Genomic DNA, 72,089 nt, shown 5'->3' on the forward strand with positions numbered 1-72,089 from the left:
TTTCTTCTGGGCAAAAGCAGGGTTCCTGAAGCCCCAGTATAATATAGTTGTTAAACAATTTAAAAAACAAACAGGAGAACAGGAGAGGTCTTCATGTTCAGTGTGGTAGCTAATATCTTTTTCTTAGCACTAGTTCTTAAGAAGTATTAGAAGATACAGGAGGTTGTCATCTTTATCCCTTTCGTTTGAGGCAGGAGCAGTGCACACCCCTCTACTCACTGTGTGCCAGCGAGCAGGATATTTAAAGCAAGCAGTAAGACCACATCCAAGTGATGCTAAGAAGCTTCCTTCTTTTATGTACATCGGCTATTCAGAACAGAAGACCAAGGAATGTATTCCCAGTATGGAAAGAAGAAAATGTACAGGCTCTACATAAACAGAACGGAGCACATATAGCCATTTTGCTGGCTTAATGCTTCACTGCTCTACCCATAGAGGCTGCTGCTGCCTGATATGTCTGGAAAGTCAAGGCCACACTGGAGCTATTTTCTTTTATGCTGCTGCCTTAGGAGTAATCTATTCCCCCTGCTTTTCTGACACCTGCGCTTGTGACCATGGACAGACTCGTTCCCAGGACTGCTGTTTACCAAGCCCTGTTAGTTACTGTAGCGTGGTAAAACCCAGATGCCCCTACTGAAGGCCAGAGTTGCCACCAGGTTAGATGCTAGACACATGCAAATGGAAGGTGTCCCCATAGCATGTCAGAAACTGTGTGCTCAGGCTAGCAAGCTCACCATGAGCGGCAGTGCTCATATGTGCTGAGCCCAAAATCTCTTGAACAACTTCAGTGACTCAACAGCTCTGTAAAACTGTGAGCAAATGGGGGACAATTTGCAAACAGAAAACAGAGCTAAATTCAATCAGCTGTTTACAACAATGTGAACAGCTTTCAGTATGCAGTTAAAGCAGATTATTCTAATGTGAAAATTATGGCAAATACGCAGTCACTTTAATAGGATGATTAAGAACTGCAGGCTCCTGGGGAAAGGCTCCTTTTGGCCATGCATGCACCTGCATCTATTAAGAGAAACAAAATACGCAGACTAACAAGCAATATCTCATCAGCTTCTCTGTGGTCATGGCACAGGCCATTTAAAACTGAATAGGGGAAGAAAAAACCACTACAAGGCAACCTAGGACTATATAATTAAAGTCTTGAGCAAAAAAAATGCAAAGTCTGAAAGGACATTGCTGGTTCAGGAAGGAGGCCTTTCATCTAACCTGATATTGCCTCAGTGTGGCAGATTTTGGATGACACATCTAGTTCCCCTCAAAAATATCTGTCATGGAAAACTAAATTGATTTGGGTGAAAATAGCAAACAGGCAGGGGAAGGAGCTCATGGAGCCAAGCCACCTGGTGAGCACCTGTGTCTCGCCCTTTCCTACTCCAGTGGTGGCTGATGGTATCCATGAGCATTGCTGTACAGAAGTAGTGCTACCTCTCTCAGATTCATTGGCAAGTGAGGCTCATAAATAAATGCCCAGAGAAGTTTAAATCGGACACTTTGAGTGGCTTGCTCTTCTAGTCAGGAAGAAAAGAAATAAGAGGAAAATCTGGAAGAAGGAAGAGTTGCTAGAAGTCAGAAAAAAGAGAAGGAGGTGGGGGGATAAGCGAAGGACAGTATGGAAGCACCAGGAGCTGCTGGCAGGAGAGGACAAAGTCCCAACGAGGGAAGGCATACGGGCTTGGGAAGTTGTGCAGGACACACTGAGCACCCAGCTCCCATTGGGGAACGTCTCTAAAGTTGATGGAGATTTTGAAATATCTGTGGAATTTGGGGTGCATAAGAAGAAAAAGTAAAATCAGAAAGCTATTCTGGCCACCAGCAATATGTCCTGTGTCTAATCTGTTCAGTTTAAAAACTGATCTACCCAGTCCAATCCACTCCCTTTTACTGTGGACAAGAATATGCCTCAGTCCATGGAAGAATTCTGGTCATCTTAGCCAAAAAATGGAGAAGAAAGCAATCTGCACTAATTGGAAGTTCTGAAGCGATAATCTCACTTCATTATGTTTAGTATTTGCTGGTAGGTAGCAATATTCTTTGGTTCTCTTCACGTAAGGAGAAGTAAAAATAATTACACTCTTTATATTTTAATGTTTTTAATAGAAATAATTTAATGGATTTTAACAGATAACATTTTTGCCTTTTTATTACCTTCTGGAGGAATACATTTGTAACATGCATATATATTTATCTGTAATATAAGTAAGTGTATAAGTAGGAAAGATGCATAGGTATATATCCTCTTCCTTTTCTTTCTTTTGCTTTGCACAGGATAAACAAAGTACGATTAAAAATATCTTCAGACGAAGCCTGCCTGGCTCTGCACAATGGTCGTACTTTGCTGATTCTGGGATTGTAACAATGCGAACAATACAAGGCCCAAGAAACTTATTAACTGTGTTTATACACACGCAGTAATTCATAACTAGAAACAGACTTTTAAGCAGCTGGTTGGTGCTTCAGCCAGCAGATTATAAGACCTGACATATAAGCCTCCACTGAGGAAACATTTGGACTGAACACGTGCCCTGCTTTCCAGCCTTCTTTAAAAAAAATACACTTTCATAAGGCATTTTGCTGGCTTGATTTCCTGCCCAGGCTCTCTTGCTCTTGGGTGTTTATTGCAGGTGCAGACCAGGGGATATGTGTTTTTGTGCTGCAGAAAGTACTCGTTCAAATGATGCCTTTTTTTTTTTTTTTTTTTTTTTTAATGAGGCTGACCAGCCTTCCTGAGAGCATGCTCTGAAATGGTGCTGACAGTTTTGTTGGATTTTAGTCCTGTTTATTTTCCCCTCTGAACCAGAGGCCAGTGAGCATAGCATGCTTACTCAGGCTACGCCACAAATAGACATATTAAGTCCAACAAGGTCACAGAAGAAGGTAATGTTTTATGTGACTACTGATGACAAACACTTCATCTAATGTAACTTTATCGATGGCAATAACGTAGCATGTGAGAGAGATGGGCAGAAAATTGGGCTGGAGGCCCTGCACCCTGTAGCGGCTGGTAATGAGGGGGAGCAGGCAAACGGGGCTACCTGATCCTCCCGGACAGGACATGCACCTAGCCTTATCAAGCCAAACCTCCCGACACGGAGCAGCTACCTGCTCGTATACGTGTATATATGTATATGTGTATATCATTATTTAGAGAACTGTCTGAGCTCAGCGTCATTTACATTTTCCTTTAGATTTAGACACCATCTGCTGTTCTGTTTTCTTTTGCCTACTGTCGCAGTCGCAAGCATTTAATTACCATACTCCTACTCATATTCTTTTTCTCTCGTTCCTTTTCACTACAAGCTTAATTTCGGCAAGTTGCTGTCTTTAGCTTTGTTAAAACCCACAATTATTAGAAGACACTTAATGAGATCAACAGCAACGTTTCGTGCTGTGCAGCTATTTTCGAAATGGATTAAATGAGGACAGATGACAAATAGAAGTACTGAAAGCAATCTTTGTGTCAGAAAAATAGAAAGAAAGAGCAGTCTTGTAAAAAATGAATGTATCTACACTTTGTGTGGATTAAAAAACTTTAAATGGCCTATTTTTATGGGTTTTTTTCTATTATAGAGGTAAAACAATAATTTCCAATAGTGAGAAGGTATGCACCTTAACAAACTATCAGTACAGTTGAAGTGCAGGCCTGTCTCTTGCCCTTTTTCGTCTATGCTAGAAAAGACGCAGCTCAAGCTGTCAGCCTCAGAATACTGCTGGTTTTGTTGCTAGCTTCTGATTTAAACTGGTACTGTTTCCTTTTATAAGGTTGACTGTTGCCTCTTGTGGAGTCTGGTATCTCTGAATCCATGGTGTGAAGCAAGATCTTTTTCTAGCAAAACACTTTGTGATGATGGGTGCGGTAGTCGTCAGCATTTTAAGCACCTGCTTTTCTTAATTACTATTTTGGTCTCAGGAATACCTTGAAATTTGCAGTAGCTGCAAATGCTGTGAGGCTGGCACCTGACATGCAAAGGCAGCTTTAGAGCCAGGCTTCCCTAGGATCTGCAGTTGAGGGGTTTTGGCTTGACCCTTAGCTGCAGGAGTCGGGTGCCCTTCCTAGCTCCCTTAGTGTCAGCAAAACAGGTAAAGTACTCTGCTACCACACATCTAAGGGAGCGTAACAGGGTAACAGATGTATTGTACGTTACATATATTTTATATATAAAGTGTCATCCTAAGCTTACAGCTTAGGTGGTTGAGTGGGGGAAATACCAGATTTTAACTACATTTTGGTAACCAAATTTTGAAAATGTAGTTTGTATTTTTATTTTCAGAATTTCCTAAGGTCTCTCCAAGCATTTTGTGTGGCACTAATACTGGTGATTTGTCAGCAGCCTGGGATTAGTGCAACAAAGCTGTGCCAATATGCCATCCCACTACATGGAGTGTCTTATTGTACAAGTGTTTATCCACTTCAAAGGGGTTTTGCAGGAGAAAAATGACTGTGGAGCTTTCTTTTTCTGAAATTTTCATTAATGTTTTTAGTTCCGTGTAAATGGAACTCTTCAAGCTCTCAAGTTCTCACCTCAGGTACTAAAATGTTTCATCTGGTAACTGCACATGCATAAGATATCTCTTTTTAAGGGCTAGATGGTTTGCATCAAGCTTTGTAGCAATAGATCAGGTATCACAGCCTATATTCTAGCTCCTGAACCAATAAAACATTGAAATATCTGGAGAGGATAGAGGGTTCATGGAGCAACCATCACTGGGATTTTTTTAAAAAAATAGGTGAGATTATCATGGGCTGGAGCTGGATTCATCATAACTGATCCAACCTGAGGGCAGGCAGCCCTAAATGTCTGATTCTCCATAGCCTTTTCTTTAACAGTTACTTTCTGCTCCACTCCAAAGCGTTGCAGCTGGAAGTGATTTTGTTACTGTACACATGGCAGACTGGCCATGATTGTAAATCTGATGTTTATGCTATCTTGATTGCAAACAGTGAATTCAATTGACCTGCTCTTTCAGATTTGAGACTCTACTCAAAGGCCCACTGGACTCAGGGGGAAGTCTCTGCAATGTTCCTTCAGTGAGGGTCCTTAAGGACTTTCAGCTGTCATTTGCTGTCATGCTTTATTTTAAATATGTTGTTATGGACCTATAGGAATTTCAGCTGTTCAGTACTAGTAACATTTAGTAATAGCAGAAGCAAAAGTAAACTGTGTGCTGGGTTTGTATAGTATGGTTTTTGTGATGGTACACAAATTTTAGAGGAAAAGTTTTCAGCAAATGTAGTGGAAGATGAGAAATTGAAGATTGAGTCACATCAGCTAAAGCAGGTGCCTCACTGTGTCCGCCCTGGGGTTGCTGAGCTGCCCTCTGGCAATGCTTGTCTCCACGGACTGGGGAAGGATGCCTAGGCACTCAGGCGTATCACCTGGCTGCCTGAATATGTCCCCAGCAGTGAACCAGGCAAGTCAAGCTCGCTGCGGAAAGCAGCTTATGTCTTAACAACTCTTCGAAAGAGAGGTGAAGGCTTTCATGCAAGTGCATGCTCAGCAGAGTTGCAATAAGTTGTTAAGAAGTATTGGATTTCCTGAAGGTAGGAGGAAACTAACTTCCTTGATTATCAAGGTACTGGATTTCCTAAAGGTATCTACGATATGTTTATGATTAATGACAACTCTTGTGCTGAACAAGAAAATGAAAGTGTCTTTAATAGATTTGCCATAATCCAAATGGATGTGAGGAAGGAAAACTTCAGAGTCGGGGCTCAAGGACTTAATTCCATATGTGATAATGCAGAGAAAGATGGAAACCGAGAGGTTGGGGGAGATTTCTATCCTGGAACAAGATTTCCATGGGCATCCTAAATGCCGAGTCCTTCCCTAGACACAGTGATTTTGCTCTAGAGAGAGCCTGTGACATGGCCATAACATGATCGTTCCCAGAGAGAGGCCAGAGAACGGGCGATCACTGAGGGCAGCTAAGAGCCTGAAGGGAGGAAATGCAGATTTACTTTCAAAAATGCAGTAACTTAAGTGTAGTTTATCTGAAAACTTATAACTAATCACATCTGAAGGAGCTGGTAAGCTATCACTGTGTTGGAATGGCTGTTCACAACACGTTTACTATGAGTAATATCAAGTTGTACAAATTCCAATGAAACCTGTTTTTAAATGAAACAATGTGAATTTGACAATTTGCCTGTGGGGAGCGGAAACTTTAAAGTAAAAAGAAGCAGGAACCATAAGATACTAATACAATCATTTTTGGCTGGATCCTGCCCCAGGTGTTCTTTTCTCAAGCAATAGCAGAATGAGAGGTTTATCCAAAGATGTCAGTGAAATCTTGTGATGGTCAATTTGGACAAAAGGTAAATTTAAAATTCTGGAAGTATTAGGTTGAGGCAAACTACTTCAGAAACAGAATTCATGCAAAATATGTCAAGCCAGCATTATTTCTTTCCGTATGACATGGAAGTCAGGATGTTTAATACATAGCATCAGGAATTACTACTGCATAGAAAAGGGTATCATCATTTATTTTACAGTTTAAGAAGCTTACAGAAGTAATGAAAGCAATAGTGTCATCAAGTATAGGCAGATATAGGAAAACGCTGTGTAACTTCAGTTAATGAAATATGAATTAAACATGATACCTGTACAGAGAGAGTATAGCATTAATTTTTAAATGATTAAGTCGGATGTAATGATGAAATCATTAGGAAACCTGTCAGCATATCTCTTGTCATTTTGGAAATGCATTCACTAAAGTGCTTTCAGGAAGGGCCTCAAAAATCTGGGGAGAAATATTTTTGATTTAAAAAGACAGTACTCTCTACCGAACCCAAACGGTGCTAGCTGTGTCCAGACACTGTAATTGTTTGGATTATTTAAGCTTAGACAGATATGCAGTGTTTCCTCCTGAAGCCTGCTGAAGCCTCTGCACTCACTTGAAATTGCCATCCAAGATAACAGAACCTAATTATGAAAGTTAATGATTCAGCATATGTATATTTAAATACAGGGCTTAAAGATTAATATGAGTAATTGCCTGGAAAATGCTGTGCTCCCAATGATCTGAGCTCGTGGAGGGTGGTGCAAAAGCGCAGTTCCTCACTGAAGGAGTAAGGTTGGCTCCCAGCGAGGCAGCTGCTGTTGGTGAGGGGCTGTGCACCCCTGCAGGCACCACTGGCCCCCAAATTTGCAGTGTAGGGATGGCTGCAGCCACTGCTGCTTGTTCTTCGCTCTTGATTAATTGGAAAAGCATCTCCTGAGGTAGACTTCCCTCCAAAAGTGCTTATCCTGTGTTGAAAGGTAGTAGTTTACTATTCTCTTCCTCTGGAAAGCTTCTTTTCTGTTGACACAAAGCTAAACATGAATAACCATTTATTTGCTGTCAGATAATTCTCTTTCATTTGCTTTCTCTAATTTTACCTTTCATTGAAGTCTTTCTGTCAAGCAAGCTGTGACTATGTTGGGAGAGATGCTGATGTAAATGAGTGGAGTGAACGGCACTGATATACTGATATTTCTACAGTGTCTCCACACACATCTGAATGCATCTCTTGGCAAATGGCCCATGTATAAGGCTGGCCATATATTAGTTTAGGTCAGCCTGTTGTTGCCTAATGGCCCATGAAGCACTGAATGCTCAACCTTGATCCTTCAGAGAGGGACCTCTGATGGACTGTGGCTGATCCAGAGCTGCCTTGCAGGAGCGAGACCTCCAGTCTGGGATCTGCCTAGTAAGTGCCCTGCTCTGGAGGGGGTGCGCGGCAGGGGTTGGACCTGCTCAGGGCACAGCTTAGTCTGAAGGGGCAAATGGTACGTCTGCTTATTCTGCACTGGGGCTCATACAACTTTGACCATTTTTTCTGTATTGCACATACCACTAAATACAAAAGAGTAAATAGGGACTGTTTTTGCTGGCAGTGTGGTTCCACATCAGAAATACGTATACAGTGCTGCTGGCATTTCAGTTGGTTTTATTCAAAATCCCGTGTAGCAGAAACTGGCACTGAGCTTTTAACTGTGTTCTAGCAGGACACTGGCAAAGGACTGAAGTTTTATAACCATCTGGATGACAGGCCCTTGGGAATGAGATGTGCATTTCTGGGATAATTATTCCATCTCTGCTAAATCTTCAGGCAAAACTTTCCAGGAATTAATATTCCTTTGCATCAGCCTTTGTAATATAAAAGGCAATATTTAGGTCCTTCTTAAGAATGCAAAGCAGCATGTAATGGAGACCAGAGCAAAATAAACCCTCCCACGGTCTCAGAAAGAGCCTCCCGGGACCGCTTGCACTGTCAGCAGGTTTCTCCAGGTATTTGCTGGAGCCTGGAGCCCAGGACGAGTGGGTGGAGAAGGGACTTGCACAGGGAAAGGTGCAAGAAAAACTCTTCTGCTGAGCTGTTTAAAATAGAGGGGGGGATGAGAGCTAGTGACATAGCATAAAGTTACCATGTTGATTAAAACAGAAATTAATAGATATCTGAGAAATCTTGGCTTTTTTTTTGGGGGGGGGGGGGGGATCTGCTCTTCTTTTCTATAATGGAGATTTAACATCTGTAAGGGAAGCAACAGCCCCCCTTGGAGGCTTCATCAGAGTGGTGTTTAATCTTCAGCTCTAATTGCTGCCTAGAGTTCCCAGCGGGGAGACTGGATAAATCCATGTGGTTTCAGTAAGTGCTTACCCATGTATGTGTGCTGAGGTTCTGGTGTTGTTAGTAGTAGGTAGTGATGAAAGCCTGCAGGTCATCAGGAGAATAGATTTGGGGACCAACAGTCTGGACTTCACACAGAGAATAAAAGACATCTGAGTGAGGACCACCAATTATTCCCCCTTAAGTAGGACTATATGTATTAGGACTAGATACAAATTATGCATTAAGGTCCTCCAGTTATTTCGCTTCTGATGCATATAAGTGCTGTTAATATTCTATTGCAGTTTACTTTGTGGCTATTTGCCAAAAATGAAGCAGAACTGCTAGGTTCACCTCACTGCAGCGACATTACGAGCTTGACTTTTGCAACAAGGAAGTGAAACAGACTTTTTAAAATGTAAGCTTTTATATCAAAAAATAGCTCACACAAAGTCATTTAATCATAATCACATTTCAGGAACAATAAATTTAACAAAATCACAATATACATATATAGTATTTCTTTATATATGTTACTTTGTATTAACCATTAACTCTATATAATAAAAATATATTACAACATTTGATATGTATTCACAAAGCACAAGCCATTGTAAACAGAATAGGCAGCACAGGCCTTTTATTCAAAAATCGGTAGTCAGTTTAAAATTTATCAGTTTTATTGTATTTCTTTAAGTTGCAGGTACTAATGTAGCAGAATTTTATGTATCTGTCTTTACATGAATGAATCTGTATCTCTAAAACGTATATTGGGAGTCCATTACAATCTAGCTTACATGTACAATTTGGGTTATGTGGGACCCTACAGTCCCATAGCGCGTATTAACCCATGGCACTCTTGAGCATTTTTTTCCATTAGAAATTGGTTTGTGCATCTCTGTCTCCATGGGATTTAGAGAGGTTTTGTGGATTACCTCCCCCCCCCCATATAAATAGCCCTGCAATTGCATCCTGTTGTTAACAAAAAAGTAAAATGCAATAAATTATAATAGTATGCTAATATAATCAAAACATGCTCTATAACATTAATAACAGCTGTTATTAATGTTATTTCAGAACTACATTTCTTCAGACTGATTAGGTGTTTTTAGAAATTGGAAACTATATTTTAATATTTGCAAAAAAAAAAAGGTTACAATACATAGGCTAAACCTTATAAATGTTGCATCATATGGATGATCCTTACTTACTCAAGCAGCCACACTGTACTAATTCCTAATTAGTAACTCCCTAATTCTCCTTTTTTTTTTTTTTTTTTTTTTTTTTTTTTTTTTTTTTTTTTTTTTTTTTTAACAAATAATCATCTAACAACCTGATCTGGAGGAAAAGGTTTTTATCTCTCTGTATCTGGAAAGACTAGTAGTATGTTACATTCCTATAAGAATTCAGAAGGGACTGATTAGTGATTGCCAAGTATATAGGACTTTTTATGCTAAAATGATTTCAAGAAAATAAAACCATTGTGAAAAATTCCAAGACATAGAAAAATGCCTTGCGTATAAATGAAGGTAAGTAAAGGCACCTTTTAGTTACCTATTTCTATTTTCCAAGGCAATCTGTGATAGTGATTTTTCAAACATCTCGTCTAGGAAGCCCTGGGAAGTGTCTGCTATAAAAGACTCATTCTACACTAGCTAGATGCAGGCAGCTCTCTTTTACTGGCATGCGTTTGGGCCGGACGGCAGGGTATGGAGAGCTTGTCCCCAGCCTTGACACACAAGTGCTGTGTGACCCTGAGGACACCGCATATTTTACTGGCTTTTTCTTTTTACGGTGGTCATTCATTTCAAGAGATTTTTTTTTCTCTGTAGGTCATTGAGCATCTTAACAAAGCAGGAGAAGCAGAAATTACCTTATGTTTGCATAAGGATTTCATGGTCATAAATCCAGCAGGGTCTTGTGTTTGAGAACTCAGGATAGCGTAAACGTAAAATGACTGAATGGGGCGGTCTGTGATGGGATGGCAAGAAGGATATAGCCAGGTTTGCAACTGGGCCACGCGGCATTTGCACTAACACCCCACCAACACGCACCGGTATTCACACTCTGAAGCACTGCTTTTCTTTTTCCTTGGGAAAGCTCGCTGGATTAAATCTCAGGAAGGAGGGAGCTCATGATTTTCTTTTAATTATTTGTATTTTTTTTAAAAAAATAGATGATTTAAAGATATATTTGTATAACTACAGTGACTAGAAAACAGTTTCTCAGTATTCACTAATAATGCCAAATGGAGATCCACTTCCAGCTATACATTTGTAGAATATTAATCAACCATGTGTACTTGTGCCTTTGGGTATATTGAATCCATGTGCAATAGTATTTCTTCAACAGAAAAAAATATTTTTTCTACATAGAATTACTGCACATGCATGCTGTCATACACTTGAAACATCTGCTTCTCAACACACACGTTCCTGAAGTGCACTTACAGACTACAGGGCTAACCATCTCTGTTATAAATATAGATATATATATATATAGATAAACCATAACAACCTTTCTAATTCATTAGATCAGCATTTGTTTAAAAAGCAACAATCCTAAATAAATATTTACATGATACACAGCGAGACATTTGATAAAGACTGCAGCAGCTCTTTTCCCTGTGTAAACTTTTGTACCCACCAACAGGGACAGCTGTCTTTTTGAGCAGGATGCTTTTCATACAGAAAGTTCATGCATCAAAGATTTCAAGATACACTTAATGAATTAAAGCATAGAAAGCAAACGAGAAAGTAGATTTAAGGCTACAGTGTTACCGTTGTCTCCTCTCTTCAGGCTTGAGTAGGTTACAAAGATACAGTCCCTGATTCTGCAAACACTTGAGCCTCTGCTTTGCATCACTGACTCAGGGCCTCCTCTTAAAGCAAATGCATAGTGATCGTAGGATCAGGACCTAGCCGCGCTTTCTCTACGAGGTGGGGTGACTGTAATATTTAGTGATTTCTAGGATGAGTTAGCAATGAGTTGACATACATGTGAAGTCTCTGTTTTTGCAATGTTTGCTCATAATAATAAATGATCTGCATTTAATTTGGGGAGGAGGTGGTTCTAACGGTAGTGGAAAGCAAGCAATTTCCAAAGGATTGTTTTAAAGGCATTCACGCACATGTGAAAATGTACAGGACCTTGCTCAAAGCCTTGAGAGCCTCCTTCATTTAGCAGTAGGAGCCTTCCTGGCCCTCAGTCTCTCATTCCCATCCATTTCTGCCTCAGTTTAGTGGCCTGTCAAGTTGTGCTGATGCAGCTGTTTTTGCACTCAAGTCAGACTTCGTCAAAAGGGGGGAAAAATCATTTTTTCAGGAAGATTTTGTTGTTGATCTGATGCAAACTAGGATCATTTCCCAGCACTGTCTCAGAGCAAACATGCACTGGCAAAACAGTTGGTAACTGCAGCAAGTGGCACTGCCTGAGCAGCCACCGCTGCAGAGACAGAGCCTCCTGAAGGGGTTCCCTGGGACTTCGAGCTGCTGGACCTGGTGGTTTCTGAGACAGAACTTGGGAGGCTCTAAAAAATCGGATTCAGGACCACCGAAAACAAGTTGTTGGGCTCTTACAGTCAGTCGGATAAGCCTGAAAATGCAGAGGCACTTAAATGCATGAAGATCTCTTTGCACTCTTTCATGTACAAATACCTTTGAAAACATGGCCCTGCACATTTAAAAGATAGCTCAATAAAATGTAAGACAGCTCAATAAAATGTGTGGATATATTTATCTAAAGGGACCAGATCCTCAGGTGAAAAAAAAAAAAGCAACTATTATGCTGATTTATGTCAGGGCAGGGTCTGGTGCTAATTATTTGCTCAATAAATTCATATCAGTCTCTCATAACTTTTTCACATTGCAATTACCCAAGTCTTCACATTCAAACTGGCTCAAAAACATAACATAAAATGGGGTCCTAGCTCACAGTTAGGGCTTTGAGAATATAGAAATAACATGGAACCGTAAAATGAACAGAGGAAAAAAAATCAGGATCTACAAAATGGCATAGTGGACTAAATTTTCTTAATTGTCTGCCAATGTTCTGGCTGCCAATTTTAAAAAATATGAAGAAAATGTTAGTTGAACATGCATGTGAAAAATAGATACTGCATATGGACGGCAGATACCAACAAATAGAAAACTGTATATTGCCTAAGCAGCTGCACAATTTTTGCACATGCAGTTCCATATTTTGGGCACACATTGTAACCATACTTTACAAACTTTTTCAAAAACATTTACATAACAACTGTAAAATTCCTCCCCTGCCCTCTCCCCCCCCCAAACACACATACCACGCTCGTGTTTGTGTTTGACTAGAGGAGAACAGTTCCGCTTCATGGTCAGAGATAACAAAGTATTGTGCATTACATTTGCCATCATTATTCTAACGCACTGGAGTGAAAGTGTGGTATATTGTATATATAATACTCAGCAGACACGTAGTTACTCATATCTACATTCATCACTTAGACATACATTTTAGAAAATTTTGCCAGTTGCCTATAAGAAGTCAGCTGAATATCTAGCACTTAACAAGCCACAGTATCATATTTCTAGTATCTTATGAAATGTCACCAGGAAATATTAGGGTATTACTTTTATTCTGTATATTGAGTCAGTTGATCAAGCACCAGCATTTACAACTATCGCTTGCTTGAGATGGTAGAAATATGACAATGTGTCAGGGAACTGATGTAAGTACGGGGAAATTATTTTTATTGTCTGTTGTAAGATTAATTCTACAAGAAAGGCACTATGAAAGAAAGACAAATTTTTAAACATATACAAGGGGAGAGATTTATTGCTCATGGTGACACGTAAATTAACCAATGACTGATTGTGATACACATGAGACAAGTCCAATGCTATATCCTTCTCCATCTTTCACTAGCCATCCTAACAGTATCATCAAATTTTTCTGGGAAATTATCTTACTATGGACTTGAATGATGGACCGAAAATTTGACATCTCGCTGGGGTTAGGTTTATCGGCATGCAAACCTCCCATTGACTTTGGCAGCAGCCCCACATATAAACTGACAACAGTGGTGAACTTTAACAATCAGCTTGTTGTGAGTTACTCAAGTAAAAGTAATCTTAGTGAAACGTATAACAATCTGATATAGAGCATTTTATCTTTTTAAACTTAGTAATAATCAACCTTATTTCTGTTCAGAATACAATCAAGTCATCAAAATGACTTGGATTTCTTAAGAAACAAATACTGAACTGGGTGTTCAGTGAACTGGGTGTATCTGTTGCACCTGAGAAGAGTGTGTTACACCTAATAAGTGGAATGATTAAGATGAGGTAGACAATTTAAGCTGGTTCGGGGCTAATTTTGAATGCAGTGTTAGAAAAAAATTCTGTGACTAACCATGCGTATGTATTTTAGTGTAGTTAAATATACTACAGTTTTATAGCTAAAATGAATTGTTAAGCTGAAGGTTTTTACTGACATGGTAGCTGTTGATCTCCCTTATGGCACCTGTCCCATTCCTAAAGCAGGTGACCACGTGAGTTTGTACGTTAACATTTACCCTCGCAGCCGCGGTATCACGACAGCTTGGTGGCTGCGGCAAGGCTCCCGGGCTGCTCTCTGCACCCCCAGTATAGCATACTTTGCTTGAGGGTGACAGCTAGAAAGCATTTCCTAAAAAAAAAGTAATGATCCTGGCTTCTATATCTACAGGCAGAATATGAGTAAGGATAGGTCAGCTAGATCAGCTGTTATTAAGCTGCCACTGCATGTGTGAAGCCTAATTGTTCAGGACTGTTTGTAGTTTGGGAGTATCTGCTATTTTATCCTCACCAAAACAGCTGTTTCTCATGGCCATTGGACAGAAGCTTTCTAGACCTACCTGGCAAAAATTAATTTCACTTCTGATGTTAATTGGCCTTTGTGGTATGGACTTTAAATCACCTTCTGGAAATAAATATACACAGAATTCAGGTCAGTTGGTAGGAAGTCTTTTGCCAATTAATGGATTCGAACCCAATAGCTCTTTACCTGAAATTAGTTTTAAGAGATTAGGAAGAGGACGTGTTCTGACATAAGCTGTTTCAGAAATTGATTATTCCTAAAAAGACATAGCAACAGATATGGCAACTGATTAGTTATTGCTCTTGATATTCTACATCTTAGTTAATAAGAAAACACTTAAAAAACTGTCTTACTTCATAGTGCTTTTTCACCAAATTGAGAGAGAAATTGCTGAGAACAGGAAGTAAAATTCCATGAATCACGGAATGATGACTTTAGCATCTGATGTCTACATGACATTTAATTATGAAGCCATCTACCATTATTGTACTTAGAGGAATATGATAAACTAAATAATGTTTAAAACATATATATATATATATATAATTTAAAGGTCGCTCAGGAAGTGTCACATGCAAGATTGTCCTTACTCTGGATATTTTACAGGTATGTAGGCCGATATTAGCTGCAGGCTGAACTGAATGTAATGTTAATAACATTATCGAGTAGAGCTAGAAACATCCCGAACCAGCATAGACACTGGTGTATGGAGCTACAGTCTAGGTGCTACAAAGATCCAAATCCAAATCTCCTGAGATGTCAGATGTGGATCCAGATTACTGACCACACTTCTGTGGTGAGGAGGGTTGGGAGTCATTATTTTTGCCCTAATGTCCCTGGAAATAGTACCTTTAAACAGCTTTGGGCTCTCATCTTTCCTTTAAATGGTATATCTATAGGAATAAAAATCAGGATTAATGAAATTTTCCAAAAGGAGCATATATTTCATGTTTTGTTTTGTCTTCTGGGCTCAGGACCTTGTTCTACAGCCTCTGGGCAAAATCCATCTCTTTATAGCTCAGACTTACTGGAAAGAGGTTTGAATGCAATAGGCATCCTAGTCTTTCCATCCTCTCTGCCATTTTTAGATGAAAAGTCCTCTGGAATTTAACAGGGAGAAAACTAATAGGATTGCATGGAAATTACTTAGAAAACGTGTAGTAGGTTTGGCTGAATCCAGCCTGTAGTGTGCTACAGAAAGGATTATCTCTACTTCCAGTTCTGCAGAATGGTTCAAAACCTCATCTGTCAGAAGAGGTTGAATGCTCTGCTGGACACTGTATGGGTATCCAGGTAAAGGTTTTGCTATTAATTTCTTTAGCGGTTTATCTGTGGGGTCCACTGAAGCAGCCAGATTGGGGTTATTTTTGTAAAGCCAGGTGGCAGCCCTGCTGGTGGGCGCTGGTGGAAAGCCCAGCACCAAGTGCCCCATGTGGCTTTCCAGAGCAACATTACAGTGGCACCTTTCTGCTCCTAGGACTTCCCTGGGTCCTTCTGTGGAGGAGCAGCTTTCCACCCGCTGTATGTGTGGCTGCTGTTGGGTATCAATGGGAGATCTGTACTGGCGAAGCCTGCAGGAGCGCATAGCGAGAGCACGCTTTTTGCGGGAGGAAGGACGCGCGGGGCAGCCTGCCTCGCTGGCTGTCCCGCGGGCTGCCGGAGAGAGGCAGGCCGGGCTGCGATCCGCCTCGGAGCCTGCCTCTGAAGCCCCGTCAGCTGAGCAGAGCTACTGGGGATAGGCCAGGTACTTTTGTTTTACCCATGTATTGTTTTACATTTCCGGACGGTCCCATAGCGGCCTCATCATTCGTTCAGCTGCAGAATATTGCGGTTGTGGGGCTCACTCGTCAGGGCAGAGGAATTGATGGAGCTTCTTTTGAGAATCCTGTTTATGATGTCCTTCCACGTCTTCTTGTACTGGTGTCGGAGCAAAGAGTACACAAAAGGATCTGAAACAACCTTGCTGTAAGCTAAGCACTTGGAAATGATTCCCCAGTGGGAACTGATGGGAACCACAGAGGATAATTCAATCAGTCTGTGAAGAGAGAAGGGGGGAAAGAGGGAAGAACGTTAGGAAGAAAAATATGGAGCAACAGCACAACTGTAAGCTGATGGACCACTATAACTGTCCCTAGATTTTCTTCTTGGAATTAACCCCATGCTCTCTTAGATCTTCTCTCCTCCAAAGAAAGCAAAACCTTCCCAGCTTATTTTAGGGCACATACAAGAAAATATTAAAAGGAATCATGAGAATGGGAATGTAGTGCTCCCATTATGGATGTTTGTGATTCTGCATATGTAAGTCTGAGGTTTGCTTCTCAAGGAGTACACATTTCCCATTGAGCATCTCAACCTCCAGACTTCACAGTATCCTTGACTTAGTATATTTAGCTGTGCATTTACTGAGGTTGGGAGCAGGCTCGGTGTGTGCTGTCTCCTAAAAGACTCTTGATCTTTGCCTCAGTAACTGTAGAAGAATTGCGTGCAAAACGGAACAGCTCCAGCAGGAGATATGCAGCAGTCTTACTTCAAAAAGCCTATTTATTTGTTACTAAAATACACCTTTGGGAGTCTAAAAGCTCTGAGTCCAAATACCTTTGATGTAGAGCTAGGTTTCAACTCATCTGGCTCACTCAGGTCATGGAGATATTTGATAAAGGGGCACCACTCTCTCTAGAGTATTGCAACCTAGCCCTGATTATTTTTCCTCTCTAGTGGATACTGTGTATGGGATCATAAATACTCTAAGGTAAGTAGAGCCACGCTTTTCAGAAAATTCACTGCTCATGAAAAACGTCATGCAGCATCTACTCATAAAATCATTTACTGTATAACACACCCTCAACCATTGCACTTCTAGTCTCCCGTATGGACAGTATGTGTTACTTTCTCTAATTACTCTTGTGTTTTTGATCCCGATAAGATCTTTCATTAGAAAGCAAAGCTGTTCAGTTTATATTTAGCTTTCTTCATTTAGTGATGTTGTGTGCATTTTTCTAATAGAGTGTGTTGTAAGATCATGTTCCTGACAGCTGAAGTTCATCATAGACTTTATATTACCCTAAGGGGGGTGAAGGGAATATGATGTCCCCAGGTACATTTCCTGATGACTTTCATACTTACTACAACCTTTGTATCCATCATGCACGTATTGCCAGAAAGAAACTTCTACATAGCCAAGTGTCTTTTTTCTAAGTATTGTCACAAAGCCATATTTTGTATAATAATGTTTGAGACTGAGACACAGGCTGTCATTGCGTGCTCTGGTGGGAGTCCTGTCCCCTACTAATATAACTAGCAGTTATCCACTAATCCAGCATCTAGTCTGAACTCTGTCTAGCTCCCACCAAGAGTCCGTGAAAAGAGACAGGTACTTCCAGCACAAGTATCCAGCTGTCTGAGGCTAGAAAAAATTTCTCTCTACCTTTGTCTGCCCTTTATCTATGTCAGGAATGTAGATAATGATCTTTGAGATACAGATAGCTAAAGTGAACGAAAATCACTGTATTTGCAGGTCTGAAGGCAAGTATATATCTTGATTTTTTTAAAAAATGCTCAATTTAAAGGCCAGTGGTATATACTTGCAATAAATTCAACAAGGCAAATATTTTAAGGCACCAGGTGTGGGGGAGGGAAGAGCATTATACACTCCTCATACCTGTGCTAGCACAGATCGTTCACTTTGTTCTGAGACTTCCAGCATTTCTGATAGCACGGCATTGCTAACTCCACGAGGTTTTCTTCTCACGTGTCTTTGAGAAACGCTGAAGGGCAGTTCTGTTCAATATGTCTCCACAGCTGTTGAAAAACTATTGATTTTTCTAGAGCAAGATGATTTCAGAGGATACATGTGCTGCTAAAGAGCCCTGATAAGCAATGGCAAATAAAATCTTTGCTAAAAACTGTCCTCAGCAGCAGGTACTCTTACACCTGCCTAGAAAATAGTTTAATTGCTAATATTTCTTCAGGCAAAGGAACCATTTTCAAAGAGCATTTTGAAGCATAGCTTCTGCAACAGCAATGATGATGATGTTAGTATTTCAAGCAGCTAAGAGATGAAGACTTTTTTTTTTCCTCTATCTTTTTATTCACATTCCAAAAACTTTCAGTACATCTTTTTGTTTAAAATAGTGCTAGCAGATGACATGGTCCAATCATTAGAGCATGAATGTGGGACTAAGGAGCCTTAACTGGTTATAGCACTGACTACGAGCCTCGGTCTTTCTGTGCTTCCCTTATCTCTGTCATTCTGTCTTTTCTAGGCTGCCGACCCCTTGGCAAAATGTTGTTTCTTAGATATTAGTATGGTGCTTAGCAGTCTGCAGTGTGCAGCAGGTCTGCAGTCATCGCTGGAAGGTTGGCCACCATCACAGTGCCAGTGATACTAATACTGAGAATAATTTTACGCACTTTGCCCGGTATTTATGTCATTTTTGTTATCACTTCCATTAGAAGTAGGCTATACTTGTCCAGTTATGTTTTTAGGGGTGCTAATATTGACCAAAGTGCTCTTACATGTTGCAGTAAGTGACGCACTCTGAAACAGAAAGTCGAGCTATGCAATTTCTAGGCTAAATGAACTTTGCAAAGCAAACCTTTCATTTCAGGATGTGAGTAGTACTCGAAACATCCCAGTACCTAGGGATGCTAGTACTAGTACCTAGTTTGGTTGCTCTAAAAACTTCTGCTCTTACAAATTCTTACTGGCAAGGGCCTCCTGTGATTCATTTTGAAATGGTTTCTGAGCACCTCTTGGTATTTGTTTGCATGCATTTCAACAGCACACAGCAGAAGCTAAGCTGTGTTAAATGAACAGTTCAGTGGAATCGTTACACGAGGGCACCGACTGACAACGAGGTCTGGCAAGTCATTTTATACCTTCTTAACTTCACTTTCAAATAATTAAACATCAGTCACTGATCACTGTCATGTTTCAGACAGGACTGTCTTTCTGTCGCAAATGTCCTCTTCACGTGAATCTGCCCTATTAGCAGTGAACAAATCGATTCCCGGCTCTTCGTTTCTTGCATTGGGCTGGATGGCCTTTCCAGGGATCTACTGGGTACCTCAGTATCTCGAGGTAACCAGGTTGCATTTTGTGAAAGTACTGAGGAGAATTGCTCATGCCCTTCCAGGGTGATCACCATCACCTTGCACGCAGCATTTAGATGCCAAAGAACGGCCATCCATTGCCCTTCTCTTTCGTCTTGACTAAGTAAATGCTGTTCCTTCAACCTTTACTTGCAGGGCACGTTTGATATCTTTCTTACAAAGGAGGAACCAAATTCAGACGTAATTATCTTCTACTCAGGCTGGTGGGGGAGGGTTCATCTGGCATATTCTCTCTTGCTTTATAAAAGGTGGCTTATGGCACCCATGTTAACATGCTCTAAAATGAGAGTTGACTAATTTGAAATTAATCATCTTCTGACTTGTATTTATTTTGTAATCTCTGATCAGCAATGCTTCTTCCTAACTTGTTGTTCTCCAGTTCATATATTTGAAGTGACCTTCTTTGCATTTTGAAATTTCATCTTGTTGAATTTCATCTTATCATTGACTAATTTTTGCTGAACACTTTACAGATGTGAATTTGATTAAGTTTAATTAAAATCAGTGGATACTTTTATGAGCAAGCTATGACAAGCTTGTGTCTCAGTCTCTGTCAGTCAGTTCCATGAATTTTTAATGATCTTCTTTAAAAGCACATCAAATAGACACTGGGAGGCTGGAAGCCTAGACTGGCTAATGTTGCTTTCAAATTTGAAATGGTTTGAAAAGTGATTGATCAATTTAAAAATTTATATTTTTATCAACAGAATTTTTAATATTTTGTTTAATCATGTTTCCTTAAGAATGCTTACATGTTTTATGATTCTTGTGTATTATTTTAAAATCAAATTACATCTGTAGTTATCAGGTGTACAGAAAAGTACAGAAATATACACAAACTCCAAGCTGTGTAATTCCACTTAATGTACAAAAAATTTGATCTCAGCCATTCAAAGCATATAATATATCTTATTGCCTTTGAAAGAGGGTTTTGTGCTCTCATTGATGAGGGAAATTATATGCATAGCTTCAATTTTCATGAAACATTTCAGCCAAAAAGAAGACATTTTCAGGGAAGGAGCATTAATATTTCAGTGCTACCTGTAAATTAAATTCTCTGGCTAAGCTACATAATTCTGTTACTTGCCTTCATAAGTCACTCTTCAAATCTGATCTTCAAACACCTTTTTACTTCAAAGATATAGACTGTTTTGCTGTGTTGCTTTGTTAATATTTGAGAAACTTCTAATTTTCTAGAGCAGTAGCAAGTGGCTCTCAATTACTTCATTGCACTTTCAGTAAACAAATGAGAATGTTACGTTGATCTCTTTTTGCAGATAATAGACACTTAAAATTCTTTGTATGCACGTGTAGTTAATATTTTTAGCAAAATATTTTACTGAATATTTAGAGGAGCAGATCAAAGGCTAGAATAATGGCAGCATATCTGTTATGCATTGCTTAAACTTGAACTTTACTGAATTATGGAGAAAATTCTGGGTAGACCTGAGAATCTCAAGCAGGCTAAAATGTGTTAAGATTCAGCACTGAAACAAAACAGTCATTGCATTTTGGAGCTGGTAGGTGATGTTATTCTCACAAGAAGAAATTCATTCTTTTCTCCTAAAATTTGGATCTGATCTTTTAACTTAAATTTGTGATGTTTCTGTTGGTGTCTTATTCTGATTTTATCAGAATTTGACTGTAGTGGTTTCTGTTGTATTAATGATATCAGTAGGTTATACATGAGTTTTATGTTGATTTTGATGCTAATTTTACTATATTTTTACTTTATTACTTGGTACCTTTTTGTATGATATCTTGCTAAAGATATGATAAAAACAGGGCCCTGTTTTTAATAATTACTTCACTAATTAAAAAAGAAAAGACATCTCGGTGGTTGTTAGCTGATTTACAGTTAGTCAGTTTTGCTCCTTAAATGATGCGTGTATCACAACTGGGCAAATTCTGTAAGGAAGCAGCACGACTTGGGAACTCCTATAGCAGGACCTGCAAATCTTGCAGCCCTTTGCTTCTAACCTCCGCTCTTCCCCAGTGTTGCAGGAACTACCTGTCAGCACAAAGATATGATGACAGCGAGCAGCACTGGCCAGCTTGTACCGCAAGACTTTTCACGCGGGAGGAAAATATCGCTTCCTCACCTCAGCTGAGGCTTTTGATGGAGACTAGAAAGCCGCATTCTTGCAATCTGTCAAACTAAAATTGCAGAGGGAAGTCATGCGTTTATATGCACAAACAGGTAAGAGCAAAACTCACACAGGAATTCTGAACTTGCTTGTCCAAATCCTAGCAGGATCTGCGTGCAGAGGGCAGTCAACCAGTTTGAAAGCACAGTTTGTTTATCCAGTGTCCCCCAGGGATGATATAAGAGAATTTAAATCTTCTTCTGCCTGTTCTACCATCCTCCCCCTCTTCCTGAGGGCCTGGGACTTCTAACTTCTTTATGATATAACTTTGGGTTTTTTAATTAAAGGCAAATTTGCTCTCACATTGACAGCAATTATTAACCTACATAAGCAAAATTCTGCATTTCAGCGAGAAATGTCTGCAGTTGGAAATAAATATTAGAAATTGATACGGAGTAGTTTAATTTTTCTTATGAAAAGGTTCCTTGGAGAAAATAGGTTTTGAATAATGTTCTTTAACCACATAATGATAAACATGGCAAAAGAAGAGAGATATTGTAATACTACTAACAACACTATTACAAACCAAGAAACTAGCTATGTCTAGGAATATAAAATATAATACTCCTGTCATACAGTAGGAGAGCTAAATCAAGCAGAATCAGAGCATCCTGGGGTACTGCGTTGTAACGCCATGCGTTGTAACGCCTAGCGGAATCTCAAGCAGGGATTAAATGCACCAAAAGAGGAATTCCCCGCAGCCAGTTGTGCGGAGATCCCTCCAGACGGGAAAGCAGCAGCCTTTCTTGCCAGGCTGGCATGCCTGGCCAGGGCACCACCGCCGCCCGGCCTGGGCAAGTGTCTTGCACATTTGGGACCCTGAATCTTGGCTCCACTTATTGCCACTCTCTGTGGAAAAGCCATTAGTCCTCGACAGATTGAAGACAGAGGTTCAAAGCCCAGATCTGTCATACCCGAGGGGAACGCCCTGCTCGGATCAGGATCAGAGCAGATTTTCCGTGGGGGATCTGTCTCCTTTTAGAGCTATTCCATACTGGGTGAATATTTAAGTGATCCTTGTACAAACTAAAAGGGGCAGAGCCAGGAGTTGCTAACCCCTCTTCTGTATCTTAGGGCTTCCGAGTGTTACCTCAAAGAGTGGTATAAAGAGTGGAGCGCCCACTGAGGGCTAAACACATTCCCAGAGGATTAGGGTCTGCTGATGGCAGAGGAACGGCTGGCTGGGAAATCTGCTTTGGGCCCAAAGCAGGAGATTAAATGAGGGCTTAAACAGCTCATTAGCCGGGGATGATATCAAAGCTTTGTATATGCTGCCCAGACACAAATGAGGGTGCTACGGAGTGAAGAGCAAGAGTGGAGGTGGTGCCTGAATGTTGGCCTGAGATGCCTATTGAGAAGCACAAAAATAGTCTGGCAGTCTGGTTAGCGCAGTTAGTGCTGCTCAGGACTGAGCCTCAAGCTGTTATGACTACGACTGCGATGATTTTTATTAAGTTCAGCGACCCAATGCAAAGTGAAATTTAACCGTTTGCAATCAGACAAATACTCTGATATTTTATAGCCTGAGACTGAAGACTAAGTGACCATGCTTATGCGTACCAAGTAACCGTACCTGGTTAGAGTGTGTGGCGTAGAGTACCTTATTGCGGCTATTAAACAGAAGTGAAAATAAATATGGTAACACTGTTACAAATGTATTTGCTACATTCTGTTACAAATAAACAGCATGAATTAATTAGTTATTATTATTGTGAACATAAAATTAATGTTGCATGCAGGTTTTCATTTGTAACAAGAAACTACAAGATGTTCTTATAAATTATTTTGTTAGAAATAGAAATTCAGAATATTATCCTAAATTGGAAAAAAATGTTTTTTTGCTGTTTAACCACTTATACTGAGACTTAATTCAGCTAATTATCTCTCCAATGATTTATTTTTATGATGGATCTGGGTTTGGCTGAAGTCAGCCCCAGTAATTTCTGTTGGGTAAAATTGGAGTAGGCAGTATTTTAAAAATACTTCTTTTCTCTCTCTGTTATGCATAAAACAGCAGCATTTCATTCTTTTCCAAAGTCTCTTAATAATGAGTGCTAGCTGTAAATTTCCTTACAATAACTTGATAACGCTTATCTGGATATACTCACTTTTTAATACTTTTGTCTCATAGAAGTAATTTTGTGTTTCCCACAGGAACCATTTTCAAAGATAAGCTAGAGATAAGCCTAAGACAGATGAGGCTTTCTGACCATAAATCACAAGAATTTTTTAAGCTATAAGCCAGAACAGCTTTGATATTCTGTTTATGACTAAGAGCTCTAGTCAGTCAGACAAAATTCCCCTTTAAGCCTGTGGGTCATATACTCACCTCACTCTGATCTTGTTTGACCAGATTATTATTGTCTGATTTGTTCAAACTACTCTCTTGCTCTGGAGATCATCCTCCTGATTTGGGGAGGCAGTTTGAGGAGCAACTGACTATCTTACCTAAAAAAGGACTATAAATCTGATTCACGGGCCTTTGTGGACCACTTCTTAATTCACTCTCCTGTGACCAACACTAAGACCAACTTAGCTGACTGAACAAAATTTTGCCCACAGACTTGCATCAGAACTGTATTGAATAAGTACCGTGAAATATATGTAGTTCTGTTAGTTCAGTAAATGAACTCTCTGTTATAGGGCTGGAAGAAAATGTTGGACAAAATTTTTTACAGACAAAAAATGGTAACTTTTTACCGATTCACAGTGCCCTGCTTTTCCGAGTTAGAGTCTGTTTCGGTAGGTAGGTGCACACTTACCTTGTAATTACATAAGGTGCAAAGCACAGGACAAAAGTACCGATAAAGGTACTTATTTTCCTTGTTGCTCGTTGCCTCCGTCTCCTTTGTTCTTCTAGACAACGCTCCCTTACACTGCGTGACATTCAACACAAACAAGAACATGAATCGTAATATCACGTAGCAAAGTTTAATGGCTTTACTTACAGAGTGACTGGGATCAATCTTTCCAGTAGGCACGGTGTTCACAGAGGACAGTACCAGGTGCACTGCATTAATGTGGGACAACACTGACTACTAACACGTTGTACGATCGTCTTACCCTTGAAAAGCAGTTACTGAGAAATATGTGTGTGCATATTTATATGCACACACTCATTATATCTATTTATGTACAATGAAATTGGTGGAATTCAGCCTTGGGTTAAGTAGCAGTAGCTCTTTTCTGAGTTATTTTAAGCTGTATTTGCAGGCTAGAGTTTTCCTTATGATATTCAAAGAGGTTTGGAAAATATCCAAAGTGGGGTATGGTACTTCCCTAGAAACAGCAATTCAAACAATATCACAAACAGGAGAAACTTCCCAGAGAGATAAGCAATAAAACACAATAAAAATGTAACAGCAAAAACAGACTAGCTGCGTTCAGCGCAGCATTGGCGCGATCATCAGATCATACAGCTGTGTGCTGCCGGGCCATAAATCTTCCTGCGGCTCATGCGGTTCTCAGCGGGCTCCGCGCCGAAGGCTTTGCAAAGCGGAGCGCACAGGGTCACTGGCCCTTGCTCAGCTGAGCCCTCGCGTTCGTGCCGTGAATCCCCCTGCGAACTGGCCGGTTTGCTTGTCTGGAGAGCGGCGAAGCGAGAGCTCCTCCTCCTCACCTGCACGCTTGTGCAACTCCTGCGCTGATGGGGTTTGGAGGGATGGAACTGTTTTAGTTTTACACCTAAATTTTATACCTGATGCCTCGGTGTCAGCTTCCAAACTCAGTTACAATAATAGCTGTGAGGTTTATTACTATGCCCTTCCATTATACACTGTAAGTGCAAATGTTTGATCTAAATGTCCGTTTTGTCTCTTGGATCTTAACGGGCTTTAGTGACCTCCATGGCAGAGAGTTCTTATGCTACCTTTAGATTACAGTAAGGGAAAAAGCATTTCCTTTGAGCCATCTTATATAGGGTCTTACTTTACCAGTTCCTGAAGTAGCTACCAGGATGGCAAAAATGAACAAAAAGCAATGTAAAAAAGTTTGTCTTTTTTGAAATAACAGATCACCTCATTCTTAAAGAATATACATAAGTAGAACGAAAAAGTCTCTAAAAATGTTACTTCTTCTATGTCTGAGTTATTTGCAGTTAGAAATGGCAGGTTTCTCAGTCTGAGAAGGAAAAAAGCTTTCACGTTTTCCAGGGAACCTATGATGTGCTTTCAGTTCTGCAACAGATGGAGAACCTTAAGTATTTTTAGATGGAGACGGCCGATTTTAGAGGTTCTACAGTTTCACTTATGACCTGAATTATTGGACTTCTGATATCTGCACCTGGCAGGATAGGAAAAGAAATCTTCAAAGTAGGTCCGGTTAGATTGTTTTTGCTTTATTTTTCACCTCTAACAGTTTCTCTAGTTGTATCTTTCCAAGTTGTGTTTAGCATGCATAAAGTCGTGTTTGACTCCTGGGGCTCATGCACGGCTTGGAAGGTTCTGAGGTCTTGAACCAATTTCTTTTGTTCAGCTTTTCCAGATGTAGCCAATAAATACCACATTACAGGCTAAAGTATTTTATCTCACGCTTTCATACAGAGACATGCACATAGCTAGGTATTTTGCTTTCATAGATATGCTTACATGTGCTTAGATAAGAACACATACATAAGGTCCAGTAGTGACACTAGTAATAGAACTGGATTATTGACTAAGCTTTGATTTAAAGATTTGAATGTCCTGGAAAATCTGTGCTATATTCCTTTGAAAGTCTGGTATTTTAAATAAAGTTTATGAGATACCAGATCTTAAGATCTGTAAAGCTAGATGTACCAAAAAGACATTATAGATAATTTGGGTTAAGAAATACATGTGTTAAGAATATAAGTGAATTCTTGCACAAACCTCTCATGATAATCAAGATAAATTGGTGTTAAGCTAAGAAAAATCTACTCAGTAAAAATACCTAAGCTAACTTGAAAGGACATGTTACCCTAAACATTCGCACAATTTTGTGGGGAATTTTGGAGGTTTCCTTTGTACTCATTCTGAATGATCTTCAGAAGATCACTTGTGGCTTTCCAAGCCACAGGTAATAAAGCCATCTGTCATAATTCCTATTGCTGAACTGCCTTGCGGGTGGATTCTGAGTCACAGGAAGCAGAAAAGTGTCCATACTCATTTCTCAGAGTTGAAACTAGACCATGCAAAAAACAGAAAAATCAGGGTAATCTAAGGTGGAGAACTTTGTTCTTTCATGCTCATCCTTCTGGTATTCCTGTCTATGCTATAAGATACCAGAATAAGCATGAAAGTTTATGTATATATCACTTCATTGCCTTGCTGTGTAGCACAGGTTCTGCTAGAGAGAGACACAAGTAAGTTCTAAATGGGAAAGGACCTTTTTGATTCATTTCCCCGTTATCTTAAACCTAAAAAAAAAATGGGCAAAAGACAGGCTAAAGCGGTGGACGGAGAAGGAAATTAACATACTGCCATGAAATACAGGAGTGGACAGACAGGATGAGGGAAGGGAAAGGAGAAAGGAAATGGGGGACAGAAGTGGTATGGAGAATTTGGGCGGAGAAGGGAAAATGAAGGCTGGACTAAGGCTATATGAGAAAAATGAGTTGGAAAGAGAGGTTAAAGACAGACAAGAGGGGAGAGAAACGTGCTGTGAAAACATCCTGCCTGCTCACCCAAGTTCAAATGTGCAGAGCAGGGAAACCTGTCTGAATAGGACTCCTTAAAGAGAATGACTAATGTAGAGCTGTCCTTGAGAAAGTGTTGTCTGACACAGCCCATCTCCACTGTTCTTTAGTAAATATGACCTGTGTCAGGGAACGCAGGTCATACTCTTATTTATCTGCCCACCACTGGAAAACAATAGATTTGGGACTCTAAACCTGTAGGTTTCTTTGGCAACCCCAGCCCAATTTTTAGTCTCTAATCCAAAGGACAGGTCACTGACACCATCTACATATTTCAGACGACACCTTTGCCAAGTCAGAGCATTATGAACCGATTGCTGTCGGAGGCCCTGCAGCCTTTGTGCAGGCTCCCACAGTCTAGAACCTAATCCCAAGTCCAATCGCTGCAGCTGGGTACCTGCGTCACCTGTTAGGGCAGCAGCACCATGCGTCAGAATCAGCCACTACTGCTGGCTGAAAGATGACATAAAACTCTCCTTTTTTTGCAAGAAGCATGGAATAACCTGATACGAGAGATAAATAATCATTATTAATAATGGATACTTGTAGCAAAGTTCCTGTACAACTGTCTCGCAAGAGGTAGTATGATGCTCACAGCCTCTTTGAATCAACTCTTCCATGAGATGCTTACAAAATGTAAGAACACCCTCAAGTTAACCTAGACCAGAAAAAAATCTATTGATTTTTCTAAGCTTTTCTGTCCAATCCAATCATACTTAAAGTAATAGGCATAATATCCCAGTGCTATGGCAATCCCTGGGAATAGCTGGTGTGTGTGTGCCTGTGCAGGAACAGATACTGAGTGATCGAGGCAACCAGACAGCACGTAGGGCAGAAGGGTGTTTATGGTTTGGTTCGACTAGGTGGATAAGGGAAGATTTATACATGTGTTTCTCAAGGGCAGTAACAGGACTCAACCAAAGTTCTGTTCCACATTCTCGGTCAAAATAGAAATCAAACAACTTAATTGGAGAATTATGAGCAGATGTCCCTATTCCTCTGGTAGGATGCTGCCCTACCCTGATCCTTGCAAACTTCTTGTCCTTAGGGTGAGGAATCCCAAAAACATGACCTCCTTTTTTTTGAGGACAGCAACACGCATTCAGGTCCTGCAGCTCAGCTCCTGGCTGGCTGTGAACTGCTTAGCACATGGAGAGAGCCTGCATTTGCCTCCAGCTCGCAGAGCACAGGACAGCAAGGGGGCCCAGGCAGGATGTCTGGTGCGGGACTGCCCTCAACATCCCTCTGCTCCAGTCAGATTTCTTCGCCAATGTCAGACACCTCCCTGCACTGCAGCCTGCCAGCGTTTCTCTGAAAGATTTCCCCTCCCTTCAGTCTCTGGCAGAGTTTTTCCTATCCAGCACAGACGTTCCCCACCACCACCCTGTCCCTGTGATCTCCTTCTCTCACCCTACATAGCCAAACGATCCTCTTCCTTTTTCCCAAGGCAAACACATCCAGACCCTTTCCTTTCCAGCTGCCCACTCTGGGCACACATTTCTCCCTTAAGCCAAACTAGTTCCTCTGAATAAGCCAGGCTCATTTCTTTCCACGCTATTGCTAGTTCCCTTGGTTTCCCCTTTCCAGAATTCACTCCTCTACTTGGCCTCCCCATCCCTGTCACAGCTGGTCATATCCCCATCTGTCCTGGCTGGTCGGAGCCTCTCTGCCCTAAGCCCGGACACTGCTGGGTGTTGAGACCCTCAGCCCTGCCCCAGCCTGCCACAGCTCGGTGGCTTCATTTCCTAAATCCCTTAGCCCAGGCAGATCACTCTGGCTTGACGTGCGGCTACCTTCTCACTAGCCTGATCCCGCACCCTGCCAGCCATCCCTGTTTCGGTTCTCTCTGCTTCATCCTCCCTGCTTCTCACGGCACAACAGTTACACGCTCGGGCTACATGCACTGGTGCTTCCTCTCCCCTGTGCAGCCAGATGCCTTCCCTAGCTCCTCAGCCAGGATCACCCATGGGCTTCACGTAGCAAGACTTTCTCTGCTCCAGCTTTATAGCTATACTCCTCTGTTTCCTGATAACCTAGGAAAATCTGCCTCACCCACCCTCCCTCCTTCAGCCAAGTCTGCTTCCTTTCCAGATCCAGGCAAATCATTTTCATGCAAGATTTATAGTTTATGCATAATCTCAGATGCGACTCTTTTGCACAGCAACCGTTCATACCTGTTTGGTGTTTGCCTTCAAGCCCATTATTCTCCCAGCCCCCAGAGAGTTTTCTCCTCCTGCACTTCAGCACAACAGGCTTGCTAAAGGACTCTCATTTGAAATTAACTTTACACACACCTTGCTTGTCATATTAACATTGCTACTTAAGTCTCTCTCATTTGGATTTAAATATAAGCATTCAAGCATGCCTATTTTACAAATGTCATTTCCTTATAATCCTTCCTTCAGGAAAGATAAAGTTGCAGAGTACACAGCAAGAAGGGAAGTGCTGGGCAAAGGAACAGCATGAGGTGCCCCAGCTTCCCTTGTGAACTCCTGGAGCAAAAGGACATGTGCAAACTCAGTCTGCTGCCTCTCAGGGAGACCCAGGTACATTTTGGATTGACAGTGGTAAAAAATATGAATCTATTAAATGCTAAATAGAACTTCTGAGACAAAAGGTAGTGACCTGATTACTATCTCAAAAGGAAGTGCAAACCCAGCCAAAACTGCTTGTTTCTTGCTTCCTCCCAAAGCAAGCTCCAAAGCATAACAAAGAGTTATTTCTACAACAGGAAAACTAAAGACAAGTAAAAAGAAACATGCAGAATAGAAACTGGCAAAAAAGACATTTGTTCTCTCCCCTCCCCATCCCCTGCTGTGATACAGATCAGACTGTATTTAACATAACATTGCTTCCTCTGCAGTGAATATTCTCAGCTGCTGAGCACACAGGCACCTTACCTGGGATGGATGTCCACAAGCAGCACCAGGGTCTGCATAGTGATTACGTCAATCCGTTTACAGTGAAACCGTGCCACCTTCAGCACTTTTAGATATGTGAAACACAGGACTATAAGGGAGAGGAGGAAGCTGAGGGTGTGAAAGACCCCAGTGAAAATCACAAACTGTGTCCTGTCCTCAGGTCTCTTGTTGTACAGGGTGCAGGAGGCATAGAGGTGATGGAAACCCACCCAGGAGAGAGAAGCTGCCACTATCGGGAATGACACCGAGTGTAACCACGTGTAGCTCAGTATGAGAGCAGCGTCTCTGTACCTCATCTTGGAGTGATAACTTAGAGGGAAGACCACAGCAATCCACCTGTCAATGCTCAAAGCTGCCATGCTCAACATGGAGTTCGTGGTCAGAAAAGTCTCCAAGAAGCCCACAATGTGGCAAACCTGGTCTCCTCCTGGTTGACTCTTGTAAATGATCCCAGCCAAGGTCAGGGGCATGTTCAAAACAGTCATCAACAGGTTGCAGAGCGTGAGGTTGAGGATGAACAATCCCGGGACCTGCTTGCGGATGTCAGCGCTGTACAGGAAGCAGATCAGCACCAGCACGTTGGACAGCAGGGACACGAGGATGAGGACCACGACCACGAAAGCCAGGGTCACCTCCCAAATGTTCATGGTGCATCCAGTCACGGGAGCAACATCTCCAAAAATGCGCCGCGCTGGCACCCGGGGAACATGGTGCGAGGCGCTCTCACCTCGCCCTCCTCCCCAGCCTGCTCGCACTCTTGCATGCCCTCAGTATTTTTAGAAGAGCTGCAGTTTTTTTCTCCAACCTCCCCCTCCTTGCTGCTCCTTTCCACGTCAACGCTTTCAGAGACGTGCACAAAAGCTCTGGGAATGCCCATCAAACTGCAAGGAGGGCTTAAAAAATATCAGCAGGACTGAACCACTGTCTCCGTTCGGTCCATCCAAAGGAGAGCAGGCTATTCTGAAAACTGCTCTCCTGAGATCCCTAATTATCAGCCCAAAGCTTCCAAGCAATTCAGCGAGTAAAATGTGCTCTCTCGCCTCTCCCTCTCTTGCTCTCTCTCTCTCTTGCTCTTTCTCTCCCTCTCCCCTCCTCCAGCCCTCACTCCCTTCCAGGCTGAATGTAACCTGCTTTTTATGATCACAGATAAAAACCCCATTAATGGATTAAAGCAAGCACACTGCTGGTGATTCGCAAACATGATTATGTCATCCACACTCCCCAGCCCCTCCTCTTGCAATTGTGACTAGACTTTCCTCAAGAGAAATATCATACTTTCATTTAATTGATTTAGCCATTAATTTGCAAACAGCCGTGTAACTGCATTCCTATGCTCCAGCCTGTTTCCTACCTTTCAGTGCATCAGTGACACAGTTGCTACTTGCTTCCAGCTAGGGCAGGGGCTCTCTTTTCTCTTCATTAGGTAAGCTGAAAAAGATAGGAAAAATGTATATATTCTGCTTCTCCTCTGGAGCTGTCATTAGGAGACTGGAGCAGTTACATGGCTATACTTTAGCACTTTGTAATCTTGTGTCTCCAAACATGGTCCACAGTAGGAAAATGATTCGCCCTTCCCCTCAACTTTTAAATGTAAGGAAATCAGAGCCTCAGATGATATTGTAACTTGGATATGATCACAGAGCAGGTGAGCAGCAGAGACAGCAACATGCTGCAAGCCTCCTGGTTTGGTCAAACTTTCCCTTCTTCAACAACATTTATTTATTCCTAATCAAAGCCCCTATCTATGTGAGGGCAAGTACCTCCTGTGAGACTAAAACCAAGCAAAAGTTGCCTGGCAAAAGTAAATAGAACTAAGTACTGCATGTAATTAGATGTTAATAGTAAGTTTGGCTTAAAGGAAGGAGTGGGAACTGTTTTCTGTTTGCTTTTCCCTTCTCTTTAAAAGATATTTAACTGGGAATGCTAAAAGGTTGCAAGCAATCGGGACAGATCTCTCATCAAAGCAGCCATTCCTTAATCCTTGTACTAAAATGAAGGCAAAAGATACCCTGCAGCACAGTTATTGTGGCTTAGTAAGTGCCTCTACATGTGTATGAGAACTAGATGCTTAGGAGTATTTTTTTCTCTGTACTTCCAGCACTTGCCACAACAGTGCATGCTCAATTTACAGTAGCTATTCACTTCAGACACTCAGATTCATTTGCGCAGCAGCCGAGCTGTCACCATGCACTATGTCAGAGCTTTACATATTATAGGAAGGCCCCCTCCTCTTCCACCCAGCTAGGTTTTTTTTTCTTTCCTTCAATAAGGCTTTAAAAGGCTAAGAGTGAAGGCAATTCACTTTGTAAGTTGCAAGACTGTTATCAAAGACAGCTTGGACTCTCCAGGCCAACTGAACTCCAGCGAAGCACACAGGCTGAGTGTGCAGGTCCTTGATGTACACCCAGGGTGAGCTGTTGAGGAACTGGTTGAGGGTGCAAAGCTCTGCTTTGTCTGTAAGCTGTTTCTCTTCTCTGCCTCCAGAACACATGGAAACATCCTCGCTGCAGAGTGGATTTTGCCGGTGAAGGAGCAGGTCTTCAAGGTCTGGTCTTCTCCCAAGCAGTGACCAAAAGCTACGTGATCCTACAGGTGACCGCTTCTGGAAATAAGAGGGTCTGCTACCATGTAGGCTAAGGAGATTAGAAAGAAAGGGGATATTCTGCTGTGCAACAGCACCAAAACATCAGCAAGCTTCCTACTGGGTTGGAAGCAAGAGCAAGAGCCCTGGCTAAGGTATCCTAGGATAGACTGAGCCATGTGGCCCTGTGAAGGGATCCGGCACAATGGCAGCTTGAAGCTCAGTCGTGAAAGGTAACAGCTATAGGCCTCCAGGAAGAGGCCATGTGGTTTGGGAAGCTCTGGCATAAGAAAAACCAGGCAGCCTCTAAAGACATAGCAAGGCTTACTGGGAAATTAGGAAGTATTTAAAAGGGAAAGGAAATCTAGTGGTGCATGGGATGTAGGTACTTTACGACAGTAGTAGAAGGGAATCTCACATGCCAACTGCCAGTCTTGGTGTCAGGGTGACACATACCATTCCTTCTTCCTGTACTCAGCCTCTTTCCTGGCTCAAATCAATCCTGCAAGGCCCTGGCTGCACAAATCATTCCTGTGTTGCAAAGCCCTAGCAGCACAGTCACTGGATAATTTAGCCATTTATCTTGCCCGGCCACACACAAAGCTAGGGGTTTACCAGGACAGTTTCCTGAAGCAGCACTTCAATTGTCTCTTTAACTAGCTGCAGTTCCTCTGGATTCAAAAGTCCTGCCCATGAGTGATTTCCCCTATGCAATAGGGAGTCTGGCTTCAGCCTTCAAACAGAAGGTGTACAAGGAAGGATGAAATCTGCATATGCAAATAAGGAATAAGAGATGACAGTCAGGAAAAGAAAATTCTTCTGAAGTGATAGATGTGAAATAACAGGGGAGAGAGACAGAACGACATGATTCAATGAAATAGTAATAGAATATAAAAGATTGGGTTTGTGGGTGGAACAGCATAGACATTATGATGGATCTGTCATGAGGGGCCCTGTATGGAGCTGACGTTGTGAAGGAAATGGTGGCCAAGAGAGTAAGAGCGGACATATCTTTAAGGGCTGGAGATGCCAGTGGAATTATGGACAGGCTCTGCTAGATCTGGTTGACAAGAAGCAGGAAAGTATACAGCCCGTATGCTGAGCCTCCCTCACTCTGTTTTGCAATTCCAAATTCATGGTTGGGGGACATCTGTGTGTGTGCCGTCTGCCCCCTGTGCTGTCCCCACAGCAAAGCTGTAGCAAGAGGGGAGTATTTCTCCTTCATGCTGGGAACTCCTGGTAGCAGAATGAGTGTCTGCATTGCAACAGGAGAAAAAGGTTTACCAAAAGCAGACCCTATCCCATCTCCTCTGCGTGGTATCTGAGCTTGTTGCTATGAAATGCCTCCCTCCACCCCATCCCTTTTCACCCAGAGCTTGGAAGGGTGGGACTACTATTTATGTTAGTGTGAGGAAGCAACATCAAAGTAGTAAGTTTGGTACATTCTTCATTAATTTGGCAGGCCTGAATGAATGAAGCATTCCTAGTCCCATGCTTCACAGTTTTCTTTGTACAGGTTTCCTGAGTAAGGAAATCACTATTGGTAAAACTAAACTCCCTGTATTTACAGGAGAAAGGTAGCAACCAAGAAATGGCTTAAATCTACAATCAAGTGAATAAGCGTTCCAGATTCCAGGGGAAAGCTGAAGTTTTCTCTTGATGACTAACTTGAGTCTTGGTATGTATGTATAGCTCTAAAGGGCCACGTATTTTGCATAATTGATTCCCTTGTTGGCAATCCCTGCAGCTGGGATTACGGAACATTTCTGTATTTATCTATTATACATACCTAAGAGAGCATGATGGATCCATCAAATAGCTTCATTTTATATGAATCAGGAGGAAAGAATATGCTGTGTATATTTTATCCCTGTAGAGGAAATTAATGTGTTGCACAGCTTGCCTGTGAGCTCCTAATGGCAGGGATTGCATGTTTTGTTTGTAATATTTCAAAAACACACTACACTATGAATTAAAAATAAATAAGACTAATAAATACTGATTATTACCAATGAACTCTGACAGTTAGCTCTTGATTTAGAAGATCAGTACTCCTTTGGCATTTGCTCCATTATCAAGCACATAAAACCACAGAACATTTACTGTATTTTTGTATATTAAATGTAGAAGTGACTTTATGAATCAGCACAGCATGAGACAGAGCAAAGACCAGGTAACTAGGAGCGATGGCTTCTATGTGACCATGGGGACATCAGTTCGCCACATCTCTCCACCTTTCTCTTGTATACATAGATTGTAAACTCATGGGGGCAAAGACAAGGTGCTTGTGGGCGGGGAGGCTCTGAGCCTTGTGAAATTCTAAAGGCCTTATCTTAATCAAATGACAAATTTTACTGGCAAATGGCCAGTTCTGTAGAGGCAACACAAATTTCTTGCTATTCTTTTACAATAGCCTATGAATAAGAGCTTCATTGCCTATGTACCACATGCATAATGGTTTACCCTGACTGATTTGTACTGGTATTATGGCAAGTACGAAGGATATTACAACAACACAAAACTTCTCTGGACAAGAGGTTAGAATAGAACTGGGACCCTCAGCTTCCTGGGGGAACTGCATCTGCTGGATACAGATACAGCTTGTGCCCATGACATGTCGGTGGAAGGTTTGTCTTTGCTAGGAGTGTTCAGGTGGGGGAAAGCTTTCTCTGCATGTTGTCCCACTGAGACCATGAAATAGTTATTCAGTATAAATGAAATTGTCATGTTATAGCCTATGTATACAATATAGGAAGCTGTTTTTGACGATACAGCTAAATCATCTAAGTTACTCATTTCATAGGAAACTAATGTTTAAGACTTCATACCATTGTGAAAACTACTTAAAGATCTAAGCTGAAAATATTTTTGAGAATTACTGCATTTCCTTAGGACTGAAGGTTGTAACTTGTCAGCTAAGAAGTCATATTTTTGGGATCTCCATTCCATACTTTCACTGCACTTTCCCCCACTAGCTCACACTCCTCCTGTGTTTGACTAACGACATATAAACTTTACATACAAACTTTACAGGACTTTAATAACAGGAATATTGGCACATGGAAGAGATTGTACCTCCTTTATCTGCGTCTCAGACAATTCAAAGACAGCCAATTCCCTTCAGGAAGTCGGTGTGCCTGCTGACTGCCCATGGGTATTTCCTCTTGCCTCCATCAATCTTTGCTTTTTGGCTTCATGACTATTTGAAGGGTTTGCAGTACGTTCATGAACTGTAGAGCTGAGCTGTTTCGTTTTGTTGTCAATTAAACTAAACTTTAGTAAGAGCGGTATCTTTACTCTGATTATTTGAGGGTCAAATGTCACAATGCAAAAAGCAAAGTCTAATCCTTTTCTATAGGAATAAGATAATGGCTCATGAAATCATCATTCTGTTGAATGAACCGTAAAACTCTCACTGACTTCAATACAGTCAGAATTTCACCATATATGTATAGCACAGAAAGTATGAGTAATGACTTGTGTAATGTCTACATATTTTGTGAGGATGGTAGACAGATTTAATGGGGCAGCTGGCACTGGTAGTTCACTGCTCCACTGAAAATGTCAGAGGCAGTGAAGAACACTTTCTCCTCTGCATCTGCAAAAATCGTAATTTTTGAGTCACCACACAAAGAGTGAGCTAAGCCTCTTAAACCCTGGCAGGACAGCGGTGCAAGTAGGGCAGAAGGGAAGGCACGAGAAAGCTTGAAGCCCTTCCATGTGGGTTAGGCTTGTTCTTTCTTCATCCCAATAACCTGCAGCACTTTGAACTTGTTTTGGCAAGTTGCCTTTGTCCTCCAGAGTCGAGAGAGGAAGCAGGCACAGCTCCGTTCCTCTTGAACCTTGGCTAGAAGGGGTGTCACGTGCAGAAGGGCTACACATTGTTCAACGTGTTTCACTGAGCAAATTTTCTTCTACTTCTGCCCCCTGTCTTCTCAGCCATGCACCAAAAAAATGTATTATCATGTAGAAGAGCTTCTTGCCTTTTTCCTTACGCCCCAGTAGGTGACATGTGTCTTTATTTAGTGAACACAGTACACTGTGAACAAAAGGGGTTAGTTGCCAGCTGTATGGTTTCTCACAGGCCACCACTTCTGGAAACTAGAGCAAGAAGCCTTCCATTTCTCCACCATGAAGCCTTCACTTTCAGGCTGTGAGTGCTATGGCAATTACAAAAATGCTGTTTACTAGAGCTCTTCTAATGACTTATTAATGCTCAGGTTGTCACTATCAGTTTGCTTCATGGAATTAAAGAAACATCAGGTCCTCAGGCACATAGCTGTTGCTCCTGACTGTTCTGACTCCTGGATAGATTTTCAAGGCAGAGGCAGGAATCAAATCAATGCAACAGCAGCAACCTATGTGAATCTTTGAGTCAGGGACTTTGATGGGTGGTTGTGTACCTAGGTGGACGTCACTGCTCTTCCTTCACTGGGCTGCTTTTGAACAAAGTGAGAGCTTTGTTCCCTGGGACCAATTAGTGGATGAACAAGCTCAGTCACTTGGTGCAAGTCTGGGAGTAATTTTGTCACCGTATATTATTCCTCTAAATGTAAGATGTTAAATGATACATTCCAACTCAGTTTTTGGGTCCTAATTTGTATTTTGGAATCACTCAATATCAATACCATCAGTGATGTGTCTATTGAGTCACAATTAATCTTCATTTTGAGCTATATTAGTACTGTTGGAATTGCATGTACCTGTATTAAAAGTAGTCTACATTTTAATAGGCGATAGTATTCACGTAAAGGAGATAGTGTGTGGATGTACGCGATTTATTGGTCTTATAAAGAAGAAGAGTTGTCAAAGGAGGCTGAGTAGGTAGGTTTTAAGTGAACTTTCTATTTCTCACAGAAAAATATATCTATCAGTAATTAGCTGTATCTTATTTTAATTTTTAAAAAAAGGCTAAGAGGTGTTTTTGTTTTAGTTTTGTTTTCTGATTTGTTTCCTTGGTCAGTCTGTTTTTATTCCTCACCCTTTCCTTACACGCCAATGAAATAAAAGAATAACAAATCTGAAAATTAAACATTTTATTTGAGGAATTTTGAAGAAAATCTAAAAAAAAAAATTTTTTAATATACTTACATGAATAAATCCATAGTAACCTTTAAAATAAAAGCAGTATTTTCAGACAGAGCAAGTAAATTTTTCAATCACCTTTCATCATTCATCTCCTTGAGAGACTGCAGAGGTTAGAATTATTCAGCATACTGCAATGCACTTTCTAACCCAAACCTCAGAAGATATTTCTAGAAAGGGTGATTTCCACTCTGCAGGAGCTGTTGAGACATGCTCCAGGACTTAGATGCATAAACCGATTGAGACTTGCCTTTGGAAAACTGGAAAAAAGGAATTCCTGTGTTTGAAAGTCTACCCTTCTGATGCCATCATTATTTACAAGTTGCATAGCTATTCTGGTGCTAGTCATGTAAAAACATGTCAATCAAATATCACCTGAATTTAAAAGACTGTTATTATTACTCTGAGTTATTCTCATATCTCTCTGTCAATGTTGTCATAAGGATGAGAGCAAACTCCACTGTGTGTGTAAATGGGGGTCTGTGAGCGCAGATGAGCACTGCTCCCGTGAAGGAAGGAGTGAGGACTCTGTTGAGTATTAAGGCTGACTTGGCAAGAGAGCTGAAGCTCAGCTGCAGGACCGGTGGCCATGTCCTGTCCTTTTCCAGGCTTGCCAAGAGCATGGAGGTAAGCTGGTCTAGCAACACGAGCTCACGTCCTCATTGTCAGCTGCTGGAACAGCTCCAGTGTGGGTTTACAGCTAAGGGTGACAGCTTTGTCATCATGATGCTTTAAGGCACAAGTCCTGCCTCTCTTCTTCTGCATTCATTAGCTTTTGAGACTTGTGTTCACCTTACTGTGTGGCTAATTTACAGTAGAAGGGCTCTGACAAATCCAAAGGCTCCACATCCTAGCTATATCCACAGATATTCCTATAGGAACTCCTATATTCCATAGGAGGAATCTTTGCCCTGATTTGTTTGTTGGTTGCTCGGGTGACTTCAGCAGCGCCTGAGAGGATTTAGAAATGCAGGTCCAGCTGGAGAAGACAATTTAAACTGTCATGGGAAAAGCACTGGATATTTTGAATGCAGGGATATATTTTAGGGAAAGAGGAAAGGCAGATGCTAGTTAAATGGCCCAAAACATTCTTGGCTGTCTGAAGACTGGTAAAACAAATTTATTGCCAAATTTGGCGGAGAAAAGGCAGGCATGAATTTGCTACATATTATGTTTTATATTGGTCCCATGTTCTGATAACTAAGTGATCGCTGTTACATCCACACTCCTATAGGCGGATTTTGTTCTCTTTATCCTACAGTTCTTCAAAATGTCAGATCATAAATCACTTTTGTCATACTTGCTCTTTATAGGAGTGCAGTATTTTGATTTCCTCTTGTTTTAAACTGGGCCAGCTCCTTCTCTTCTCAGTCAGAAAAGACTAAAATAGAGGCTTGCAACAGAAGGCTTTAAAAATGATGCATAGATGATAATGCCTATTTCTATATACAAAGTCACACATGAGCACCCACTATTATAAACTTCTGTTTATCCATTAGCTTTGTTTTTTCTATAATTGCTTCTAGTATAGTGATTTTACTTCAGTCTTCATATCTATCCATTTCTGTGTCTGCATAAAGTGTCCATTATTACAAGTGATGCTTTATGATTGAAATAAATAATTTTTAGGTCTTTGTTGTTGTTCTTATAAGCAGAGTGCCATTCCTGCTCTTTCTACTAAGTTCGACAGAGGAGGAGGTTTGTATACCTGTGGGGATGAGCTAATCAAATACACCCGCTTTTTAAGGATATTTGGATCTTTGCATTAGGAGTTTGGGTTCAAAAAACATATTAACATTCTGTGTAACGACTTCTCTGTTCCTCAAGAAATACTAAATCACCTGATGAAGAGCTTGAAAGACTTTTTTTTCTCTAGTCCTCACCATGACCCAAAGATAGAGAATGACTGAGCAATCCGTACTGCCTTTACAGGTTAGGTCTCAGCCACAAAAATTGGTCTGAATCCTCTCTTGGTGACATCCATGGCAAAATACTCATATATTTCATAGGATCTTCTTATTTTCCTGATAGTCTTGAAGGACAATCTTGAAGGCAGACTTACAGAAGGGAGGAATGAGATCAATGCAGTAAGACAAATACAAAAAATGGGCAAAGTTTTTTAATTTAGATTAACATAGCCATACAAGAAAGAACAGAACTAAAATCTCCAAGAGAGAGCTCGGTCAGTGACAGATTTCAAAAGCCACCGCCACTCTGCTCCAACTAACTTGGGAAAAATCCGCCAGAATTAGCTTTTCTTTCATTAAGTAGCATAATCAGAAGTGTACTGAGGTCTCTTTCTCATGCTGAGTTTTGTATTTTTCCAAGATTTTTAGCTGTCACTGCTGTCTGTGTTCATCTCTCCTCTAGCATAGGGCATGTGGATGAAATTTCCTTATGAAAAATCATAACATTTCAGTTAACTTGAGTATAATTCTGCTTTGTCATCTCATGTAGTTTTTGAACTCAATGCTTAAGATAAACACTGACATAACAAGTACTGGCTCTTGTGTTCACATCTGTCAGCATACTCCATGTGGATTGCTAATAATGAGAGAAAACTCATTTCAAACTCATACAGAGAGGCGGAGCAAGAGCTACTGGCACCCAAGATCAGCAAGCCACTGGTGGAACAACTTGGAGAATGACCTGGGTCGTGGTAGTACTGTACGCTCATTGCCTGTAAATGAGGGAGGACAGCTTCTGTTTATTTTTGCTACGTTCTTCTCAAGTGAGTTCCTTCCTGCAATGCTAAAAGTGAATTTATCCCTTGTTCATATAGATTATTTCCATGCCTAGTAGCCAATAGTAGTCTTTTCCATACACTCCTCTGGTAAAGTTTCAGAGTAGCAGTAGACAGGAAAAAAAAACATATAAGAAGATATAAGATCTATGGAAGGAGCAAGTGAGGCCAGAAACCCTGGAGTGATCTGTTACCCTTTATATCCCAATATTCTATAGCACCTTTGATTTTTCTCATATTATTTTTCACCTGGTAGTTGAGAGTCTGGCTACAAAATCTAATTATAAGCCAGAAAAGAATAAAGTGACCAAGTGTTGCCTATGCTCTTGATCACTCCTTCTCCAGGAAAATAAACATTGCCCGCGAATGCCTCCCAGGCAGTCAGATTCCCTCCTTTGGTCACTAGTATTTGTCGCTGCAGACCCGAGAGCCGTGCCGTTATGACCGCGGCGCGAGGAGCACCTGCCTTCTCTCGGCGGCTCAAAGAGGCTAGACTGACTTTTTCTCTCTTCAGGGTACATTTTTTAAAACTGAAGCGATGTGTTCAAAAATACTTTAAAACCTGGAGCTAAACTGAGGTTGTCTTAATACATATTCTCTACAATATAAGGCCTCATTTTCAAGCTGTGTTGCTGTTCTGGTTTCCCAGCTATTATAAATTCTCCTCTCCGTACATAAATTTCTCCCTCTTTTTGATACCAGCTATGTAAGGTCACATTGGATTCTGGATTTATTTTCTCCTAACCTGTCATGCAAATTAGTGGAGGGAAACAACTAAAATGTTAACTCTGGTACTTTTTCTTATCGTTTCTCAGTAGACCTTTTAGCCTCTGAGAATCTGTCTCTTACTTGGTGTTATCTTAAGGGAAGGAAAAAGCATTACAATGAGTTATGTTGGAGAACACATGCAGGGAATAAGAAATTCAATCCAATTAGTATAAACTGCATGTCTGCTCCTCAGGAAAACTTCTAATATACATTGTCAAGGCAGAGATTCAAATGTCAGGACCCCTCTAAGACAAATGACCTTTTAAAACAGCTGTTCAGAGCTAGCTACTGAATTGCATGCTGAATAACTTAGACTATAGCATGTCTACACTCGTTTTTGTCTGAGCTCACACAACAAGGTATTTTGTCTAAAGGCCTGGAATACGAGGCACCGTCACGGCAGTGTTTGTGCTCTGGGCAGACTTGGCAGTAATGATCAATGTATGCTGATATTTGGAAATGCCTCCTAAGGAGTCAGCCAACGGAGCTTAAGTGCGCCACAGCACAGCGCAGCAGTGGCACGTGTGGACACGTGCTGTCTGAATTTAGTGGTAGCTTTTGCCAGAAGTGGTCTTGATGCTGAACTAAGGGAGAGCTTTTGAGCTAAAAGTGGAATGGAGCTTTAGGAGGGATGAGTAAGCCTGACCACTGGTCACTGGCACTGGAGGACTTACTATGAAGACCAGCTAAATGCCTCATTTCTGGTTTCAAAGAGACCATTAAAACACTCAAAGATCCCTAAAATATTAGTGTTCTAGCCCTGCCCTCTTCTTCTGGTCAGGACGCTGACATGCCCTCCTTGCTAGGAGGGTCAACAGCTGCTTGCTAAAGCAGACCTTTGAGCTGCCAAGAGATAAAAGAATCTGTCCTGGGAGCAGAATGTGGCTCATACTTCATGAAAGCCTGCTTTATATACACCACATGCATTTTAGTCCTCTTAATCCTCATGTCAGGCCAGAAAATCATGTTTAATAATACCTGACTGCTTGGAAGATACAGAATTAAGCCACTGGCTTAAATTCTGCTTAATAATTTAAGAACTGTAAGGCAAAGTGTGCAGCTGTTTGTCATGTGAGCACATCCCTGTAATTAAACATACACTATGAACAGCATGATGTTCTTCTTTGCCTGCACTGACTTTCAGAAAAAGCTGCAGGTTAGCCTTCTCATGCAGGTCTGGGAGGGTGCTCTGAGTGCTTGCTGAGCAGCTAACTCAGCCCAGGGAGGTCTGGCCATGGCTAAGGGCCATGGCCAAGGGCTATGGGTGCAACTCCTGTGCCTACACTGGCACACACTGGAGTAGTCCAAGAGCAAAGAGAGGGTCTGAAGCGGCGCTAGGTGTTGTGGCTTGCTGAGTGCACCTCAGTATGCCCCCTAAGTAGCATCTCCTGTCTGTAAGGCATCTGGGGAGTCTGGTACCAGCTTCTATTCACATCTGTGTGAGTTATTTCCCTGTATGTCACTCAGAGATAGAAAAGTGATTGAAATCAAGGAAATATCAGCATCTTTGATTCCAAAATGCTGGAAAACTAAAATATAGCCCTCTCTCTACTCACTGTTGTTTCTGCTTCTGAATTCCATGGGATCCCTGGAACAATTTCCAGAATGAAATCTCGTAAGAATTTGTCCATCTTAGGGGCAAGTAAAGACTGTGTTGAAAAGGCTTGCTATGGGCTATTGCAATTAGAGGAGATGATAAGGCAACACTGAAATAAACCCATGTGCATTATGAGCCAAACAGCTTGCTCGGTCTGTTAAACTGAAAGTGTAATTCTAGAGAAAACCCATCTCCCTTAGCAGCAGGCACATCCAAGCCATACATTCTCAGGGTTTTCAAATCAGGGTAAAAGCTCATATTTATCCACTGAGTCATGAATCAGCTAAAATCAATATTTTTATTTTAAAGCATGGATTGAGGGTTTTTTTTTTATATATAAGCCTCCCAGGCTGAGGACTGCACTGCCAAATCTCAGCTTTAAAATAATTTTTTGTGACAAGGCATGCATCACTGAAAATATGGATCTGTAATGAAAGTGATAACATGACATTACAGCATTGCAAACACAAACCTGCAATGACAGTATCTCAGAGTAATGCTCCAATTTTACATGTGTGTTGTTCAAAAGTTGCTTTGTCTTAGTGCAATTGTATGAGAGTTTAACCTGGAACACATGAGTGAGGGTTTTGTGTGTTTTTTAGTCATTAAACAAAATGGTCTAATCTGTGGTGGCAATGGGGATGCAGTGGTGAGTTAACCATGCTCCTGAAGACCTGTAGTGTTGATGATTCCTTGGCTACAGGAACAAACATCTTCTACCTGCACGTTGGTGCAGGGGCCACGCTCAGTGCAGCTCTGTGCCGCTGCTGCAGCCAGGAAGAACAGGGTTCGACCAAGAGCCTCAGTTTGCTCTGGATTATCCACAATGGATCCCACAACAGGGAAAGCATGAAAATAGCCTTTCTCCTCCATTCCATTCCTGAGAAAACAGGAAGCTTGGATTTGTGGATCTACAAATACTTGTCTTTTTGATCTTTCTTCTTAAACTCCTAAGCATGACAATAGCCCTTGCTTCTGTAGTCTTTCTTGGCAAATGATTCTGTACAAACAGATAGACAGACATGTAGGCAAAGATAGAGGTAATATCCAGGAATATTCCAGGATTTTACCTTTATCCATTAATGGACAGGATTATTTGCTGAGGCATTTTTTTAAGTACTATGCTTGATGACTTTTACCCTGGGAAATTGTATCATATTGTAGGCGAAGAAAGCATAGCACCTGCAATAAAAATGCTTAGAGAGCATGCCTTATCCAAACTGAACTTTAAGTCCTCTCTAAGCAATTCTGGTAACAAAATGCTGTTTCTCATTTCCTCAGTTTTTTTATTGTCCCATGCAGGATGCTGTGCTTTGCATGTTAAGGTGGCATTTTCTGCATCTGAATCTTCTGTGAAAAAAAAAAATACTGTAAATTTCGTATTCTTTTTTGATGAACTATATAGAATTAATCTACATTCCTTTAGATATTATTATTTAAGGAAATAACATCAGAGCTTTTCCTGAAGAGGGTGGGCACCAAAACAGTTAATGGGAGATTCATTAACATTAACTGAGGTGTGATGGAAAGTCAGCTCGCACATGGAAGAGCTTGAACCCTGGCCCCATGGAAGCAAGCAGGAATGGCATTGACTGTAACGGGGGTTAGGTGGGCTCGGTTTGCACCTTCGAACTGGATTTTGAATCTGCCCAACATTAATGAATGTAGAACTGGAATTTCTTGGATTCAGTACAGGGGTGGGCTTGCCCAAGAAAGTCTACCCTAACCCTGATCTCAGCAGGGCAGGTTCGTATCAGAGCAATTCCTGTTCCTGTTGTACACCGAAGTCCTTCGAGCACGTAACTGAATGCACAGGGTCCCCTCACAATAAATACTTATTCTAACAAAAACAAGTGCTTCTGTTCACACTGGTGTCTCCATGCTTTTCTATTTATTACAGCCTGCCCAAAGTTCCCTGACTGTCTTATCGATGCCAGGGCCACTTTTTACAGTTGTGATTTCAGGTTTCTCTTGCCTGTGCTAAAGTCTGAAAAAGGACAAGAATAAGGCACAAATCCTCAACCAAGTAACTTTTTCTCAGCTTTGCTAAATGGCAGGAAAGTCAATTCAGTATAAAAAAAGTCTCTGTCAGACATCTCCACTTTTAATAGGTCTAGTAACAACCCTCCAGAGGCAGACAGAAATCTGGAGAAGGTAGGTTTTTCAGCTTAAAAGTTCAACAAAATTTTAGGTAAAAATTCAAGGCTGCTCTGAGCAATCCGCAGGGGAGAGAGGAATAAGAGCAAAAAATCAGGTGTCATTTTGGCCAGGACAGTTGGACTTCCGTAAAAATTCTTGACATTAGCTTTTTAAAACATTTTTAGCTTTAAAGGTATCTAAAAACGTCTCAGGGAGGGACCTATATTTTCAAGTAGAAAGAAGGAAAAGACCACCATCTTCTGACTGTATTTTCCTACATCCAATTTCTTTCCTATTACAGCCCTGAGGATACTTTCCTCGCAGCCCCACGCCATCACACTCCCCAGTGTAAGCGGTGCTTTCCTTGCCAGGGGAGGCCAGCAGCTTCCTGTCTGGGCTGGCCAGGGGCAGCGCACCAAGTACCGGGATCCAGCTCATGCACGAGCCCACACGTGCCCCCCAGGGCTTGGCTCTTCGGTCCAGTGCAGCCTTTGGCCGCACGATCACACTCATCCCTGGTTCCTATTCAGTCACTTGAGGATCGACAGAGCAAGCCCAGTTTGCACCAGTTGAGAACTGGGCCCACTATGTCAAGTAAAACTCCTAATTTTAGACTTTTCTGTATGAGTCTAGCTATTTTCTGCCACTACTAAGGTTTACGGAAGAGCACATGTTCTGCTGCAGGTGAGGCTGAGAAACCCTACTGCACAGAAAGAATACAATGATGTTTATGCAGTTTATCCCTTTTGCACGCTATTGATACTGGAGTGTGCAAACTACGATCTCCACTTTACATGCCCCGGCTTCCTGTTAGGTCACCCGCTCCTCTGTTATGATATAGCATGGTGCAATGAATATTGGATATTCAGAAAAAATACACACTCGTATCCACCACCTGCCCAAAGGGGCTAGCCAGATGGGTATCACAGCTGCACCAACCTGCTCTACCTGAATTCTCTACCTTGTGATGCAGCAAGACGTAGAACTCTGAAAGCCATCGAATAATGTGGATAACTCTGGTTGCTGATCGCTTCAGGTGGCACGGGCAAGGCTGTCTGGAGGATGCATCGTAGCTCCTCATGACAAAATCTTCAGAAGTTTAAGTTTTGGAAGAGCAGGAGATAACTCCTGAGTAGCTTTCAGCTCATCTTCCTGAAGTTTCTTTATAATTAATATTAGGATTAGGATTACATTGGTTAGTATATTTTTAAGGCTGAAAGAAATCTCTTGATCAGTTAATTTGACAGAGTATATCTTTTCAGTAATTCCTGAATCAGGTGTATCACACTAACCCTAGGACAAAAGAAGAGTTTTGCCTGTATTTATTCTACAGGAGCATGATTTCTGAGAAAGACTGTGTTTATGTGAGCACAAAACCTGTAGATACAGGCTCCAAAAAGCAGGAATTGGGAACTGTGACATATCTTACAAAAAGAGATCTGCTCATGTTTCCAGCTGTGCCAAGACAATTTGTTATGAGCTGCATGTTTGAATTACTCAAGATCCATCCTGACTGCAGCCAGGCTCTGTAGCTTTAGAAGTCACCCTATTTATTGCTGCTGGCTCTGCCAGAGGAAGATGCTTTAAAATATAGCCCTCATTATTAAGTTCTCCTTCACTGATTTACTGAACTTAAGTTGAAAGGATTTGGGTGGATTTTTTTTTTAAAAAAATACAATATCCTTATTTTATTTTATTCAGAGCTAGTCCTTCTGAGTTTGCTGAGTCTGTTAGCCCTGAACAGTTGGCTTCCACATAAGTATGGTAGCATTACTTGTTTCCTCAATATCACTAGATAAAAGGGCAAAGAGAATGTCCTGTTTTCTAATAGGAGCTGAAAAACTAGGGTTTTTGGGTGTTGCGGGGGGGGAGGGGTTTCCAAAGAAAAGTCTCATAGGTGAGAAATATATGACAAGAAAAATGGCTTTCTTCACTATTATGCTGAAGAAGCTGTTCAGGAACAGTTAATCCCTGAAAAAAGATATTTCTTGAGCAATTCTGGCAAGATTAGATAGAAAAGACTCTTGCTTATATGCCTTGCTATTATTTGCAGCATGGGTAGGAGATGTCAAGACACAAGTCTACTGAGGTCTTGATATTTTAGGTTATTCTTTCTTCAGCAAGCAGCATTATTAATTTTTTTTTCATTAATGTCACTTCTATCCTCATTATTTGCTTTAGACTTGCATTGCCATAGCATGCAGTATTTAAGGCTTGATTCAAAACTCACTGAAGGTGGTAGAAAGATTTGTGGAAAGACTAGCATAAAGACACCGACGGCTTTGAGTTAACCCTTGCCAGCTTTACATCAGACAGGAGAAAACCCCTGGTGCCAGCTGCCTTCCTTTGCTGAGTGACCTACATGGGAAGGGAACCTTGTTAGCACGTGTGAAACTGGCCCAGCATATAGGTCAGGGCACAAAACACACGTGCATGGCCGACAGATAAATTCATACAAAAAAAAGTGAAAAAAAATCAACCCAAGAGTTCACAGCAAGTCAAATTATTCATGAAAAAAGGCTGAGAAGATACAATTCCTGCTAATGACAAAAAGGAGGCTTACATCCCAGATTTACATTGCTGCGTGCTCTCTCCGTAGGTTTTGACAGTGTATGGCACATGATCTGCATGAGCAGCAGATCACTCTGTGCCTCTTGCTAAAGGCAAAGTATCAGTTGTTCTGCTCAGAGCTGTGAAGCCATTAGAGCACCAGGGATCTCCAGGAGACGGACCGCCTGCGACTGAAGAGTCACCCCGAAGCAGGTACTCCAGCCAGCCCATGGAGGTCTGACATTTCCATTGACAAGTGAGGGCACGGGTGTTCTGCCATTGAGCTTTTCATCGATAATCTCTAATGTGATGGACTGGAAATGACCTCTAGAGATAAAACACATCTACTGTAAAGAGAAATAAGGTAGAGGCGACAGAAGGATCTGCTTGCAGACGCTAGGGCTGGGCTTTCACTGAGCTGTAAAAGCCTGAAACATGACTGGGATGCGATGCTCTCCAGAGCCCTGGAGACATGTCTCTGTGATGGACTCTTGTACCATTTTTGTCTCCACGTCTGCTTTTGATAGAATTGAAAAGAAAGATGAATGACAACCTTTGAACGTGTCTGATTTAAAGCCTTTGCCAACTTCTAACATACCTTTCTCAGCCAAGTGTCTGCAGCCTGAAGGGTTTTCTTCAACCAGTCTTTTATTTACTTGTTAAGATTTCCAGTTATGAACAAGTGTCTGTGAAGATCCTTCCACATTTTCATTTTCCAGGAGAAAATATAGTCTCAGTAGGTGTCAGCTCACATCTTTTGGGCCCTCACTATCAGTAGAGTGTGTTGCACCTCCTCAAAATGAACTATGATTCACTGTTATGCTGTGCCTTGTACAAAGTATAAATAAATTGCCTTGCACTGTAGGCAGAGTATTTTTCAGTGACATTTTTTTTATTTTATATCAGTCCAGCAAAGTGTTTCAACTGCTAACTCACCTATTTCTGAAATTTTAATTTACAATGTTTTTTTTCAAAGATGATGAGTGTTGTCTCAGTCATCTGCATACAGTCACTGTTTGCAATTTATACAGTTCCCACTATATTTGATAATGCTTTCATTTCATTGTGCAGTACCACATATTGCAATAAGCCATAACTACTTGAATGTGTCATTTGTTCCCACTTCAGTTATTATCACAGGCTGAGACATAAAACTGTTGTGACTATATCCTCAACTACTGTTACTGAATATAATTTGCATTGCTGCAGAAAGCCACATGTTTACAGGCTGTATTGGCTGGAAGTTGAGCAGGTCTGATGCTGACCTTTCCTATGCTTTGTTGCTGGATGATAAAAGCAGTTATGTGATAATGCAACTGGATTTGCCATGTATTTAGGCTTCTCTGCTGGTTTTGTATCTAGCTAGGCAAATTAAATGAGCTGCAGTGACAAGAAGATGGGGCCTGGACAGGCCCCACCCGGTCCCTCCCCACAGACCTGGTGGGCTCATTTCAGGGCTCGCTGCTGCTTGCTGGGGTTTGCTGTGAAGCCATCGGGGACACACAGGGCTTATCTGCTGTGACTATGCATTCCCAGCTGGCACAGATCAATGCTTGGTCCTACAGCCACTCACACGTCCTGGACGATGGATCACCACCCTCTGAAATGAATTTTAATCTTTCCTGCCTGTTTTAAACCTTTGGGTTGAATCAGCCAAGGCTAGCTGACTGCGGAAGGTCCAGGTGAGCCGACACAAGAAGACCTGATGGTTTCCTTCTGGTGTCATTTGGCAGCCCAGCACTGGTTCAACAGGGGGTGATCTTCGGAGCCTGGAACGGGGACAAATGTCCCAATTTTCTTCTCAAGCTGGGGCAATCAGCTGGACCGGTCAAAGGTTGTCTCTCTGCAAAAAAGAAAAGAGAGTACAAATCTAAATCGAGAAGGTGCTCTAAATCTCAGTTGAGGAAATGGATTCAGAAGTATGAAAGTAATGACAAATCCAAATTTAAGGGCCAAGCTGAGACCTCTTTTAAGAGGTTGACCTCTTAGTCCTAAGAAATGTGCAAAGGAAAGCACATTATTCCTGTCTTCTGTGAGTTATGACTTTACACATTTTAGAAAGAAATGGTGTTGTTCTCATGCTTCTAGTTTTATTTATTGCTCCAGCAACCTGAATTATGTAGAGTCATGCTCTGGCTTCTTGTTGTAGTCTAATTCTTAACCGTTAAGTTTCTGTTCATAAACATGAACAACCCTTCCAAATTACAATTATCCCTTTGACAAAACGAGTCATGTATTTGTGCGGCCTTTTTTATTCTGGTCATAATTTTTAAGTGCAATAAAATATAATATGTATTTTATTCAGCTGCTTATCTGAAATTTATCAGCCTCAAGATACTCTCTAGCCTAGGTAATCATTCAATATTTAATAAGCTGTGTAGGCATAGACTGCCATTAGTATTCAGTAAGAATAGTATTTCAAAGAGCATTTTGGATAAGGGCTGATGCACTTCCAGTGTGGTTTGTGCAATACAGACATGCAAGGAAAGTTTTCCAGCTCTGCAGAATAAAATATGGTTACAGAGGCATGCCAAATGGTTCAGAATGGGTCACAAGTTCTCAGTATGTTCTCCAGGGTAATCTGGGTTTAGTGGAAAGACTGGGTGGAGAACCAGTAGTGCTTCTCTTATCAACAGTCTCCCTTGAGACTGCACCCTATACTTGTGGCTGCCATAGCTTGCATGGAAGAGTAACATTACAAAACTTCTGAGTTTAATATGATTTATTGCCTAGACCTAAAGAGGAAAAACCACAATGAAATCATCTGGTGTCTGTGAACCATCACGGGTCCAGGGAAATAGCATTCGGACATTGTGGGCATCTTGTGTCAAACCAGACTGCCACACAAAGTTATGATTTTGTTTAACAAATCCAAATTAAACACTTTGACTTGGGCACGTCCAAACTTTTGCTTCCATTTAAACAGTTAAAACCAAATGTTTTGCCATATCCACATGTGTTTTTTTTAACTTTCTATCCTGCAGATCACTCAGCTTGCTTGCTGGCTTTTCTGCCCAGCTTAGGAAGAAAAACATCAGACATTTCCACAGGGTGGAAAAGAGCCTGGAAATAGTGCTTATACTAAAGCTAACTGGCAGCGGGGATTGAGATCCGATTTCTGAAGAAATGTTTGTGTATGGCAACCCTTGCTGCCCGACTGACAGGCAGGTGGAAAAACAGAGCCGGAGGAAACATGTCCCACGTCCCCGGCACTCGCTGCGCTCCTGGTCCGCATGGGAAGAGCGCTCCAGCAGGCTGCACGCAATGGAGAGCGCTTTTAAAATCACAACCCGAAACAATCCGCCGAAAAAGTCTGGGAGGTTTTTCCACGCAGCGAAGAAGTGGTGAGGTCTGTTTTTCCAACAACTTGCTATAAAGCCTAAATATCACAGTGCCCTGGGAGAGGCTGGGAAATTGTTGTGTTTGCTTCTCAAAAGCGAGCTTGAAGACGGGATTTGGAAACCAAAACATTTTCATGCAGAATCCCTGTCCAAACATAACCCTCTCTGCGCCTCAGCTTGTTGTGTGACAAGTTTCACTGGCTCCAACAAAAAATATTTATTTCAAGAGAACCATTTCAGGAAAATTATCTTGAAATGAGTCAACTTCAGTTGCTATCCTACACTTTTCAAATTTCATTAATTTGTCTTTCAACACACAGCACTTAATGAATGATTACACAGTAATCAAAAAAAAAAAATACCTTGCATCTAAAGGAAGCTTTCTGCACATTTACTAATCAATTTAGACACTGTATCTCACTCGTTTATAGTACCTCTCCCAACTGGAGTGTAATTATCTAACTTTGTATCTATATTTAACTGGCTAAATTAAGAGATATAAAATAGAGTTGAAGTGACTAATCGTCAGTGCTACCCATTAAATTATATCGAAGGACTCATCAGTACAGAAGAGTATGTGAGCTTAAAATATTCCAGGCTTTTTTAGATACTGAAGGATAATATTTGTGAGTATTTCCCTCTTTTATGGCTACTCCATTACACAGCACAATAATACACACAATCTGCTAAGTATCTATTGAAATGTGCAGTTATAGGTGAAGTCTCACAGTCATTTTCACTCCAATAAAATTGTGGATGGAAGGATAAAAGAAAGGGACTTAGAAGGCACAGTGAAGCCTTATGCCTCTTACTGTAAAGCGCTTCAAGCCTGGTCCAGGTATCCCTCAAGTCTACAGAAAACGTCGCATTGACTGCTCTGAGCATTTGGTCCGTATCCTGATGGACCTTGGTCTAAACCTGAGGCTCCGTATTTAGCTGTATTTATATATATACACAGCTCCGTATAAACCTGCATTTGGCCCTTCCCAGATTTGTGACAAGCAGCGTTCACCGGCACGCTGCTGGACGTCTTGCCCCTCGTACAGCCCCCAGACCACCGCTCTCCCCGTCCCTCCGGGGCCTTTCAGCGCGTTCACAACCCTTCCTCCGCCCCCTGCTTTGGGTCCTCGACACTCCTCCTGCACATTCCTCGTCCTCCCCACGCTTTTATTAATTTTGGCACATTTAATTCGCAAAGCAGAGCTGCCAAACCCTGGCAATATTGTGCTTGTCACAGAGCTTACTGCAGCACGGGGTCACAACTTTGGTGTATTTGCTCCGCACTTGTGCGCTGGAAAAGCACCAAGAATCCCCAACGGCGGGCGCAGAGCTGATTTTGTGGGGCTCTCAGGCATGCTCAGATTTCACAGTCCTTGCATGTTTTTATGTCTCTCAATTTCTGCTACTGAAGAGTTTCCATCCTTCTCAGCTTTTCCCTTTCCTCTAAATGAGCTCCTATAAAGAATCCCATCTTGCTTGAATTTAGAAAAAACCTTTTACTTTAGAAAGGGAAAAAAATTAAAAGGAATGCAAAAACACTCAACCAACACCCTGGGGCATTGCCTGATATAATTTTTTTTTCTTTATTTCACCTATCTTTTCCCTCACTGCTGTATCTATCTAGACTTCAATATTTGGAAAGATTATTATATTAAAGCTTTTACATCCAGTGCAGCTCATCTTAAACACCCTTAGGGTTTACTGTTCTGTATACACTCTCCAAGTATTTGTCAGCTGTAGGAGAAAATTGTAGAAGAATTGAGGATTCATATCTTGCTCATCTCAGCTTAGTACATGAATGTTTTGGGCAAATGAATTTTAACTTAATCTCTTTGTAACTCATGCAAGAATTTTGACGGATTGCACCTAGATCAATTGTCAATCAGTCCCGTATTTCTTCCACCATTTGAGACTGTACTCTGTTGGGAGGAGAGAGAGTTGTTATCTGTTCTTTTAAAACAATCACATCTCATCTGAAGAACGGTCAAAATAAAAATTCGGTGTGTATTTTCTAAGTTGTCGTGAAAATAATCAAGAAAAAGAACATGCATTGTTGGTGTTCTAAAACGTATCACTGATATTGTGCGCAACACCAAAGAGCACTCTTCAAGCAGTGCGAGAGATCCTTAAACGCGTTAAAGAGATTGAACCGGATGAATGTCTACATCGAGAAGCCTGGCAACCCCAACCCTCTGCTTTCCATAGCAGTGGTCCCCCTCCCTGGCTATAACATGAATTTAAGCTAAGTAGAAATTTGCTTCCCGTGATCTGTTATACTTGAAGTTTTCCTTATCCTCCATATTTATTTGTTTCATGGTCCCCTAAAATGTGCAAGCAGGGACAGTGAGGGAGATAAAGTACAGTACAAGAAAGTCTATCTCTGGAATCACAACAACTGTCCACCTAGTATAATATTACAGAAATGAACCTGATGAGCCACGAAACGCTCCAGGCAGCAGCAACATCCAGTAAACCCAGCTGAGAACATGCTGTAGTGCCATAAAATTCAAAAATCGCTCTCCCTAAAAAGGACAGGGCGGAGGCCTGGGGTGGTCCCTCAGCCGCAGGGCACGGATCTCCGGCGCGGGCTCACGGAGGGCGGCTGCGGGCAGCGAGCAGGAGCAGAAGCTGCGTGGTGTCCTGGGGGCAGTCGTGGAGGTGCCCGTCCATTGCCCGAGCTGCCGAAAAAAGCAGCCTCCCGCCTTCAGCTTCCAGGAGACACACCGGGACTTTCGGGTATTAACCAGGTTGTACAGCCAGCACCGTGAAGACGCTGAATTTGCTGAAACCGCTTTTTGAACTCCATTACGTCAGTGTAAATTGTGAGAAACTCTGGAGAAGTCAGTTTAAGTACATGTACAAAACAGTTTTGAGGTCAGCCTCTCTGCAGCTGCCTGCAGGGTATTTCCAAGATGTGGGAAAGTGTTAGGAAAAGAGTGCACTGCGCTTTGCTCTTAATACTCGGCTGTACTGCAGTACGCTAGAGTGCATTGCAGTTCAGCACAGCGGAAAACAAGCACTATCTGCCATCAGATAAGAGCAATCAGCACAAGCCTCTCCCGCAAAATACGTAGTGCTTAGGCAGTATAAATATCTGGAGTACAGAGCAGTAATTTCTAGTTATCAGTTGCTACCTGTAGCTGGAAGCGCACTGCACTGGGGACGGATATCTCGGGAAACATGGGGGAGCGAAGCTCAGAGAGATCTAGATCGATCTGGACGGGTTTCGGTACAAAAATAGGAGGGAAGAAGTGGTAATTCTAAGTGGTGAATCTCTCGGCCGCCTGTTGCCCTAGTTGCTCTTTAGGTGACAAGCTGCTTTAGGGAGGAAATCTAACCGTTTGTGGCACTGCGCCTGCAGGGAAGAGCTTGCAAAAACCGGAAAATGTCAACCATTAATAAGGAATTGTTAACTCCCCTCTAGCAGAGGGGAAGCACTAATCACTAGTGGCAAAAAAAGGGCAAGAGCAGCTGCGAGAAAACCTAAGTAATGGTGGATTTTGCTGTCGGCGGCTCCCGAGGGCGGTGGTGGGGGGCTCCTCGGCCCCCGCGCAGAGGGAGGCGGAGGTGGCCGGCCACCAGCCCGCGGGAGACGGCGGCGCGCTGAGCTCGGGACGGAGGAAGCTCGTGGGTGAAGGCAGACTCCGAACCCTGGCACCGAACGGGAAAAGCGAGGGCAGAGCGCAGCGCCTGCTGGCCCGTCTCGGCAAAGCATCAAGGTCCCCTTTGCTGTCGGTGACGAAGAGACACCAAGGCTATTCCAGGAATCGGGGGGGGAGAGGTGCCGGAGTGGTGCTCCAAGGCGTGAGTCTGTGGCTTTAAATCTCTGAGGTTAGAAACTTCTGCATAAGGCTTGTTTTGTCCACATTTTCTGCATATTCACAAAGATATTTTAAACAGACTCTTATTTTAAAGGCTTTCGTAATAACTTTATTACATATGCTACAGATGGGCAAGATTGCCCAAAGGTGCTCTGAATCATTTTACCTTGGTAGAAAGTGCTATGAAGTATATATGAAGTTGTGAAGTATTATAATACTGTTTTCTGTCAGGAGCTTGAGCCGGGATGAGATCTTATGGGAAATCATGCTAACAGGGAGGTAACTGCTGAGCTGGATGGAGGGCTTACTGCTGCTGAAAGTCTGGCTGCATTAAGAACTGGGGCCGGGACTGTCAAAGGAGCTGAAGGGAATCAGGAACACAAATCCCACTGAAATGTAATGGATTTGGGATGTCTTAAGCTCCAGCAAAAATCCAGCCTCTGTCAAGAGAGCGATAATAGGTTTTATGCTCGAAAGGTGCCTGCTATTTGAGACTGGGCCTGCTGCAGAGGCACTTACAAAACACAGCTGTGCGCCGAGAAGGTGATACCACGGCATCTCCACGCTGCTCATGGGGAGGCGGGTACCGACGCGGGGAAAACGCCGCGGGCGGGCAATAGTCTCATTAACTCAGAGAGCACCTTGGAGCGTCGCGAGCCGGCCCTCGGCAGGAGCAGCAGGCGCTAAGGAGGTTCAGAGGAAGCTGTGCGGCGAGTCGGGGAGCTTTTGCTGTGCTGGCACGAGTGGTGATCGCCCAACGCAGGGACACTCGGTGCAGCCGTAACCCAGCGACCGACTGGCGGAAATTAATTTAAAGCTGAAGGTTGCATCTTCCTGCCTCGATTCCCCCAGCCCCTTGCCTCTGCTTAAAGTGGGGAAATGAGTATCACCGAGGAAAACTACCCTGAGGACTAAGCTGCTGTACCAAGGCAGTGCTGGGATGGAGCGGCGGGCACCACGGGACCGCCCGGCAGCAGCCTGCCCGAGCCTCAGGGCACGCAGGGACGCCTGCAAGGTGCCGCAGGCATTCCCGTAAAGCGACCCTTGCACCAGGCTGCTGCGAGGTACTGACTTTCCTGCCTGTCCTCAGAGGCGCAGCGGTGCTTGTCTTATTTTTTTCCCTCGTACGTACGCTTGTGTTTTACTCAATTCTAGTTTTTTTTGTGGGTAGAAACTAGGCTGCTAGAGAATAACCGAGGAGCTCGACCGTAGGCGGCCCGGGCTGTGGTCTTTTCCCAGTGTTGGCTTCCGACTGCGGTGCCTTGCTCTCCCCCCGCCCTCGCCAGCTCTTCAGGGAGGCCGCAGAGATCCACGCTCATTTTGATTACTCTGAGCAGCTCTCGAATGAGTCAGATCTGCAAACACACCTTGCTGAGTGAGACGTAAGCAGAATTACGAAGAGGAATCGGAAACCACCCAAACTGAGAACACCACCAATGTGAAATCATGCATGTATGTTTTTTAAAAGTACTGAAGTTCTTAAAAAATATGCCGTGCCACCTGTTTCAGGATGGTATCCGAGCATTCCTATTTAATAAGCTCCTTCAGCCAGAGTAGCCACAAATGAATAAACCAATAATAGATTAAATAAAAAGCAATTGCACCAAAAGGATGTGCTCTACTTGCTCCGGTCAGGTACTGCTAGTAGTAGAGGTGTAGTAAAGCGACTCTAGAGGGAGTGCCGAGTGCGCTCCGCAGAGCAATGCCCGCTCGTGCGGGAACGAAACCGCGTCCCTCCAAACTAGCTGGGGGGGCGCGTGCGACCGCCGCGTACCCCTGGCACCCACTGCCCGCGTAGCAGGGCGTTGCTTGCCGGGCTGCGTTTGGGGAAGGGAGCGTCCCCCCCGGGAAAAACCACCTCCGCAAAGGGCAGGCGCAACCTCTACTCGGCAGAAAGCGCTGCCCGCGCGGACGGCGGCGGCCGTCCTCCCTCGCCTCTGCCGGCTGCTTCCCACTTAGCCGCTCACTCTTTTCCATTCCAGTTAGCACTGTATCGCCCGGAGGGAGCGAAGCAGATTCCCTTTCCGCGGCATCGTCGGAAGCAGTGTTTACCGAATTGCAGGCGATCGCATCTGTGCACATCTGGCGGCCGCACACGTGCACGGGGGGCTGGCGGGGGCCCGCAGAGCTGGGACCTCTCCCGAGAGCGCGGGAGGGAAAGCGCCCGCCGGGCCGGCACGCGGGGCTGGCTGTTCGACTGCGCTTTCCATCCGCTTGGAAGCAAAAGCGTTTGAACGGAGCCCGAGGGGCTGTCGTAAATCCCGCGACACCATTTAAGCCATGTTTTAAAACAATCTTCCTCCGAAACAGCCTTCAGTCTTTATCCGTCGGCTGCAAACTACCGGTGGTCGGATTAGCAGCCTGCCAGCTACTGTATTAAAGGGAAGTTTGTAGCTATTTGGATCAAATACGTTAGCCAGACTATAAAAATATTTAAAGTAATGTATATTTAACATGTATTTCTTGCGGCAGAAATGTTTTTCCTGCTTCACTGTCAGCAGTCAGATACTGGTAGCAATAAGATTTCCTTCTCTATCGAACACCTCCATCTGCAGGTTTAATTTTCCTATGGAGTCTCTTTTTGAGCAGACAGCAGTCAAATGTCACGGTGTGTTGCCAGGTGAGTCTGTCCCGGGGTACCTCCGTGGGACCGGTTTCGCTGTTCTGGAATTCCCCTCTGAACTGCCCAAACGAACAGGTTTATGTAAGAGCAGAAACATTCACTCACATTTAAAGATTTGAATTACATCAAAGCCATTTTTGCCCATGCAGCTGCTGGGTTTAAACAGAATTTTAATGAATTTGTCTAAGATTGCTGCCTTTTTTCAAGTATTAGACAACCTTCGTATAACTGTGTCCCTGGGTCAATCCCATTCTTCAATCTGTCCTTCCCCCCTTGGCTTATGAATGAAATTTCCAAGATATTGCCTAAAACGCATCCAAACAATCACCCCTCATACTGCACGAAACTAGATCTAGAAAGGATCTCAAGGGACTACACTGTCCATCTCTCCACCCTGATGTACCAGTAGCCTTTCCTGGAGACATTTGTCCCAAGATCTCTAATCCGAGATCCTGCAGCTGCCCTAACCAATATATCCCAGGGCAGCTTAGTCTTCCCCTTAGCAAGTTTTGCTTCAATTTTCTGCTCTCTTGCTGCACTTTAAGCCCAGTTTAGTCCTATCCACCAAAGACAGAGCAAACATATTGTACATAATAAACTCAGTATCTTTTTCAGTTATCCGATATGAAAATACCAAACCCAGGTCAGGCAGCTGCACAACCCAGGTGAAATGTTTTTCCATTTTGAGGGTGAATCATTTTGTCCATCATTCTCCTCGTGTAGTTTTGTAGCTGTAATCTTGTCTCTTACTAATGAGATCATGCTAGACAGTATGAAAATATTACCAAAGTCAAAATATATCATACCTGTTACTTCCTCTCTGCCCACAGCATCTGCCATGCTGTTGGAGTTGAAAACTAGAGTGGATTGAGACAAACTGTTCTTGATTAATTCTCACCATTGTTATTTATTTTGTCCTCCCTTTCCTATGAAGTGTGTATTTTATTTTTTCCAGTATTTTTCCCAAAGTCAAAGGTAATGAGCTACTCAATGTCTTCCTAGCTGCTGCTTGCTCCCCCACTCCCTTCTCTGCAGAGGAGTCCATCTTTGGGACTCTCTGGTTGTCCAGTATGATCGTTGCCACTAGAAGCTCTAAAAGATGACTGCTAATACCTTCGACAGGTTATCCATCTTTTTAAGTACTCAGATGCGAGTCATCAAGATCTGATGATTGGAAAGCATCTAGTTTACCCAATCTCTCTCTAAACTGTTCTCTCACCCAAGACTGAGATCTTATCTGTTAGTTACTGGAATTAATTTCATTAGCCATCTGATTACAGTTGACCTCATTTGTAAGGACTGATGCAAAAAGGCACTAATCGTTATTTTAGTAATACCATTTATTGATACCCTCCTCATGCTTTGAAACTGCAGTCCTTTTGGGGGGACTCTCACACTACTGGTGTACTTGCAGATATTTTTTTTCATCTTCCTACTGTCCTTTCTCATTTAATATTCTGTATCTTATTTTATACCCTGAATCTTTTGATTGCTATCTTACATACTTGTCTTATGCCAATTGCCCCTAATAACATGATGTAGCTTCCACTTCCTGCATCCTTCATTCTTCTGTTAAAAGTGAATGAAGAGCTCAGTATTCTCCTAAGCTGGTCATTTATTTCTTGTTTCTCTTTCCTCTGCAATGGGAAAGCTTACACTTACGACCTTAGTATCTTTTCAAGGTACCACTAGGTTCTTTAACTCATTTATTTCCCTGAAGAAAGATCTTGGAGGATGGCTTATCTGCCCTGAGTATATTAATGTCTGCCTTTCTAAAAGAGATTATTTTTATTTTGCTATTATTCTTCCTTTCCACCAGGACTGTGAAGTCTGTCAATGCATGATGATTCACACCAGGTGACCTTCCTCCTTGCCTCTCTAAACCCTTTCTTTCTTTCTTTCTTTCTGCCAAAATCTGACTCTACAGCTGGAATCTGCCTCTCTCTCTCCTTCTCCTTTCCCCATTGTTTTTTTCTGTGGTTGCCAGAGGCAGTTTCTCAAATCGCTTTTGGGCTCTTTGGGGCCACCATATAAAGCCGGTATGAATGTGAAGCCTGCCACAGAGGCTGCCAGGTTTCCCAGCCTGGGCTCCTGCTGGGCAGCTAGCTCCCATGCTGCCAGCTCTGCCCGGCAAGCACCTCCACTCTGGCCCCAGCATGGACACGCTGGGCACCACGCTCCTCCCAACTTCCTTGGTCATGACTCTCACAATCTTTGAAATATGGGAGTTTTCCTTCTTTAGCTTTGGGGCGCTCGTGCTAAGATAGCAAGAGAGCCTAAAACTCAACCGGACATCTTTCTTCCCACCCAAGAAGTCCACTGGCCCTTGACCATGCATGAAGATTTTGTTTTCTTCTCCCTCAGCTGGAGAGTAAGAATTCCAAAGGGATTTTCTTCAGTGCCCTCAGCTGTAGAATTCCTTTTATCACTATTCTTAAAATTACCTTCTTTGTGTTTTATTTATTTGAAATTATGTGGGTTTTATTTCACATATATTTTATTGGAAGAGCACACTGCTAACTGAAAGGCTGTTTTCACTTTTACTGGAAAAGCTTTTCTGAATATTAGCTTTGGATTGGCAAATTTTCGGTAATTTGTACTCTCAGCAACACATTGCTATGAAAATTGGATTTGGGCAATGGGCACTCCCTGAGCTACTTTATTTTCAGTGTAATGACTTTAGCTAGAACTAGAGAATACATCATGCCTCCATCCTTTCTTTCTCTGCTCAGAATCAGCAGCACATTTAGGCTCCCAGTCTTTCAACTGATATTCAAACTGAACAGCACCTGAAAATGGGAGAAGTACCATCATTTCGGTTGGCTTGTAGAGCTGAGTCTTTAGCAAAGAGAGAAGGCAGTTGAAGTCTCTGTTAAGTCTTTTGAAAAATTAGGGCATAATTTACCTGGGTCTGGGTTCTCTGCTCTTAAAATTGCACATCTCCAGTTAACGGCCAGACACATACAGAATACCACGACATGAGCCCAATTTCTTTCTGAAGTACCCTAACTCCAGTGGAGCGCTTCTTTGGTAGTTCACTGGTGATCTAATTTAAACAGCTCTTGTTAAGACTTGAAGTTACACTTAGTTCAAAGGCGCAGGGGGAAGGGTTGCAGCCCACCCAGCTGCTCCCGTGGCTGCTGATGGTTGGGGCTGCAGGGGATCACTACAGTCTCCCATACTGAGAAGGCTGCTCCCTTCCTAATAAGATGGATTCAAGGTTTCATATTAAAAGCTAAAGCATTAGATGGTAGCCAAATATCTGTGGCCGTGAGTTTAAATGAGAGCCTATTCATTTAAGGAATAAACCAACTTTATAAAATATTACATTTAAATAATTGGTATTCATCCAGACAGAAGATAAAAAAGTTCTTCTTTTCCTCCAGTCTCTGAGTGTTTCTTGCTCTGCAAAATCTGAATTTATTGGCAATTAAGAAGTCCTTATAAACTGTGGAAATTCTTGTCTGCCTGGGGCCAGTCTCTCTCTCACCAGGCAAACTGAGTTTGAAGCAGGGGCTCTGGAGTTCCCTCGTTCATTTATTTCCTCCTCTCAAGGCACGGTCTGTCCCCATCAACCCCACTCGCTCGCTGCCCCCCTTTGTAACCGGAGAGGGGGAACCACGTAATTTAGGCAGCTGTAAAGCAAACCAGATTTGAACAGTAGTCACCTGCCAAGTGTTGGAGGAGAAGCACTTACCTTCCCCACTGGCTGCTTGGCATAACTGCTCCGGCCAGCACGCTCTGCCTCCTTCAACAGTTTCCAGGTCAGATTTTGGTAACCCCATCAGACTAAGTTCCTTTACAAAAGGTCTCACTGATGAAATGGTATAAACTCAAAGGAGATGCCACCTTTTTATATGTGTTTGTTCTCGTGAGGTTTTTCTCGGGGAGCAAGGAGGAAATGCTGTTCCAATTGGCTGCAATGCTTTTGTCTGTTTGCCTGGTTTTCCTTTGTCTCTTTAAGTCTCAAACATATATCTCTTAAAAGTATCAAAATATATGTGGAGATGTATGTGAAAATACATGGTTTTGAACAAAAAATAAATCTAGTAAGACGATCATGGTGCCAAAGTCAGGAATAGATAGGGAAGCAATGATGTGTGCTGATATCAAGCCTTAAAAGAGAAAATGTGTACTGTGAAAGGATAGATGTAATATTCAGTTTCTCCATTCCCATATCACCAAAACAAACCAGACCTAGAGTTAAACACATCAAGGAGCTCACACTTTTTATCTAAAAGAAAGGTAATCAGAGAGGGACGTGTCTGCCCTGCTTGTGCTCTGGACAGCTGAAAGAAAGTTCGTGGTAGAGGGCAGATAGTTTCTACTCTCCCGTGCCTTCGGATGCAGTGACACACCCTGTGAGGCCACTCATCGCCCGTTGTCGGTGCTAAAGGCAGTCATACACTCCTACAGCCCAAGGATCCAAGACCGCTAGCTCAGATTTTCAGGTAGCTAGGAACAGTGAGATGGTTTTGTAAGATCACCTGGGGCATCCGGCTAATCCTCGCTCAGGAGATACTTGTCAAAGAAAAACAATAATGTCCACTTGATGTGGGGAAGTTTTTCCTATAAATGAAGTTGCTTGCAAGTCATAGAACTTAATTACTTCTCCCAAACCTACTCAAATCCTTATTTTATCCTTCTGCATGTAGGTTTGCTGCTGACAATATTTTGCAAGAGCTCCAAAGACTTAATTTTGCATATTCCAATTAAAAATAATCTAGAGAGACAGAAAATATAAACCATCTTTCTAAGTTAATACTCGTATTTCTGTACAAGCTTTTAATCAAAGAAGACAGCACGACACCTCCGGAGGCTTGTATGCCATTGTGTTCCCCGTAACATTATATTGTTGGATTTGAAATATATTTCATTCCTGTATCCTCATGATCTTTCTGGTTCCTTATGAATTGCTTCCAGTTATTAGTTTTGCCTGTGGTTGGCTCTCAGTTCAGCAGATGGGTTTGCATTTGGAGCACGCTTTTATTGTACACGCTCAGTGCTGTTGTAAATTACTCTTATCAAGCAGCTTTAGTCCTTGTCTGCTTCTGAAGTAAAATGCCTTCCTTATCTATAACCCTGTGAAGTGCTAAATACCCACGGGGTTTCCTGCAAGCTGGAGGCCCTCCAGGCTGTCACACATGGTGGCTCTTGACACGCGTGTGCGAATCCCAGAGATAGCCATCGCCGGCAGGTTTGCGCGGCGCTTCAGAAGGAGCTGCTGCAGGCTCTTCCTGGGAGCTGCTACTAATATTTTGCCAGAAGGCTCCCACAGATTTTCTCCTTCTGCCTGTGACAAGTCATATATCCCTGGGGTGCCTGTGCTGGCAGACAGGGTGGGTGCAATCAAGTAATTTTTTTTTTTTTTTTACTCATCAGAACTTTGTCATCAACATAACCACTGAAAACAAAAGCAGTACTGCTGGATATACCATTTTTTACACCTTCAGTCTTGAAGGAAAATAGTATCTCCTCAGTTGTCTTGGATTGCCAAAAATCTGAGGGATCTGAGACAGTATCTTGAGGCATACTGAATTTTAGCAGAAACAGGGAAATAACTGAAAGAAACATCTTCCTTGTGTTAGGTATTGCCAAACTCTCGTTTGAGACATTCTTTGCTTGGAAGGATCTGTGATCTATCTAGGTGCACAGACAAAGATTTTCAGGAAACCCTGGCCAAAAAAAGCGCTTACTCAAAGCAGTGACCAGAAAGAGGGACCGACCCTCAATTCTGTGTTTGGGAGCTTCACCAAGAGCTATTGCTGCTCTCCAGCCTCACTTCCAGTTTCGTGAGGACACTTTTGACACAGGTGCCCTGCATGTGTTTAGGGGTTGCACTGTCACATTTTATTTTATTTCTCTGTGTGTATACACACACACACACACACACACACACACACTCGTTCAACCCAGAGCCTATGCCTCTATTCATCTAGACAACAGAAAGATTGGCATGAAAATGTCTCTGCGTTAAGCTGAACCAGGTTGCACCACAAGTTGTTTTCAGGATTCAGCTTTAAGCACAAGCCCCATCACACGGGTTTGCCGACAGTGCACACACCTTTTGTGCGGTGCGCTGCCAGCAACAGCAAAACCAACAAAGTTTGGCAGCAGCAAATCCAATGTAGCTCCCCGTGATGGGTGCAAGCACGACGCCAGCTGTGTGCATGTCGTGAAAACATCCATACCTGCCTGCCTGAATATGAACAGCATGTTCACCCAGGCTGCCTTTGCAATTCTTCCTATACAGTCTTTGTGAGTATCTGTACGTGTGATCTTTTTGTTTGTGAGAGTGTTTTTAGAAAAATAACTGTTATAAACTCATGTATGACTTTGTATTTCCATGAATATTCCCCCGACCATGTTTCTAAAGACTCACAGGGAGCGAAGCTGTCAGGCTGCAGAAAAGCTTCTGCGTACAGTTGTGTGCTGCAGTAATGAATTATTACCAGTAACCTGCAGAAGACACTCAGGTTTTGGGTACTCACCGCTCTGTCCCACTTGCATGCTGCAGAAATTCTAGTTTGCACTTGCACTTCCCAGGTTGGCCTGTCCTGCTCAGTGGGAAAGAAGAGGCAGTAACCACCCTAACCGTGGTCCAGCCGCACACCAGGGAGCCCAGCAGAGTGGAGGACATGGGCACGTGCATCCTCACAGCAGCGGCCGTCGGTGCGGTGCGTGCTCTGCACCACGTAACGTGGGCTCGGCCATGCCTCTGTGCAGCTTGCTATGTAGAGGAGCTGCTGCTCGGTACCCTCCAGCTCTCTTTTGGCTGGAGTTTCCCCTCCAGTCGCTCTGGAGCAGTGCCCAGCACTTCCAAAAGGCGTGCAGCGCTCTGGGAAGCAAGTGACATTCCCGCAGGCTTCCTCATTTCGAGCCTGGAACGGTAAGAGGCTGTGATTTGCACAACTTGCGGCAGCTCTAGTGCTTTTCTCCCGTGGAGAAGTGCCCGGCCCCCAGTCCGGCATGGCCCCGGAAGACAAACTTTACACTGTCCTGGTCCTGCAGAGATACCCTACAAAATTACTTCTCTGGCTTCCCTCCCTGCGGGGCTGTCGTGGTCTTACGCCGAGAGTGGTGCAGCCTGAGCCCTGACTCCACAGTGGATCCAAAATTAGATTCACACTGCAAAGTAGTACTCAAATTTTCTGTTTATCTACATGCTACAACACAATCTGGATGTCTGTTTTCAGTATAACATCATGACTAAAAAAGAATTAAATATCGTTTTTTTCGCCTTTTCTTCCTCCCTCACACCACTGAGTTCTGCTATGCAAGTATATAGATTTCTTTTATCTGTTGAACTGGTGATGCAAACCAGCAAAAATCTCTTGACTGTATGTGAAGGGAAATTTTTAGGCTTGGAAGCAGACAAACCATTGCTCTTGAAAAAAATTACCGAGGATACATAAAAGATGGGCCAAGAAGACTGCCCTGGTTCTTCTGCTTCATCTCACAGAGTGAAATACACAGTGAGTCTATCCCAGAAATATGCAGATCCTAGGAAGTCTTGATATTTGTGCTGTGAAGCTTAAATATCTTTCATTCTCACCCAAGGAAAATGTCAGAGACACGTAGAAATAAATTATATTCTCCATGTTTAAGGCAGCTACATCTGCAGTTATATATTGCTCTTCTGGAATTTTTCCTCTTATAAAAAGCTTTTTAAAAATTTAGTAAGATAATACTTGTATTTTTTTTGAGGTAGATTAATTAATTCTGTCTTACAGAGTTAAAATTAGCCCAAGCTGTTTGTAATAGCTTGTTTTTTCTCTTCCCCAGAATCCATAATATACAATATATTTTGAAAAGTAGTGGTGGGCAATGCACAGAGATACTGCTTCTGCTGGGGGTGGGGGAGAGCTGCTTTTTTGGCCTAAGCAGAAGAATATTTGGCTCTGAGCACTGGAAATCTTCTAGCCCCACCTTTGCTTTTCCCTGTGAATGAATGGGTTTATTTTCATGCCTGTTTATTCAGTATGGTGTATAGCAACCGCTCCTTATACATTGGAAACATCATGATTTGCCATTGACGAAATAGCAATGTAAATTAAATTAGGTATCAACACTCTCCTTAGCCAAGGGAATAACTATTTTCCAGTAGGGCTGCATCAGATGTTCCAAAAAAGAAAGAAACTGAATGTCTGTCATTATTTTAGAGAAACTGAAAATAGAGCAATTGAAAAAAATTGTTGTGGTTTTAAGAATGTGTCAGAATTTCATGTTTTATTCTGCCTGTTATTCCTATTTTTAAAGATGGCAAATTATAAGCAATATTTAATCAGATTAGAGAAACAGATGGTTGCTGTTTTAGGAGAGGTAACTGAAAATGTATAGTTTCAAAAGGTTAATGAAATGCTAAAATGGGTAATGATGTTTTAGTTCTCCAAATTATTACTTGTTTAGTGATACGTCCATTAACTGGAAAGCCATTTCATCACCCAAATGGATTTTTTAAAATTTTTAAAACTCTACTCTTAGGAGTAATTAAAAATGTAAAAAAAAAAAAAAAAAAAAAAAAAAAATCTGAAACATTCCCCACAAATCAGGTCAGGGCATAGTTGGAGGGAAAAAAAAAAAAAAAAAAAAACACCACCAACAAATGTCAGGCCGAAAGCTGTGACAGAAATAGGAATTACCATCTTCTTCGTAGGGTTTTGTCCTCTTTCTGGTTTGCCTGTAAGAACGGCGCACAGAAACTTTACGCTCTGAGGGCTGGCATTAATTTCGTCGCAGTTTTGCGCTCCCGACCGCGGAGGAGCTGCGGGTCGTGGCGCAGCCGTCCGCACCGCAGCAGCCCCGAGCTGCGCGGCTCTCGGGAGCCAGCTGCAGGCAGGAGCTCTGCTTCCCAGCACGGGCGAAGTGAAGGCAGCGCAAAGCCCTCGCCTTCCAGCCTCGGGTTTGCTGCCGGCTCTCTCAGCGCCGGGTCTTTATCTGAAGCGCAAGACCGGTTCAATCGCTCACGTTGGCACTCACTTGTGATTTCATGAGAGCTCAGCCCTGCTAGTGTCTTTCCCAAAAGCAAGACACAAATCAAAAGAGGACACAGAGGAAAGGATTAAGGCGGGGGGGGGGGGGGGAGGGGGGGAGGAGGATCTCTGAGCAAACTAAAGCTTTACTGGCCTTTTTTAAGCCCAGTTTCTTTCTATACAGTAGTAATCCCCTAAAACTGATTTCTGCCATTGAAAATATAACCCCCAAAAGTAAAAAGTTAACATATGGCAAAGTTATAAGTATTTGGGAACAGAGTTTTTCAATAGGAGATAGTGAGCAGATTTAGTGATACAATAACCTAAATGCAGTAACAGGGAGCAGATCATTGACCCTTCTGTGAAAATACATGCAATGCAAATTTCCATTCAGAGTCGTGGATCCTGTTCTCGCATGGCTGTGTTGCAGTCTGAGACTCTGCAATATCTGCCTGGAAACTTGGGACTTTTCCCAAGTTCAGGTGGGTCTAAGGCCCCTTGGCCACAACAGTTCAAGTGGTTAAGGGAGTCCAGGCCCAGCTTCATTCTCCTTTATCATGTCCACCTGATTTCTGTACATTCAAATATAAAATTTGCAGAGCAAGGCAGCCCACTACGGTGAGAGTGAGTGAACTGCTACAGAGCTTTGAATTTCAGTGTATGTCGGCTCACCCCTACACCAGGATGTTTGTGCAATGTATTCTCAGGGAGAAAGTGAGAATAAGCTAGTAATGAATTGGTAGTCATATACTTTTAATGAACACCATCAGAACTCTTTGCAACTTGAATACAAAGTAACAGACAGAACTTGGAGGTTATTCAAATCATATTAAAATAAAATAAAAGATTGGCTAATATTGGCTTGGTTCTTTAGCAAGACTATGTCCTTTTGCTCATGATTACAGAGCAAATAAATAGAGTAAAAGGTATCTCAGACCTAAAATGGTGAGAAAAACATGTAGGGGAAATAATTTGCATCTTATAGTCAGAAGAATGATGAGTAGAGGTCTTCCCTGAAGAAGAATAAATTCTATATAGAAGATGAAAGAATCCTGTAAAGAAGACAGTTTTTAAAGGCTGAATGACTATTGGAACTCTATTAAAAGCAGTATAATGCAGGCCAGAACACCGTTAAGAACCACTGTGAACCAAAGGTACTTAATATCTAGCTTTTGTACGACTCTGAAGTGATAGAAGGAATTTACTCCGGAGCAGACGGAGGAGTTGAGCAGGAGCCACCTCTTTTCTCCTGAGTGGGGCAGGTTTCCTCCAGCGAGGGCATGAGCCTCAGAGCAGCTGGCCCAGGGACGGTCCCGGCCTTTCCAGGGGCTCGGCAAACGTGTGGACCATGGTGTATTACAGCAAATAATTTAGCCAGACAACCAAGCACAGAAAAGAGGAAACTGAAACGCCTGAAATGGCACGGTGCAGGGCTGACTATCTGATTCCACTTTTGCAACACAAACCAGTCTCTGCAAGTACAAGTGTATTAGACCAACACCTCCCCTGGAGCTTACGCAGTCTGGGCGAGGTAGTTTTCAGGCTGATAGTATCAACTGCTCAATAGAACTGAGATTTTCATGATCCAGTCTAATTATTTGAATTGTAACATTTTAATTGCACTGAATTATTTTTCAATTCATGGGCCACAAAGTCTGTATGCAGAAAATTATAATTAGGCAGTTGTTATTCTCATTTGATAATTGCCGTATGTTTGTAAACAATGTTTATTTTTCTAATGACTGTAAAACAGGCTATGCAATTTTCATATAAACTGAAGGCCCTTGTGATTGCACTATTCTCTACAAATATTGTTTAAGCCAATGACAGACTCCAAGTGCCTGAGGGATCCTGCTACCTTCAGTAAGGTTTAATTTTATTTAATTTCGTATTTAAAGCTCTTGTGACCTTTTTCAACATGCACATGATAAAAATACTTTCACACGTGGATATATCAAATGACATGTCCACCTAGGTTTGCTAATAAAACTGCATTGCTCTGTTACCGCTGGCCTCTGGCTATATTAGCTGTCTGCTTGCCTTATTTGTGAGTTATAAATAGCCAAAGATTGCATACTCACTGTCTGGTTACATTGAACAAACCATGACTTTAATTCTCTTAAACAAGCCTGTCTCCTGATGCAGGTCTGTCCAGAATATTTAGTCTCACCTGTTTTCCTTTTTTTTTGTTGTTATTTCTTACATAGGTAGAAGATTTTTGAGCAAAATATTCCAAAACTGTAAAATACTCTAATAGGAAACAATCAACAGTGCCAGGGAAGGGCATTTTCACATTAACAAGCCAGTACTTGCACAACAACCCGATGCACCACGCGCTGTGTTCTGATCTGAGACCGTCCTGTGCTCACGTTGCGCAAATGAAGGGCGGCAGCGTTTCTGACCCGGACACGCCGGGCTAGCTAGGATCCATGGGCCTGAAACTGATATTCAAGACCCTCTTGTACTAATCTCTCTACCAACAGGGGAGAGCAAACACTCCCTTCCCAAAGGCTTACAACCCCAGGAAAAAAAATACAGGTGAACTAACGCCAAGGACTAGATTCAGTAAAGGACAAAGTTACCTATAGCAGGATTTAGGTGGAACTAGCTACCTAAACCTAAAATTGCAAGCTGAATCCCCTCTGTTTTCAGAGTGCCTACCTTATCTAGACATCTCCTGGTGTCACTGGAGAGATCCCTGGAAGCCCACACCAAGATGCAAACAGAGGGCTGCTGCATTTCCTCACGGCTTGCCAGCACCTTTTGCTGTGAAAGCTCCTGAGTGCTTTTGGGCCATGCGGCATGCCCGGAGCATGCCACACACCCAGCCATAACATTGGGTCACACTGCAACTGCCGCTGAGCCCACCAGCATTAAAACACTGCTGCTCGTGGCGCGGGCAATTTGCAGCAGGACGCCTCCTGGCCCCTTCAGAGAGTGGATGCACCGACACTTCCCACTTGGAAGCCTGACCTGAAAAAAAACACGGTCCAGGACTAGCCTCAGTGCTATGAACTTTGTTTCTGGCATGTGCTTGCTTGATTACTGAGGGCCTGAGAGACAACTATCCTGCTCTCCAAATAGTGAGCCAGTGTTCCAGCTTAGGGTCACGAAGAAAAGAGGGTCAGGAGAGGAGGAGAAGATCTAGGCAGAGGAGGACAGCACAGTTCTTGCAAAATTTTCTGTATTTTTCATATTTCATAGTTTATCATCTGAGGATAAACTTACTGCTTGCTATATCCATTCCAGGCCCTAGACTGGTATATAAGGGAGGCCTGACTGCTATGTTCTGAAATATTTTGCAATTTTGCTTTTCATTTAAAATATATTTAAAAGCCGAAAAATTTCTCATGTCAGAAAACGTATCTATATTCACAAGTAGGTTATTTTCACTATAACCTATTTTGGCTATTTACAGGCCTGCTTACAAGTAGTCTTAAGCTAAATAATTTGATGACTGAAAAGTTCTCCGAGGTGCTCAGCTGGAGTTGCTATACCGCAGAACTCCAGCAAATGCTAACTGCATGGGAGTGTTGCTTTCAGAGCTGTAGGGACAGTATTTTGAACTCGTGGAAAAGATGGCTCCAGTGTTTTAAATGCAGTAATGAACAGGAGACCCAGTAGTAGTATTAATCATTGCAATACCACGGAGGAAACCACAGAGTGCTTCCTGTTCAGAATCTTCATTTCAAGAGCTTAAGTTGAAGTGATTTAATGTTGCCCTTTTCTCAAGAAGAGAATGGGTTCCCCAAATCTATCCTCTCCTCAAAAGGTTCCCTCATAAATTCTCTAATCTTCGCCTGCAAAATATATACAAGGTACTTGAGTATTCATCTCAGAGAGACTTGTTTGGAATATGTAATTCAGCGCTAAATCCAAAATCCATATAATGTTTCCTATCCATCAGAAAGCAAAAGTTATACTCCTGGAGAAGTTGGTGTTCCTAAGCACAGCCCTGCAACATGCCTAGCTGGCTCCTGCTCAGCAGCGAGTAGGTGAGTTGCTGAACAGTTCAGTTAGCGAGCAGTTCCACCAAACAAGGACTTCTAGCCAGCACTGAAGGTAAACCACGCAAGTGCAGGTAGCTGCAGGGTATGCCATAGGCATGATCAGCATGTGAAATGCAGGAAGCATGGACAACTTCATCAAAAAATTACAGCCTCTGGGGAAATCATTCACACTTACCAAGCTGAGTTACATCTCACACTACAGCTTCTGCTGACTTCCACCTTCCTTTTCCTCTACAGTTACTGTGAGTATGAGAAAGATCAGCTGAAAATTATCCAGTGTTTGTCCTGGCAGGAGGTGGTGTCAATTTTATCATTTTTATTAAGACTCACATGGTGTTTGCATTGTTGTTCAGCCACACCACCAGCAAGCTCATTCAAAGGATCCCGTCATCTCCATGAAAGCTTTTCTGGGCCTGGGTGCTCTCACTAGACTAGAATCATAACTCATGCTCCAAGAGGGGAGGTATTCTGTGCGCAAGAAAGCTCTCCTGGACTCCACAATTACTTCATGCTTGGACATCAAGCAAAATTGTTTGTGACTTCCTGAGATTTTTGACTGTGTAAAGAACTAAATGCTGATCTTTTGCTCTGCAAATTTGTAGGAAAGGTGTTACCAGCTGAGTTCTCTTCAAAGCCTATTGTACCACAACATATAGCCCATCCAATGACACAACAAATTAGTCTTTAATAATGTGTTTTGCTTCCTTGTTTCAAGCGTTAAGTCACATCACATGTTAACATGAAATCAGAAGGGTGGTTTTCCCCCAGTGGTATTAATGGAAAACGCACCAGTAACTTCCCACAGTTCCGCAGCTCTCCTTTCAGTGCTACCTGCTTCAGCCCTTCCTTAGCCACTTTCTTACTAGTTAATTCCTCTACTGATGTCCATCTTCTTCAGTCTAACAAATACTTTTATTTGGCACTGTTTCAAACTTCACTGCATTTCTACTAAATCGGTCATTTTAGTTAAAAAAAAAAGTCAGGTGGTTCCTCTATACTGTCACTTAACAGTGAAAGTATAAAATCCTTTCTAAAGCTTGAGTTGGTTTAGCTTTTGTCAATTCTCATTTTGTACCTTTACTTGACGATATTCAGCATACAGATCTTTTTCTGATTACTCTTGTTTTTCCATTCTTTTTAAACAATATGGGTTTTTTTCTAATACTGTTTTCTAACATAATTATTCTTGTAGTCAGGCCTGGAGCCTCATCCAGCACTTTCTGTGATATTTTTTGAACATGAATTCAACCATACCTATTTTGTGCACCTTTGACTTGAAGACTCATTAAAGTCATCGAGTTGTTTGCCTTCAGTGACAGGTCCCTTGCTTATTAAAGCCTTCCCATCTCATACTGAAAATGTTACGACTCTGAGCTAAACTTTTTTTTTCCCTATCTGCTTATATGTTGTTTTGACCAACACAAATTATGCTTCACCTGTGTATCTTTTTTTTGTATCCTCTCTCCTCGGTTTATGTAAGCGCATCCGAGCTTCACTCATGCATGTTCCCTGCGTGTCCTGGCATGTACGAACAACAAGCCTGTACCGCACAGATTTCCTGGTGCTACACGGCCGACGTGTTGCTCTGG

At 42.2% G+C, this 72,089-nt stretch overlaps 1 protein-coding gene across 1 annotated transcript; it reads right to left on the reverse strand.

Moving 5' to 3' along the window:
- Nucleotides 1-16,240: 16,240 nt before the first annotated feature.
- Nucleotides 16,241-30,917, reverse strand: GPR26 (G protein-coupled receptor 26). Its single transcript, XM_062580483.1, has 3 exons — nt 30,250-30,917; nt 24,459-24,572; nt 16,241-16,472 (listed from the first exon to the last, which is right to left on the reverse strand). The coding sequence occupies exons 1-3, from the start codon at nt 30,915-30,917 to the stop codon at nt 16,241-16,243; spliced, it is 1,014 nt and encodes a 337-aa protein (XP_062436467.1).
- Nucleotides 30,918-72,089: the final 41,172 nt, after the last annotated feature.

Source organism: Rhea pennata, chromosome 7, assembly GCF_028389875.1.
Source record: "Rhea pennata isolate bPtePen1 chromosome 7, bPtePen1.pri, whole genome shotgun sequence".
Taxonomy (NCBI): Eukaryota; Metazoa; Chordata; class Aves; order Rheiformes; family Rheidae; genus Rhea; species Rhea pennata.

Coding starts and splice junctions, on each gene's coding strand:
- GPR26 (XM_062580483.1), bottom strand. CDS start 30,917: ATGAACATTTGGGAGGTGACCCTGGCTTTCGTGGTCGTGGTCCTCATC. Junction 24,573..30,249: donor CTTGTGGACATCCATCCCAG/GTAAGGTGCCTG, acceptor AATGTCACGCAG/TGTAAGGGAGCGTTGTCTAG. Junction 16,473..24,458: donor GCACCTTATGTAATTACAAG/GTAAGTGTGCAC, acceptor CTCTCTTCACAG/ACTGATTGAATTATCCTCTG.